The sequence below is a fragment of the Acinonyx jubatus genome, chromosome B4 (assembly GCF_027475565.1).
Source record: "Acinonyx jubatus isolate Ajub_Pintada_27869175 chromosome B4, VMU_Ajub_asm_v1.0, whole genome shotgun sequence".
Lineage (NCBI taxonomy): Eukaryota > Metazoa > Chordata > Mammalia > Carnivora > Felidae > Acinonyx > Acinonyx jubatus.
The window spans coordinates 105,387,420-105,448,448 of NC_069387.1; the positions used below are offsets into that span (position 1 = coordinate 105,387,420).

The window sequence follows — 61,029 nt, forward strand, 5'->3', positions numbered from 1 at the left end:
ACACCGACATCTTTTGCCCTACCTTAGTAGTTCTCAAACTTGGCCACACACAGGAGTTACTCATGTTATTTAATAAAAATGCAGAATTCAAAAGTTAATCTCTGGAGATTCTGATTCAGTGGAATTCTAGAAGTGAAAAAATTTTAAAACTTTTCAACAGATTTGGATGGGGTTAGTCTAGATATAAGGATATAAGATCTACGTCAAAAGATACAAATGTATAAGATCATGTTATAGAGAAAACAAACCACCACCAACAACAAAAACAACAAAATAGGTAATACATAACGGTTGCCTAAAAATCTACCAGATTGTATCTGAGTGCCGTTGATACTTGAAAATTCAGACAGATTATACTGTTTTTTCCCCCTGTAAACTATTTAACTTGCTTTAGACCATTTATTATCTCAGAGATCAACTGTATTGACCACTAAGTGCAAATGGGGGCTCGTGCCAGTGTCCTGTGGTAAAAGGAATGATTTCAGGCAAGAAGAAAACCTCAAGTAAATATCTTTGAAATTATTATTTTCCACACTCCATTATGTCATATTTATTTTTACTAGTTTTTCCTATGAAATTGCTTCATCTATGGTTATTTCAGGATTCTGCTTAGAAAACAAAGAAAGTGTTTGGAGTAGACATTTTAGGACTGTTTACAAAAAGCTTATTAAAATTTTTTCCAGGTTATTTTCTGGTTATTGGGAGTATGGATGATTTACTTTTATGATTTTTTGGTATTTTCCAAATTTCTGTAATGTACATGAATTACTTCAATGATTAGAACAAAAATTAAATATATCAAATGGGAATTGTGAATGGTATGACCACTGTTATAATCATCAAAAATATCAATACCAGTAGATTTACTCAGGTGACATGATACTTTATTGAGTCCATAGTTTGTGCATTTTTATTCTTGCTAGTTCTCTTTTATCAAGTCATAACTGTGGGCTCCTGTGCCTCAGAAGCAATGCAAAAGTTGCTTGTAGTCTGCCTACCCTACTTTCTCTCATGCAGAAAGTTTAGTTTATTGGAAGTGTAAAGATTTAATGTTTGAGGGTAGAAAGGAAGCGAGGGAGAGAATTAACCAAAGGCTGAAAGGTGGATCTGAGGAAGCAAGATTCTTTGGACCCATCAGGGGTTTCTTGCAGTATGCTAGAACTAAGAGCATTAGGTAAAGTGAAGTAATTTGCGTATCTGAGTTAGTGGAACATGATATATACTCACTACACTGTTTGCTTCACTCAATTACTGAAGTTTATTTTATGTTTACACTCTCTGACAAAATGAAAGTAAATGAAGTCAATGAAGATCATTTGCATACAGATCCCCAGAGATATTGGTTAAAAATCATGCTGATCTTGGGATGAGCACTGAGTGTTATATGTAAGTGAGGAATCACTAAATTCTATTCCTGAAATCATTATTACTCTATATGTTAACTAACTTGGATTTAATTTAGGAAAAAAATCGTGCTGATCACTGAGTTCCTCTCAGACTTCTTCAATCAGAACTTCTGAGGACCAGAAAGCTATAATTTAAAAATAAGCTTCCTAAGTAATTTTACTCACATTAAAGTGTGAAAATTATTATTATAAAGGCATAAACTAATATTTATTAAAGACTTTTGTTTTCATTAATTAACATCATATCATCACACATGTAATTTTGAATACTAGGGAGCAAATCTTTCCTACTTCTGTCAGTCTAGGAGGAAATCTTCTCTGGTCCACAGTAAGATGGGAAAATGAGGATAATGCAGTGAGTATGTGTGTAACTGAGTGATCACCTTCTCCTTTCCCTTATTCTCGACCCATTGGGGAATGATTGTTGTGGACAGAAGGATAGTAAATCCATATACTATCCCATTCACTTACATCAATTTGCTTCCCTCTAATCTAAGGTAAGTATCTCTTTTCTTTCTAAAGGAGTTTTGTAGAAGAACGTATCCACAGGTGACAGAGGCTTGCAAAGTGCATAGCAATTGTCCATAGTCATTGACTATTGACTATGTGTCATTGACCCATAGTCCTCTGTAATTGGGAGAAGGGGAATAGGCATGCGTGATAACATGTTAGCATCGGCATGATAGGTGAGGTACCCTATAAAGAATATAGTATATTCAATATGAATCTGGACCATCCTGATCGCAAATTATTTCTTGTCAGGTGTGGGTTTATGATCATATAAACATTTTACATGAATTATCCACTAACAACTACACATCAGATTGTGCTAATGGAGGGGAAGAACTGATTTTAGAATGAGGTTTGACTCTACAATTATGGATGGAGTTTTCTAAGGGGAAGGAAATGAGACTATGGTAGCTTAAAAGCAAATGTCTTTCAGGATATGGAGAAAGGAACAGTCTTTGAAATAGCAGAGCATGGCTAGGTTCTGAGAGTCAGTCCACAGTGGACTAGATTATTCTGAAAGGCCCTTGGTTAAATAGTTTATAATAGCATGGAGGTTTTCCTAACATTCATCATACAAAAAAATACATTTTTTCCTATTCTCACAGGTTCAGGCTGGGATTTGACTTTTGATTATTGACAATTGACCTTAATATCTGCATAAACTTTTGCAGATGAAGGTAAATTAACCATAATGCAAGCAACATGTATTGATTCCTTGCTATGTTAATGTCTTTGGAGAAAAAAAAAAGGGACCACCTGTTCACTAACCCTGTCTCAAACGAGGTGATAGAATTATGGTTGCCTTTTATCATGACCCATTGTTTTTACCCAAGAGAAGTAATAAAAGTGGCCAAAATGCCTCCCTACTTTGTAACCGACTGTCACCTGGTTGTAAGCAAAAACACTATGGGAAACCTAGAACTGCTTACAGTTTTAGAAAAGGAGAAGCAAGAGAAGGAGTTGTTTTTATTAAGGCTCAGGGCTGAAAGATGGTAATAGAACCTGAATGTGTTTATAAACCGTGTGTGGGGTGGTAGAAGGGTAAATAATAAAGAAACACAGTGGATTGGTTTTTGCCTCTGTGTAAATTTTCTTCTTTAGAAATTTTCTTTTAGAAATAAAATTACAATTGTATGACTCGTGAGGTTTATTTTAAAATACTCCAGAAAAAAAGTTGTAGAAGAGAATAAACAAGATAAGCCAATCCTTTAAAATTATTCAATTATGGTGAATGAAATCCATGAGCATTTATTGTATCCTACATCTTCCTTGCATATACTTCATATTATATAATAAAAAATTCAATGTGTTTTCTACCATAAAATGGTACCATCTCTGGTTTTAGTCAGCTTTAAAACAATGATCCTATTATAGTTCTTTTTTCCACATTGAACTATAGAAGAAATCATATTCACTGTGAAGTTTCATATTTTTTCTTTTATGCTTAAATTTCCTAGTTACTCCCAATTTCTCAGTAAAGTCTTATAAACCTATAGCCTTTAATAGGGAACACAAAGATAAAGCACAATAAAGTTTGACCTTTTGCATATCAATATGTCTTATAGGCAATTATAGCAGGATGCTGGGGAGGCCAACGATCCAGAAATTTTTGACCATAATCAGCAAAAAAGTTGCAATGAGAGGTAGTCACTTTAGAAGTGGGAGAATTGAGAAGGAACACTAAAGAAATCTGCTCTCAACTAATCTATAGCCAAACATATAACTACTTTTGTTCCCAAATAATGGAGGAGAATGATCTTTGAAGAATGTCTGTGGTATGTCGGCCTGTGTCGATGTTGAGTAGTAAGTTACTGCCATTTCTATAGAAGGAATGACTTCGATTTTGACAGTCTTTTATTCCACCATTTATATTAAAATGATTTTCTTTATGAAGTGATGATGCTAACATATGGTAACATGGCAAATATTTTTAAGGTTTATTTTATATTAGCCTCCATAATAGTTTCAGATTGCCCCCCCAAAATCAAAACCTAGGAATCATTGTCTTTTTTTTTCAATCTCCATTTAATCTATTTCCATCTCTTCATCTCCTTTCTTTAGTCATCTGTTTTTCCAATGTCTTCACTTCTATGATCATTTTCTTTCTCTAGTCCATAAAGCTTAATTATGTTGACCTATTTATCATATCACAGATACCTCTCGCTCTTTTTGATGACTAGTGTCTGCAGTGCTTGTCAAAGACTCCTGGGGGCACACAATAAACATGTGCAACAGAAAGATGTATACTACATAGAATAACTTGATCTTCCATTTTGCAACAGTGAAGAATGGTGGACAATAAGCAAACATGTTCAACTCTGTACTTCTAACATTTTCCCAGATGCACTGGTTGATAGTATTATTAATAAAAGTATGTTTAAGAAAACAGAAACCACACTCATTATTTTATTAGAGGGAATTTAATATAGAGAATTGGTTGAAGAGATTTGAGGGGTTCAAAAGATATTTTCTAAAAAATATCACAAAGATAGTACATGGAGACAGCAGTTATCATTATTAACTTGGGGGAAGGGGAAGAGGCTGAAAAGATTAGAACCCAGTTAGCTTCGAGAAGAATTTATGCAGATGTCTCAGTCCTCTTAAAAAGGGAGTCATCCATCTGGCCTGTAGGAGGGTCTCAGCAGACCCAGAACCCACACCTTGGAATAGAAAATGCTGCTTGGCTGATGCTGGTACCCCATGACCTAAGAGCCATTGCTTTGCAAAGGTGAAGCCCAGACTTATAAGGAAAGAACTCTACTAAGCTGTAACTGGTATTTCTGAGGGGATATAATGAGGCTATTTTGGGAAATGTATATATTAAAAAAAAGCTAGAAACTTGAATGAAGTGCTGTTCCCAAAGTGAGAAGCTGGCATCACAGAACACAGAATGCAAGGATCGGTTTGGAGATGAGAGAAAACAGATTAATTACCAGCGTGGTGAATTCCCTCTGCTACTCATCACCTCTGTATACTCTTACAATACACTAGAATATCATATAACAACTTTAACAATGTTATGCTGTCACCTAGAAGTACTCAGTTGTCCTTTATACAATGAAGATGTTCTCATCTACTCCTGAAAAAGTGTGACACAAAATCCAATTGGTCATAGAATCTTCCGCTAGATTTTGTAATTACTTTCTATTTCCAATCATGTTCCTACTTGTATATTCCGTTACCTAAAGACTATATTATAAAGTTAACCACACACAACAATCATTAATACATTCATAAAGATAGGAATAGAAATGGGACACAAAGTAATTAGCACACACAGACACAGCATACTGAAGAAGACAGGCATAGCTGCTACGATACTTGCCTTGTAATAAGTCATAAAATAATAAGTCGTACAGGCTCTACCTTGCAGCATTTGCTGATTTCTGTGGTGTAAATACTTCCAAAGGCTTATTTGAAGCTCACAAGGCTGTGTCACTAAATATGGAGTGAGGATTGACGCACATAGTCAGCTTTTGGGAGTCCATATGCACCTGCTCCACAGCACCACTGCTTTCATAGTCCTGGAAGTTGAAACCTGGCCATTTTGCACTCCTCATGTCATTCAAGCAAGAGGCAAAGAAGGTAGTATACTGGCCAGGTAGGAGACCCTAATGAACAAGGAGAAGTTGTAGTTGCTGCTATACAATGGGGGAAAGAAAACTTTCTGTGGAATCTCTGGGCTTCTCCAGGGTTACTTCTCATTGCTTCCATTCCAATCAGTAAAGGTAATTGAAAATTGGAACAAAATGTAGAAACAATCAACCAAGCAAACAAACAAACCACAAAACAAACTAATGAGGCAGGTCCACTCATGACTCAGACGCTTCAGAAACAAACATATAAATCACTATCAGGTAGAGAGTTTCAACCAGCTGAGATCCTGACATTACATAAAGGGTATGGGGAATGTGTAATAGATAAAGATCATTGCCTATTAAATTTTGTGTCCCCAAAACCTAATGGAGTTTCCGATACATTTAAGTACTTAATAAATATTTGGCAACTAAATAAAATTCACCTACCAAGTCAATTATCTAAATTGTCACTAGACCAAGTTCTCTTTTCAGAACTAAATTATCAATTACATTAATGACTTGGGGTTTGAAGTTCCATTGTTTGTTCCCCATAAATGTGTGCCAAGGTGTAACAGAAAAGTGACTAGATTAACTTTGCCATTATGATAAAAATCTGAGTAATCCTTATTATATATTCCCCAGTTCCTCACTTTGCTTTTTCATTATAATGATATAAGGGATTCTGGAGAACTACAGACAAAACATTCACTTTCAACTGACTTTAATAGCAGGTGCAGAGAAATAACAAGCCATTAATTTGAGTATTGAGCGCAAAGAAAGAATAGCATCAATTTACCTGTGATAGATATCATTTGCTGATCCTCAGCACCGTCCTCACCCTTCAAAGATCTCCCAAAGAAAGCCAAGAGCCACATTTCCCAGACCTCTTCATCAACCGGGAGGTGGAGAAGGCGAGAAAAAGGAGTATTTACCACTGCAGATGGGTGTATGGGCATCAGTAGGCAAGTAGCAGATGAAGACTACTTTCAGCAGTCATTGGATTTTTTCCTATTACCAAATTCAGTGTTCTATACCTTTAGGATCATTAATGGAAGCCCCCAGAGTCTTCCTGGAGTCCTCCTGAAAATAACCCACACTCATACTGCAGGCAACTGAGGTCACTGGTGATGATTTCCCTGTTCTACCATTATTTTTCCATTTCCTGAAAGTTCTTTTCCTGACACTCACATCCTCAGGGGTTCGGAAAGCCTCTAGTTATCCATTTAAATGTATTTTCTGTATCACATTAATCTAGAATGACCACTGAATGATACACTGTTCTATCCCACACTTTTTCCTTATAAACCATGTGATCAAGATGGATGAAGCACAAAGAGGCAAAAAAGAAGGCAGCAGAGATCAATATTTGTTGATTAGTCTTTGAAATTCATGCGTATTTCCTGGTACCGGGATCCTTAGAGAAGGATCAGATGAACATTTGTCAGAAAACACTGAAATAAAGTATTGTTTTAGCGGTCACTTCTAAAATCACTTTTAATGCTATCATATTGTAATTCAATGAATCATCAGCTAGCATCTAAGGAGTGGGTGTTCTTGACCATCCTGGAATTATTATTACATTATATAAATGTCATAGAATGATGGTGGCAATCATACTGATATCTTGCATTAGTACTTAAATTTTTTCAAGGTAAAAAGTCCACATAATCTCTTCATAAAACATTCACCATAGAGGCATTATTCCATAATTTTGTCTGCCCTTCCAATTATTTTCAAATGAGATAAAATTGTCAGTTAGCAGGGGCACCTGGGTGACTCAGTCAGTTGAGCCTCCGACTCTTGATTTCAGCTCAGGTCCTAACCTCAGGGTGGTAAAAACTGAGTCCCACATCAGGCTCTGTGCTGGGCCTGGGGCCTGCTTGAGACTCTTTCTCTTCCTCTCCCTCTGCCCCACTCCTGCTCACATGCACACAAGCTCTCTGTCTCTTAAAAAAAATTATCAGTAAATAGATATAAACACACAGGAATATTTCCTATATGCAAGGTCCTACACTATGCATGTAGCTTGGGACATACCAAAGAGCATAATTTACATGCTCCCTATTTCACAGAAAACCTCAGAGTCATTATTAATCCCTTCATTCAATAGACCAGCCTATAGCTGCAGGTTCTAACTCCAAAATACACCTAAAATCGACTCCTTTTCATCTACCTTACAGTCACACTGGGTAAGTTAGCATCATCTCTCACAGACTTGCCTCCTTACCACAGCTTCTGTACTCCTCACTCCAGCATCAACAACCCAGTTCACACTCAGCACACACAGTATGGTTTTAAAATGGAGATCCGATCATGTCAATTGCCTGTTATACAACTTTCAGGGCTTCTTCTTTCTTTTATGATGAAACCCAAATGCCTCTGTCCAGCCTAGTCTTGCACAATAAAGCTTCTGCATAATTCCCAAGCTTCATCTGGTACTCACCACACACCTTTCCTCGCCATGCTCAGCTACCCTGCCCTTCCATCTTTACCTTCCTTCTCTGCTCTAGCATCTTGCATTTGATGGTCTTTCACCCTGGTAAACTCTTCCCTAGCGCTTTTTTTTTTTTTTTTACTTTTTATTTTGAAGAAATTTCAAATTTATATAAAAGTATCCAGATAGTATTAAGAGCTCCCATATACCTTTTTTTTTTTTTTCAGATTAGGACACTTGCTTTCATAATAAGCACGGTAAAATCATTACAATCAGGAAATTACCATTGATTAAAACTGATTAGATATTCCTATCTAATTCACAAACCGCATTTGAATTTTACTGATTGTCCTAATAATATGCTATAAAGGCCTAAGATACAATCTAGAATTTTATGGTATACTTAATGGACATGTCTCATTAACCTTTTAAAATCTGGAACAGTTCCTGGGGCTCCCTCATATTTCATGTCTTTGACAGGTCTAATGAATACAGGCCAGTTACTTTGTAGAATGTTTCATATTGATTTGTGTTCTCCTTAATACATTGTATTAGAAAGTACACCAAGGCTAATTGTATTCCTGGTGATGCTGACTTTTACTGTTTAAGATAGTCCCAGATTTCTTCACTATAGAGTTCATTACTTAATATATCTATTAAAAATAACTTCAAAGTATTTTGTTGAAAAAGACTTTGAGATTCTGAAAATATTCTGTTCTTCATTAATGTTTGCATCTATTTATGATTTTATATGAATTACTTGCATGATGGTTGCCAAATGCTGATGTTTCAATTCCAGCATTCCTTTTGCACATATTGGTTGGAATTCTACTGAAAGAACTTGCTGTCTCTTCAGTTTAACATATAATTATATACTTCTGTATATATGCATTTTGAATTTCTGTTTTACCCAAAATGTTGACAATTGTTACTGTTGTTATTTAGATGCTCGAATTCTCCCCTAGTTGGTCACTGGAAGCCTCTTCAAAGTTGTTGCTCTATCCTTTTGACCCATTGATATCATTCTCAGAGCACTTCCTTTCTCCTAGCCCAATGAGTTTTCCTGAGCTCATCTTGCTTTTTCCCTGTCCAATCCCTGGAGTCAGCCACTTCTTCAAGAACCTCTGGTTCCTTTTAGTGGAGAATAGTATTTATAAACCAAGGTCTGGGTGCTAGTTGTGCTCCTTTCAATTGGGACATCATTACCCATTGGCTGGCCAGTGGATAGAATTGGGAAATACATATGCACACACACACACACACACACACACACACACACCTAAAGCTATTTCTACACCTCCTTATCTACCATTTATTGTTAAAAGTCATTTCACACTGTTACCTACAATTCTACCCTCCCCTTTCTACGTTGGTAACTCCATTTTTAACATCTTGGAATTTTATTCCCATTATCCTCAATTTATTTGCTTATTTTCTCCACCCCCCCCCCCCATTGTATCTACAAATCTTTCAGCACTCTTGGCAAAAGCTCACTACCGATGGAGGGGGAAAAGGGAGGGGGAATGGGAAAGGAAGAAAGGAGGAGGAAACTTCACTATGTCTTTTAACCATTTCAGTCTCATTCTTAGGTCTTAGCTCAAATGCAACCACCCTTTACACTGGATTCTTTTCACACAGGGACACACAGATCATAAGTAAAAATATAAAAAGATTGCCTATCTAGTTTTTATAATGTCCTATTTTTTAAAAAAGTGTCAAATGTTTAGTGCTTTATTCTTGCAAACTGGTTGAAGTCTCGGGCTCCTTGAGACCTGATTCTCCAAATTACTAGCATTGTGATTTGGGCAACAGGTTTTAATCTTTATTAAAAGACGATCATAGTATTAAGATGGCTAACTGAAAGAGAAGTTGTGAAGAATAAATGAGATCAGAACCATAAAATTCTGCCATGAGCTTTACCTGGCATGTAACAAGCACTTAGCTAAAAAATGTTATCTGTTGCTGTTGAAATATATTTTGGGTAGTATTATTGATATCAGGTTCAATTCATGTCAATATTAACATTAACACTCCTCAGATTTATGTACTTCAAGAATGTGTGTATCCCCCAAATCATACCTTAAACAACTACCTATAAACTGTGTGTACATTTTTAAAGAAACATTACAAATCTACATCAATGGAAAATATTATATACTTGTCAGCATATTATACAAAATAATGTGAATAAATTTATTTTGGTAAACTATCTATTACAAAGAGGTACTATTTATTTTCAAAGATGATTCCGGCATTCTACACACTAATACACACATACACACAATAAATATCTAAACAATGATGGAAACTTATGTAATATTATTTAACTACTTATATTTTAATTTAAAGTGTTTTAAAAATATTTTCTTAATGTCCAGAAATGTTATTGGAATATCAATATATTATGTCAATTTTCTTGATGGTTGCCTTCATTTAAGAAGACAAGATTTTTAATGATTATTTGTATTTTGTTTTTAAGAATCAATTATGTTGGTCTTGTAATTTTATAAAGGTTTATTTCAGCATAGAAATAAAAGCATTTTTCTTTAAATTTATAAGGTAATAGAGATGTAAAACATAAAACTTCAAGCCTTAGAAAACAAGATCTTTTACATAAACATACACTTTCTAAAGCCCTGTCAATTTACTTGGACATAATGGGAATGAAAATATTTGAAAACCTTCTATTGATATGGAAATGTGCTACTGCCCTCTTATGGAACATACTTGAATGACAGTCAGTGATTTTACAACTCTCTTGAAGTAAAGGAATAAAAAAATATTTTTAAAATATGATTCAATTCATTATACTCAATTCTGTTCATTTAGTATTTTCTTTTGTTAATTTCCTGACCACAACACAACACTTTTAAAAAACTTATTTGTATATACCTTTTTCCCTTGAGCTAATCAGTATAAAATTTCTACAGATTTCCTTCTCACATGGTATCCTTGAATTTGTATCAAAATTATAATAGTATATTTAATGGAAAACTGAAATATAATATTTGACCATTAAGTTTTGAGGGTGGCTGAAAATACTCATTTTAATGTTTAAATACTGGCTGGTTAACATGTCTAGTTAATCCAGATGGAAAAGCTAGATAAAATAAGAAAATTATGAAAATATTAATTATCATTATATAATGTACTGTTTGATATGCATTGATCTAGGTGCATAGCATTCTACATATATTAACTCACTGTATTCTCACATCAACCTTATGAGTTAGGTGCTGTTATCATCCATAACTTACAGGTGAAGAAAAGGAGGCAAGGAGATGTGAATTATTCAAGGTCACTTGGATACTAAGTAGCAGATCTGGCATTTAAACCCAGGCAACTTGATTCCCTGTGTTGAATTCCAAAACTCTTCTGGTTCTCTATGATCAAGGTAATTTATTTTTTATTTTATTTTATTTTATTGTATATAATTTATTGTCAAATCGGCTTACACGCAACACCCAGTGTTCATCCCAAGTGCCTTCCTCAATGCCCATCACCCACTTTCCTCTCTCCCCCATCCCCCATCAACCCTCAGTTTATTGTCTGTATTTAAGAGTCTCTTATGGTTTGCCTCTCTCCCTCTCTGTTTGTAACTATTTTTTTCCCATTCCTTTCCCCCATGTTCTTCCATTCAGTTTCTCAAATTCCACATATGAGTGAAAACATATGACATCTGTCTTTGACTGACTTATTTCACTTAGCATATTACCCTCCAGTTCCATCCACATTGCTGCAAATGGCATGATTTTATTCTTTCTCATTGCCACGTAGTATTCCATTGTGTATATAAACCACAATTTCTTTATCCATTCATCAGTTGATGGACACTTAGGCTCTTTCCATAATTTGGCTATTGTTAAAAGCGCTGCTATAAACATAAGGGTACAAATGCCCCTATGCATCAGCACTCCTGTATCCCTTGGGTAAATTCCTAGCAGTGCTATTTTTTTTTAACGTTTATTTACTTTTGAGACAGAGAGAGAGACAGAGTATGAACGGGGGAGGGTCAGAGAGAAAGGGAGACACAGAATCTGAAACAGGCTCCAGGCTCTGAGCTGTCAGCACAGAGCCCGACGCGGGGCTTGAACTCATGGACCACGAGATCATGACTGAGCCTAAGTCGGACACTCAACCGACTGAGCCACCCAGGTGCCCCGGGTAGTTCTATTTTCAATTTTTTGAGGAACCTCCACACTGTTTCCCAGAGTGGCTGCACCAGTTTGCATTCCTACCAACAGTTCAAGAGGGTTCCTATTTCTGTACATCCTCTCCAGCATCTATAGTGCCCTGATTTGTTCACTTTAGCCCCTCTGACCCATGTGAGATGGGTCTTTGACCCATCAGAGTGGCTTTGACTTGTATTTCCATGAGGATGAGTGACATTGAGCATTGCTTCATGTGTCTGTTGGCCACCTGGATGTCTTCTTTGGAAAAAGTGTCTATTCATGTCTTCTGCCCATTTTTTCACTGCATTATTTGTCTTTCAGGTGTGGAGTTTGATGAGTTCTTTATAGATTTTTGGATACTAGCCCTTTGTCTGATATGTCATTTGCAAATATCTTTTCCCATTCTGTAGGTTGCCTTTTAGTTTTGTTGATTGTTTCCATTGCAGCGCAGAAGCTTTTTATCTAGATGAGGTCCCAATAGTTCATTTTTGCTTTTAATTCCCTTGCCTTTTGATACTATCAAGGTAATTTATATAAAGATCTGATATATTTATCAATGATCCTGAAAAGAACCTAGAAATTGTCAGGTCATCTCTATATAGATAATTTTCATAAGTTTAAAAAAATTGAATAGGTAGACTAGTTGATTCTATTTAATAAGAGTGTGGGCATTCAGATATATGTTTATTCTCTTTTGATGCTTCTTCCTCCTTCATTACCTCCTCCTCTCCTATTCCTGTTTCATTAAAAAAAAAAGTTGCAGGTCTATTCTGTGCCAAGAATACATAACTTCAGGAAATATAATTCTGAATAATATATAACATCTAACCTTTGGGAATTTATAAACTAATGTGGGAAACAGAGGACTTGAATATAATGTGATGAGTGTTGTTCCAAAGGTAAGTAGAACATATAAATAGGGCAAACAAATCCACAAAGGAAAATACCTTCTAAACTGAGAACTGAAAGATGTGTTGATTCTAGCCAAAGACAAAAGGAGGAATGGGGAAGAATGGAGAACAGTCTGAATCCGTAAAACAATATGTACAAAGAAATGGGTTGGAAGGAATTTAGAACATTCAAAGAAGCATAAATATAGCAATAATATATGGCTGGGGTGTAAAATATGCTAGGAAAAATATGAGCCAGGGGTAAGGCAGAAACTTATGAAGAACCAGGTCTACCATCTTAAGTAGTTTCTAATTTGTCCAAAGGAAATGCAGAGCCTTAGAAGGATTTTTAAGAGACGGATCAGATCAGGATTACACTTTTACATGTTCTTGTTATCTGCATTTTTTTCCAGAAATATGAAGGAAATAGTGAAGTCTATTCTTTTATTGTTACTCATAGCAGTATCAGATTTATATTTCATCAGGGAAACTGGACATAAATGAACACAGCCTCAACCTTCTCTGCTGTCAGTTGAACGGGTCTCGCAAAAAGATATGTTGATGTACTAACCCCTGCTCCTGAGGAATGTGACCTTATTTGGAAATAGGGTTGTTGAAGACCAAATCAAGATGAAGTCTTACTGAATCAGGATGGGCCCTAATCTAAAAGCACTGGTGTCCTTATAAGAATAGAAGATATACAGACATATGAAGGGAGAACATCATGTGATGAAGAAAGTAGAGATTGCACTGATACATCTTCAAGTTAAGGAGCACCAAGCATTGCTCAAAACCACCACAACTAAGAAAAAGGCGTGGGGTAGACTTTCCTCTAGAACTTTCAGAGTTGAAGTTTCCACAACTTCGAGAGAATACGTTTCTGTTTTTTAAGCCACCCAATGTGGTACTTTGTTTTGGCAGCCATAGAAAATGAATACACTCTCTCTCTTAGTTCTGCCTTTATACTGACTTCATATACAGAATTTGCCAAGGGATAGTCAGTTAGTTGACTTATGTGAAAAGGCCATCATTATATTTTGCAAGGCATTTTTATATAGTATTTTCCCCTCTCTGAATTTTCAATGTGACTATCTATTTAGGTGAATGCAATTATCTAATCACTCAAAAGTTTTTATAAGTTAAGTCTAGTGTCTTCTCATTTGCCTGCCAAGACAATAGTGTATGAAGAAATATTCCTTGGCTATGTGATTCCCAAGACTTTATACAGACACAGATGAGGTATTGTGCATGGATGTGGTTGTAAGCCGGCAGCCTGTTAGCACAGTCTGGCCTTCAGATATGTGTTATTCCCTTAGCACATGTGAATCTTAGTTACTTTCCTTTTTAAAAATCATTTTGAATGATTTAGACATGTAATCCAGTCCCTAACATTCCCTCCTGCTCTGTAGATTATCAAATATGTTTAACTTGAAGTGTCTGAGTTTATCACTATCCAGCATCCACCTTGCTTTCCGTAGATGTACCTGTCATCCAGCTATATTATGCCAATAGAAGGCAAGGAGGGTTGTCACTGATCTGGTTTTTAAGCCAATACAACAAACCATTGCTATTCCCATAGGAAGGGGATCTTGGTATCTCCATTCACAAAGCTCTGATCCCTCAGACCTTATTCTCTCTTCTGACTCTTAGCCCCCATTTCTTCCTTGGGGCTCTGACTCTTGACTTTTAGGCCACATCTTTAATCTTCAGCCCTGCACTCATTGGTTGGATATTATAACTTATTCTGTATCTCTAATTTGACTATAATTTACATGTGGCATGGGCTTGGGAAATGTATTTGTAATGTAACAGAATAAAAGTATGTAATGCCTTGGCCATTTCCAAATAAAGAAGCCTAATGTGTCTTGGCATCTCAAGACTAGTATTACACATAGGAAAAATAGGAAAATTTAATATATGGTTTGATTTTTAGGGATTCTGAAAAGCCTCAAGCTTGCAAAGGATAATCTTCAGCCTTTGATGAATGCCTAAATATAATGATCATTTCATATGGGCCAGCAACTGTGCTGAATATTGTATCTCATTATCTTCTTTAATTTTCAAAATAGCTATCTGTGGTAGACACTATTATCAATCCCACTTTACAGATAAGGAAACTGAGGTGTAGATTGGCTTGGTAAGTTGTCCAGAGTTACATCATAGTAAGCGGTAGAGCTTGTAATAAGAAAAAAAAAAATCCGACTCCAGAACCATAGTGTTATTGTATATGTGTGTAGTTTGCATATAGCCTCTTGTAAACTTGGAATTCATTTCTTTAATGAAATGTTGTCCAACTTAAAAACAAACAAAAAAAAAGTGAAGCTGCTTTAGTTGAATAAAAGAGGGGAGGTAGAGTTGAGTAGAAGCCCTATCCATTGCCTCCCTAGGCACTAGGGGCTCTACGGATTAAAGGTGGAACTGATTTGGGGCACCTGGGTGGCTCAGTTGATTAAGTGTCCAACTTCAGCTCAGGTCATGATCTTGCAATTTGTGGGTTCCAGCCCTGCGTTGGGCTCTGTGCTGACAGTTCAGAGCCTGGAACCTGCTTCAGACTCTGTGCCTCCCTCTCTCTCTACCCCTCCCCCACTCGCGTTCTGTCTCTCTGTCTCTCAAAGATAAATAAAATGTTAAAAAAAATAAAATAAAAATAAAGGTGGAACTGATTTAAGACTGTACTTGCTAGCAAACAGTCGGTGCCTATCAGAGTGGAGCTAAAACCTAAAATTTTCTAGTTACTTATTCCCTGACTGATGGATAAGAGTTAAGGAAAAGAGGAGAGGAAAGAGCAGAGAACACTACCCTGGAAGTGGGCAAAGTAGGAGGAAAAAGCTGAGGGAAATTTGGTTAGCTTTGAGCTTAGGACTACCCAGCTAAACTATACAGATTGTCCCCTACCCAACGATGGTTTGACTTACGAGGGTTCAACTTTATGATGGTGCAAAACCATATGCATTCAGTAGAAACCATACTTCTCCTTTTGAGTTTTTTCCAAGCTGGCAATATGTAGTATGATACTCTCTTTTGAGATGCTGGGCAGTGGCTGTGTGCCACAGCTCCCCATCAGCCATGTGATCATGAGGGTAAACTAATCAACACATGACCACTCTGTGCCCCTACAACCATGCTCTTTTTCCTGTTCAGTACAGTATTCAATAAACCACATGAGATATTCCAGTTTATTATAAAATGGACTTTGTTAGGTGATTTTGCCCAACTGTAGGCTAATGGAAGTGTTCTGAACAGCTTAAGATGGGCTAGGCTGAGCTATGATGTTCAGTAGGTTAGATGTATTGAATGTACTTTCAACATATTTTCAACTTACAATGGGTTTATCAGGATGTAACCCCTTCATAAGTCAATGAATATCTGTAAATACCCATTTGAAGTGGTGTTCATAAAGTCTAGGGATGCGATAGGTAAGTTCTCTATACTTAGCTGCCCAGGTCTCAGTATTAGAGCTCTTACGTGGAATGTTTACACTTCACTGTTTCAAATATTTGGACGGTAATTTTCAGTAGCTGAGTCTCCAGCCTTTCAAATCCCTATTACCTAAAACATATTGTGCTTCTTAAAATGTGAGTAACTTGTGGGAGCTACTTTTCCAGAATTTCCATAGGTTATGCTAAGCAATGACCCTGATCTCAATTAGTTCCTATGTGCTTTTTAAGATGCGGCTGCTGTTAGGGCTACATTCCTAGTATTCCCTTTGTGTGAAACCAGCTGGACAAATCTGAAACCTGGACAGCAGAAGCCTCTGAGTTAGCCCTGAGAGTTAATCAATAAAAGCAGACAAAGCTGCCATGCCTGGCTGATCAGTGAAAGGTATCACGGCATGGGAAGGGAAAGCCAAGTCCCACAGTCTGTTCATCCATCTAGTGCGCACCAGGAAGCTCTTCAGCCGGAAACATCTCCCTATTTTCTCTGAACGGACCAGAGACAATGTCTTTCTTTAATGATATCACATCGGCAATCATTTTTTTTCCCCCCTATTAAAAGACAAAGACTCATTCACAGATAAATTGCTTTCCCCTCTGATGACTGGAACAATGATGTAAAGACAGAGATTCAGAATTCATTTCAGACTATTGTCAAATAATAATCAGCATTATTTTTATTCGGAAATGGGACTGTTTAATGCCAAAAATATTTTCTCCCTATTATAAGAGCTTCCTTTATGCCCTTGACATTACCTGAAATTATTTGATTATAGTAAAGAAATACTTGTGTCTTAATCATAAACAGCTATTAAATTCCTATGAGACCGGCTACTTATGAAATTCTGGGTACTTTTTCATTTAATCATCGCAAAATCAAGACAAATTCTCTGAACTAGTGCTTGTCAGCACTGTATGCATTATGAAGTTTACTTTTGTAATAAGAATACCAAAAAAAAAAAAATATGATGCTTCTATCTGTCACTCCCATTCTAGAGGTATTTTGCTTACTCTGCCTAAAATAGAGAACCAGTTTTAAAAGCCTTATTTGAAAAACTCTGAAATGCAAAAGCTTAAAACTTTGAAATATTCAAGTTTAGGATATGGACCTAAAATAAAAAGAAGGTAAAAATGTGTGTGCTGTTTTGCTATTGTAATTCATCTGTAAAATTCAAGACGAAGGCAGCTTAATCTATTGTTTGGGTTGGGATTTGTTTGAATATAAATATTTTATGAAGAGGTGGGAAAAAACTAAAAATGAAAGAGTTTTGGATGGGAAAATGCTATTTTTAATGGATATGAGTCATAACTACAAGTTAAAAAGTGAAAATAAAATAGATAAGAAATTCCATATGATGATAAAGGGTGCATTATATCAATAATTAGATTTATTCTATTGAATCTAAGTCTCAGAATGAGTTTATCAGTGACCTCACTTGGACAAGGAAATGGGGAGAAGACATATTTATTTAGAACGGCTGGTTGGATAGTTGTCTCGTTGTCTACACTGATACTGCGTTACTTCATACGGTAACGCATGAAGAAGAAAAGGATTGAGATGATTAAATCTCATATGATTGTTTATAAAAGGCTGAATTGAGTGATTCTACCCAAAATTGTATTTAAAAAGTACATAATGAAGAAACTTTTATTTGATTAGCTAAGCAGAGAGATTGGGCCATCCGGTTCCCTCTTGCTCGGAGGGCGTATCTTCCTTGTTTAATTCTGCCAGATATTGACTTAACTGACCCTGAATGTTCTCGGATTGATCCTTTTAATAATTATTCAAATTACAGCAAAGCTTTAAAATGAAGGGGGGAGGGGAAACATAATCTTGATAAGAGAGATACTACGCTAGGGAAAATGAATATAAGCCAGGCACCTGCATCTATGAATTCTGTTGACCTGGTCAACAATGTGGGTGAGTGCCAGTGATGAGCAGATCAAATGAATGCCACCTTGCTACCAAGCTTGAAAATTTTAAGCTTTACTCAATCTTTTCAGATTGGTCCTGCTTTTTTGCTTTTTATAAGCATCCCTTTAAATAACAGTAAAATTGGGGCCCCTATGTAGCTCGGTCGGTAAAGCACCTGACTTGCGCTCAGGTCATGATATCTTGGTTTGGTTCATGAGTTTGAGTCCCACTTTGGGCTCTGCACTGACAGCACACAGATACTGCTTCAGAACTCTGTCTCCCTCTCTCTCTGCCTGTCCCCTACTTGCTCTCTCACTCTCTCTCAAAATAATAAACATTAAAAAAAAAGAAAGAACAGTAAAATGATGTTTTTGCCACTCTTTTAATGGATTTTTCTTAAGAAAATTGTATTTTCAGAAACATTAATGCCACTCTTCTCTACAAATCTTTATCTTCTTTACTGTGCAACTGAATATAGCCTGAAAAGGCAAATAGGGGGAAAGAAAAGCAGCAGGGATACCACCATTAATTCATCTATGCGGCATGGTTCTTTATACGTACATGGTACCTCACGTGGCACTGCCTGGGTACCACAGGGCATGTTTTTGCCCAGTCATATAAATCAGGTGTTTTGATTGTGTTATTTATTATTGGTGGTTGCAGTGGTGGTATGTGTGTGTGTATTCTTTTTAAACGTTTATTTATTTTTGAGACAGAGAGAGGCAGAGCATGAACAGGGGAGGGGCAGAGAGAGAGGGAGACACAGAATCCAAAACAGGCTCCAGGCTCTGAGCTGTCAGCCCAGAGCCCGACGCGGGGCTCGAACTCATGGACCGTGAGATCATGACCTGAGCCGAAGTCGGACGCTTAACCAACAAAGCCACCCAGGCGCCCCTGTGTGTGTGCATTCTAATGGGAGTGCTAGGAGTGACTGGCGTGTTAAAGCAATAGCAGAGCCCAAAGGGTACTGAATTTAGGACAAGATAATGTCCCAGGCTTTTTTCTCCTTTAAAGAAAACCTCCACATGATAGGCATCCTTTAGGCAATGTTTCAGATGGGGACATATGTCCAGTAACTAGACACAATGAGCCAATTTGGGAGTCAGTCATTTGAGGCAAAACAACATATGAAACCTTTTACCTCAGTGGTAGTTATAAAGGTAAAGTATGCTATACTCAGTAATGACTAGCTTATGGAAAGTTTTATCTTTAATATTTCCAATAGTTTTCTAGAGTTTTACACTTTTTTCTTTTTATCAAAACTTTATGGCCCCAAAAATTTATAAGTAAAATTTAGGGGGAAAATCCATATAATTGATATAATCAGTATTGATTTTATTCATATTCAATCGACATAGATATGGATCATTTCTGGGGAGTGTTCAGGCAACAGTGACTGGAATAAACTCAAAAGGAGAAAGATATTTTACTTTTCAAGTTATTTTTCAAATTATGAATTCCAACTTCTATCCACCTAAATTATTTTTCTCCCCAGTTATCACAGCTATAGCATCTTCATTTTTATTCTGTTTGAGTGAAGACAATTAGAATTCACATTTACTTGTCCTTCTTCTCATCTTCTTCATATCCACGGTTCCTAACCAAGAATGCACACTGGAATAAGTTTAAAAACAAAAACCAAAAAAAACAATCTTTGTCCTGCATCCAATCCCGAAAGAATTCACATTCAATAGGTTGGAAATAGTGTCTTTAGTAACTGTAAGGCATAATTCCAGTTAAGAAGCACTACATCTTTACTCTTGGGAAAATTACATCCCAAGACTTTGTCGCATCAAACTATTAGACTCCCTCCTTATGATTCCAACACCTAACAGTGAGTACATTTTCTCCCCTTCTTTTTGCCCCACATTGAACGTTCTATTAGCCTTACTGTTCCACTCCCCAGCCTCCTTTCCATTTAAAAATAGACAACCTTGACTATGTTACATCCGAGTACAATTCAGGCCAGAGCTTACAAACATAGTGAAAGTAATACGAAAACAAGTAAACCTCAAATTTTAGAGCACAGAGAAGGATAACTCATACACACTACCGCTTATTGATTAAATACTGTGCTGTCCGGGAAAGCGTGGGAAAGGGGTCTCCCAGACAAACAGGAGAAAATAGGATCAAGATAAACAGTTCACGTTAATTAGAGTAGTGCCTTGGCTCAGTACTAAGAACAAATTAGATGCTTGACGAGATGCTCAAGAAAAAGTGGGCAAATGAGTAAATGAACAAACAGCTGAAGAACTGACGGAATAAAAGCAGCAGAAATGAGAGAAGACCTTGCTCTCTTCACTGTCTAGTTGCCTCATTTGCTAAGTGGGGGCATTAGAAACAGTTCAGATTCTCTTCCGTTCTACAGGATTCCTGCATTCTTCACATTACTGGGTGAATAGAAGAGAAGAGATCTATTCGCCAGCGGAAGGCAGGAATCCAAACTGTAGATAAATGGCCTATGGCAAGAGGGGGAGGAACAAAGGGGGATGGTGCTATTTGACAATCTATAGTCACGACAAAGTTAAGGCCAGCAGGTAAAGTAAGTATTTGGTACAAATTCTTTAATATTGGGGAAGCTTATAAAAACTATTGCTTCAACATAAAAATAAACAAAATTTATTACTTCAGCTTCTGAAATAATCAGGCAGATCTATGTGCTTTCACATGAAACACTGTCCAGAATAAATTATTCACTGAAATAAGATCCAGAAAACAGAACACAGAATGCTGTTATTTAAGCTCTACATAGAGCATCTCCAAAAGGATACATAAGAAACTGGTAATGGTGGTGCCTTGAAGAATGGAATCGGGTGACTAGAACTGTTGGAAGGGAAATTTACACTGAACTGGTATCAACTTTGAGTTCTTTATAATGTGCATATATTGCCTATCTATAAAATATTCCTAAATTTTAAAGTGATACAAAATATAATATTTACGAAAATGTAAAAACAAAACCAAAAGTTTTGGTCACCGGCGGAATTATATTTTAAATGCTACGACGTGGTCTGATAACATAGTCTATAGCAGACCAAAAATATTTGGCCATAAATAATAGATATGGTATGTGCCCTACCTCTCCTATTTTGCTGTTGTATTCATCGTTATTTTATAAATGCGACTAATCTAGTGGTAGGACAGCTATAAATAAAAGCCTTTTAGTGAGATGGTACTCAGTGGAGGTCTGCTTCATCGAAATTCATATATGCAACAGTCTCATTAAAAAAAGTCACAATTAGGGGCGCCCGGGTGGCTCAGTATGTTGAGTGTCTGACTTCGGATCAGGTCATGATCTCACAGTCCGTGAGTTCGAGCCCCGCGTCGGGCTCTGTGCTGACAGCTCAGAGCCTGGAGCCTGTTTCAGATTCTGTGTCTCCCTCTCTCTGCCCCTTCCCCACTCATGCTCTGTCTCTGTCTCTCAAAGATGAATAAACGTTAAAAAAAAATTTTTTTTTAAAGTCACAATTTCTTACACTTCAGAGACAATACTGACCCTGCAAGTGGTCAAGTGTACACATGGTTTCCTAGGAGACTACTTTTTCAAGAATTGTGAGACTGCATCAGAACACCGTTTAACCATAGCATTCTATTTCTCCCTAGTCTCTAAAGTGGTGGTAGCTGTATTAATCAATTTATTAATCCCTCTTGGAATGTGATGATTACTTATTATGAAATGCCTAAATCCTGACTGAAATGCAAGATAATCCAGTATAGGTGATACAAGAAAAATCAATGTGGAAAACAAACATCATTTTTAACTTCATTTATTTGTAGCTTAAAATGTAATGCCATACAATCTTAACAATCACTTAAAAAAGGATTTATATTTGCATAAAACAGAAGCAAAACAGAAAGATATGAAATAAAATGCCATCTTGCTTCAAGTTTTCAAATCAGTACTTAGAGTACTAATATACATATATACATTGCAAGTATATATAAATATACTATGAGTAATCTTGAAACCACAATAAATATCAAGTAGGTTTTTAGGCACACGGCATAGGAAAATGCAGAATCTGCATAATTCGTGAGAGCGCTGAGTGACTCATTCTTAGATCACTTTCACACATATATTTTACACAAAATATACAGCCATCGAGCACATGATCCCCAGTCACCTCTGAATCTAAACTGTCATCCAGCATTAGTGCCTTCTTATTCTTTGATACTATTGCTCTATACAGCTATTACATAAGAAAATATTTGCAGTCTTCTTCAGTTAATTGTCTAAGAAGGTATCAATGCTACCAAAATAAGTACAGCCTATCTACACAATATGTTCATGGAAATGTGCTTAGAGGCACCAACTTACAGAAATGTTTTTGTAATACTGGGATTTACCCTGAAGGCAAACTTATACATTTTAAATTATACCACTTTTGAATTGCCAATACTATTAAACCAGAAATCATTACAAACTGAGGTAACACCTGTTTTTTTTTTTTTTTTGAGATAGAAATGCTTGAAAAAACACCAAAAGTATTTTTAAAAATTCTGACACACATGGACCTCAGTCACTATAAGCTTTATCTGTAACTCTTTCTGCGCAAATGTAAACCAAAGAATCTGAAGGAATGCTCTAGTTGAATTTACATGTACTTAGGATTAAAGATCACAGCCAAGGAACACCTGAGATCGCCCTCTGATAAGTGAAGCCCAATGCTTCTCTTAGTAGAGCCCATGTTCATTCATACAAATGAACCAAATAGAATCCGCTGACATTTTCCCCCTGGCTACAAATCGGATTCTGGCATATCCGGCATATCTGCCATTAAGTACCCTATTCCATATCGTCCATTGGGAGCAGTATCCAGAGTTGGTGATCCACTCTGTTTTCGATAAATATTTTTACCAAAATTTGGAGATGACATCTCGCTGGGTATCTTTCCATGAATGAGGCTTGCATCATCTCCCTCTAAGTTTACAGGCTCTTTCAGGACCCTTCCTCTCTTATAGGTCACAGATGCTAAATTGCCAGAGCTATTGTCTATCAGGTTGCAGCGACGAATGATGAAGACAGCTGGGACAGGGAGTATTGCCAGGACCATCAGCAAGATACAGACAACCATTCCCCAGGTTGGATAGCTCAGAAATTCCTCAGATGCCTGTGAAAGTCAAAAAACCCATTATTGGTTATCTTGCTCTAAAAGTATGTGGAAAAAAAAAAACAACCCTGTATTTATCTTGGGTTTGTAAGCAAAGAGTCTTCGGATGTGCTTTGACCAACAAAAGTGACATCAATCAACTTTCAAGGCTAGGCATTACAAGCCTTGCAGTTTCTGCCTCTGTTTCTTACAATGCTGTCCTCAGTCAATAATGCTAGGAAGAAGGCAAGAATGAAAGATTACATGGACAGAGACCAACCCTCCAAGTTTAATCAACTGTATGAGTTAGCTCAGGAAAAACTTAAAGAAGAATTGCCCAGCTCAACTGCAGAACCCTGAGAAATAATAAATCAGCATTGCTCTTGGTCATTAAGTTTGGGGATAGTTACATGTTACATGTGCCACCTGTCTTTCTAAAAACTGAAAATCTAAATTTTGTGGGTTTTTTTTTTTCTTTTTAAAAGTTTATTTATTTATTTTGAGAGAGGGAAAGCACAAGCAGAGGAGGGGCAGAGAGAGAAGGAGAGAGAGAAGCCCAATCAGGCTCCACGCTCACCGTGGAACCCAACACGGGGCTGGATCTCACAACCGTGAGACTATGACATAAGCTGAAATCAAGAGTCAGACACTTAACCGACCAAGCCACCCAGGCACCCCTGAAAATCTAAATTTTGGCCCCAAGATTTTTGTAAGAGTTAACAGACTTGTTTATGCCCCAGTCATGAATTTAATTGTTGTTATATAATTACTGACAATAGAAGAGTTAAAGGTCAGAAATATCTCTGAAAAATAAGGATTTTGGTTTTATAACAGCTAATATGTACCTTTATTATTATGTAGCTAATTTGCACCTTGAAAACAGAAATTGAAATAGTCTTTGCTAATATAAAGCAATTATAACAAAACTTTCCTTCAGTATTTACTTAAATTATGTGTACACGGCCACTGCATATTCTCTTATTATATAGTATCTGGGATATGATTTAATAAATTTATGTAGGAAAAAATATTCCTGGTGGTTTAGGCAGTATGTTTTCTAGAGTCAAAGGCCCCATAATTATTGGTTCATCTGTGGTGTCATAAACACAGTTACTTTAATGAGGACCAAATCAGTGTTTCTCATGTATTAAAAAAACAAACAAACAAACTACAATGTACAGCAAAATCATACATGTTTGGGGTCAAACAAAATATAAATCTCAAGATCCCTGCATAAAAACAACACCATTTATTAAACAGCAAAATATACTGTGAAGAAAGCAAAAGATAAAAACCCCTAAAATAATATTTTATGTATATTTTTCATAGCTTCCTTATTTTGTATTTTACCTTATCTTCAATCCATGCATTATAGCCAGGAGGACTTAATCCCATATTCACAACACTAGCTATTAGCAGTGATAACAGCATTAGAGGAGAAATATATTTCCACATATAGTAGTAATATCTGTTGGGAGCAAAGCCCAGCATATCTTTCAGGTCTTCCATAAACCTAAATAAAAAGAAAGTATTTAATTATGCCTCAGGTAATTATTTCTATGCCTTAAAAATGTGCATTATCAATAGTTTGACAGAGGTTTAATCGATGATACCCTGTGACATTTTATACTGAATCAAAAAATCATATTGGAAGATTACTTACAAATTAAGAACATTTATAAAGTAAAATGGAACCAGTTTTAAGTACTGTGATTTTCATTTAGCAAAAGCCTTCTTAAACCAATTACTGAAAAGTCTCCTACTGGTGACTTTCTACTCTATAAATACAATATTTGCAATACATTAAAAATTCCTAGTCTCTTTTTTTACTTAGCAATAATAAATTAATATCATTCAATATTCAGTCAGTCTTTATATAATCTAAACTTTCACTTCTTTTCATAGTCTGTTTGTTTGAATTGAAAGAAGGTCCACACACTGTGACTGACTGATGTATTTCTCAAGTCCATTTTTCATCTCTAGGTTCCTCCTACTTCTCTTTTTTGTTTCTTCCAATCTATTTGTTAAATCAACTAGGCACTTTATCTCATAGTACTCCTACAGTCTGGATTTTTCTGATCACATCCCCAAGTGTTGCTTCACAACTACACTTGATCCTCCTGTTTCCTGTAAATTAGCACTTAGACCTAGTAATGATCAGGCTTATGTTGTTTTAAGTAAGGTTGTTGTGGTATCACTTACATGAAATGAAGTTCACCCTTTTAGGTAAATGATGTTACCATTGTCAAAGCATATAATCATTACATACTAGTCCATATCCCCTAGTATTTATCTAGAGATATTTACTGCCCACCCACCAGTCCTTGTAGCAATGTTTCTGCAGACTTTTTGATTTTGTAAAGATAGTTCTCTATTAGATTCTTCAAAGAGAGATCATAGTAGCTATATTCCCCAATTTCTTGTAAGTTCACAACTGTCTGTGGTCACTACACTTGAATGTGAGTTTTGCAGGATTTAAAATCTTTGGCTTATGTTTTCTTTCCTTGAGAACTGTAAATATTTCTTAACTATATAATATTGTTACAAAAAAGTTTGTTGATTTTTCTCTTATACATAATTTTGATTGTTTTGTTTATTTGTTTGTTTTAAAGGAGAAAGTGTGAACACAGTCCCCTATTACTACAAATTGTGCAGTTGAGTTTCCCACGTTTGGGGAAATCACAGCGGTCAGCGCATCCGGAGTGCACTAAGCCTCTCCCTGGAAAAACGACCTTCATGATCATGGTATCTCCCCACCCAGGTTAAGTATGATCATTTTGTTTCTTTATTGTTTTTGCCTGGATAGCCCTTTATTTTTTTCCCTTCTTTCTATCTTTGTGGGTTTTTTTTTTCTTTCTTTTGTCTTGAAGTAATAGCCTAGACTACGTCCTAGTGTTGGCTATTATGGGCATTTTTCCAAGTATATCATGTGCCTTTTCAACATTCAAGTTGTCGCTTATTTCAGGCAAGTTTCTTGAATTACAGAGTTTGATACATTCCAGCCACTGCATTTAGAGGACTTCATTGTACACATGTTGAGTCATCTTTGTATAACTCCTGTCTCTATTCCTTCGCTTTGCTCCTTTGTTATTTCTTCTTGTTTAAAAAAATAAACATTTACTCCTTTCTGGCTTCTAATTCTTGTGGAACTAGTCACTGTGCTTATTGTTTTTGTGTTCATTTTAATTTGATCATCACTTTGGAAGTGTTTTTTTATTGTTATTATTCACAATTATTTCCTGAGTTCTATCACCTTGTTTTCAAATCTCCCTTTTCTCTAATTGTCATATTCTTCATTTTTAAAATATTTTGTAGCTTCTATCACTTAAAACAATTTATTTCAACTCATTTTGAAATATGGTTAGTTTTCCATCTATTTTGCTTGTGTGTTTTTTTTGTCTGCAGGGATTTATTCTCCTCCTTTCCTCTTTAAAAAAAAAAAAAAAGTATTTTTTCCTAAGATTTTACACCACAATCAAGTGAAGTGAATTTTCCTGCGTTTTCATACACGAAGATATACACTAAAAGATGGCAGAGCATTTTTTTTTTTGGCATTTTAAAAAAAACAGAATTTCTATCGTGAAGTTATTGTTAGCCTCATAGGCAATGCGTGCAGAGCACACTGCCTCACATACAGTAGGAATTTCGTAGATACAAGTTTAATAACTACTATTAATAGGAGTATCATTTCTCCTTCTGTTGTTAACCATTATTATTTAGGGACACTACTAACACGAGATATTTTGTACTATGCCTATTGTAAATGACATACTGTGTAAATGGAAATCTACATTATGATCTTAATTGATCCACAGATCAGTCCAATAATAATATCAAATGCCAACACAATGCAAGTTAGGAGTTGAGGGTAGCTTGGTAGAGATACCTAGTTTTGAAATTAAGGTCTAAATTAAAGTCCTGGCTCTATAACCAACATACTGTGTTCTCCTGTATAAATAAGGCCAATTTTCCATTTGTAATATGGATATTAGTTACTACAGGGTATTTTTATGAGGATTCAGATTTTAATGCATGTTAGACAGCTATTACTACTATCGCTATATAGTACATGACTACTAAAAGTCCCTCCCCATGCGTGCCTGGAGCTTTTGACAATAATAAAAATATTTTCCAACCTTTGTCACAAAACTCCTTCAATACTGATAATATTCTCAACGTTGTTTGAGAGGACTCTGGTCTTCATGCAACACACTCATTCTTACTTTACATATACTTCCAATAACCTAATGATCTTAGTGCCTTAGTCCATATATGTTAACTAGAGGCAACAACTTTAAAAAATATTGTACAAAGCCTCTAGTAACCCTTTTCTTCTGCAATTACTCTAATGCCTCATTTCACGCTAAGTATATATACTTTTGGCATTAAGCAGGTATATAATTTAGAGGTAATTAGGAAGTAATTAGGAAGATAGGATTTAAAGTTAAGCAGAAATAGCTATGAATCCCAGATGTGCTTCTGTCCAGGTGTGTGATGAGTTAGTCACTTGGCGTCTCATAAGCCTGAGAAATGTGAAATGTGGACAACAATAATAACTTCAAACAACTTAAAGTTGTTGGTTCTTGGACCATAGCCATTACTCATTAATCTTGGAGGTTACTATTTGATAACTAGAATTAAATCAAAGCTCCGGAATCCTAGACTATATTACTATCTACACAATTCTATCTAATCACCTAATAGGGGAATATACTGTATTCAAGGGATTGAATGAAAAAAGAGCCTGCAAAAGATCTGATGTTGTTGCAAAGCATTTTCCCCTCTAATCATTCCCCTCCTCTTCTAAATGAAATGGGTATTGACAATTGGTCTTTCCAAAAGAGAGATGAAAAATGAATGCATAGATACTTACTTATCTATGCCATAAACAAACGATACAGCAATATTCTCCAAAATGACTACAATTAGCAGAGGCAGTGTAGCAGAATAATCATCAAACATTGTAACGAAGTAATTTCCAGAACGTTGCACAAATATCAGGCCAATACAAAATGCCAGAAGACAACAGATAACTGTACAAAAGAAATAGATGAAAAAAAAATTAAGCTTTTATTCACGGGCATCTTTTAAACTTAATTATGAATTACCATGTTCATACAGTTTTGTTTTCACTTTTATAACTTGTCAATCATATAAACAGGCAACACCTTTCTTGATACTATGGAATATAATACATTGGGAGTTAGTTAGCTGGAGCTATGCCCAGATTTAATAGGAATCCATGGTAAGACTCAATTCATTGCCCTGACTCTGCAGAAAACTTACTTACAAGCACAAATAAAAAAGACAGAAAAACTGAGAAGATTTTAAAAGCATAAATCTCTGTAATATACTTCTCTTTATTAATAACAAAGTGACCTTTTCAGGGCTCCTGGGTAGCTCAGTCGGTTAAGCACCCTGCTTCAGTTCAGGTCATGATCTCAGGGTTCATGAGTTTGAGGCCCGTGTCAGGCTCTGTGCTGACAGCTCAGAGCTTGGAGCCTGCTTCAGATACAGTGTCTCCTTCTCTCTCTGCTCCTCCCCCACTCATGCTCTGTCTCTCTCTGTCTCTCAAAAATAAATGTTAAAAAAAATTATATATAAAAAAATAACATAGTGACCTTTTCAGGCAGCAAATGTTCATAGGTCTTTTCTGCTTTTAATAATGTTTTATAGTTTTGGAAGCTCTGTGGAAGTCTTAAATTAATAATGAGACTAATATAGCTCATAATAAGATTGTGATAACATATATTTTTATATTTGACTGAAATACAGTTATTTTTAAAGCATAACTGAAGAAATCCGATCAGATCTTGCCTGAGCACCAACCCAAATCTCTATCTTGATATTGCATGAATAGATAAGTTGAGAATACAATTATGACAGGGTTGGGCAATCTCATTATCCAAGTAACAGAGAAGAACCTTCAAAAAGGAGTTTCTGGAGTAGTATCTAAGAAAGAGGCAAAAACTTCTGAGCACCTACAGTTAATATAAAAACTTAGAGAGGGGTGCCTGGGTGGCTCAGTCGGTTAAGCATCTGACTCTGGATTTCGGCTCAGGTCATGATCTCACGGTTTGCAAGTTTGAGCCCCGAACTGGACTCCATGCTGGCAGTGTGGAGCCTGCTTGGGATTCTCTCTCCCTTTCTCTGTCTCTCCCCAGTTTGCTCTCTCTCTCTCTCTCTCTCTGTCTTAAGTAAACAATAAAAAAAAAAAAAACTTTATAAAATTTAAAAAAAAACTTAGATTTCTGTAATCTATATAATATTCCCATATTTTCATTAGACTATTCTGTCACACACTCAGCAAAGGACCTGTCAAAAATAAAAGATGACTATGTTCTACTTCTCAACCACCTTTTAGCAGAAGTGAGTGCAAATAATTGAGCAGGTAATGGCAGTTTGGGAGGGGAGAAAACAGACATCCTTGGGTTCAATCAGATGAGGGTTCTCTAACAATCCCAGTAAGTATGAATTTCCAATTTAACTTCCATCGCTTTACTGATAGTCCCATCATATATTTAGATGACTTTTGTTGCTTCCTTATTCTTACAGCATGTTAAATCACTGTTACGCTATCTATCAGTATATTACCTGGTGTAAGTCTTATCTACCCAAACTTGGTTTTAGTTATCAGTACTATTATTTTTGGAGACAAGGCTCTCCTATATCTCTGTATCTCTTTTCTAATTTCTCTTATATCCTTTACATTCTTCAAATGCAAGGATGATGCAGTACATAACTGGTATTTAATGACTGCTTGCAGACCTGACTTATGAATAACTATAAATATTGATAAACTGTTTTATTATCTTTCTTACTTAGAAGTATTAACTACTAGTAGGCTATAAGGGCTATTTTATATGAGAACTGAATTTAGATTTATCAATTTCAACTATGCATTTTTTGGAACAGGAATATCAGATCTGAACCTTAAAAATATTTGTCTTGTTGGGGCACCTGGGTGGCTCAGTCAATTAAGCGTCCGACTTCGGTTCAGGTCATGATCTCACAGTTCGTGAGTTCGAGTCCCACATGGAGCTTTTTGCTAACAGCTCAGCACCTGGAGCCTGGTTCAGATTCTGTGTCTCCCCCTGTCTCTGCCCCTCCTCTGCTTGCACTCTCTCTCTCTCTCTCTCAAAAATAATAAGCATTAAAAAAAGAATATTTGTCTTCTTTACAAAGTTATGCATAAACATTCTATGACTTTATTCTAATGCCAGTAATTCATGGTAGTGACATTACTATTAATAAAGAGTGATATAATAAGTAATCATTAACAATCAATTCAACCTATGTTAAATCTATAATTTGCATAGTATATAAATACATAAATAACAAATAATAATATACATATTAATAGATAAGAATGAATAAAAAACTTTCCTAAAATGGCCTGTATCAGTTCAATGAAAAGTCAAATGCATAAAAACTCACCAGTAAGAATTTCTTTCCTCACTTTGAAAGTGTCCACAACAGGTGTGATGATCCCTTCAATGGTTCCAAACATGCTGCCAAGCCCTAGATTGACGAGCATGAGGAAGAACATCACTGACCAGAAGGGAGATGCAGGGAAATGTGTCATTGCTTCCGTAAAGGCAATAAAAGCTAAACCAGTCCCCTGAACAGCCTGTAAAATATATATAAAATAGTGACATTAGTACCAAATAATATTAAGAGATAGCCATATATATATATATATATATATATATATATATATATATATATCAGTTACAAAAAGGAGGGAAACACTGAATAATGTTTGGAAATACTGGAAATAAATAGGCTGATATCGTGTTGTTGTCTCCTAAGTAACTGTGTCTCCAACCAAACTTAAAGTCAATTGTGTTATCTCATAAAAACAATATACCAGGATTAAAAAAAAAAAATAACGTTTAAAAGTAAGTTGGTAATTAAATCTTTCTTTACAGAATTTAAGATTTTTATATAAATGATGGCTCCATCCATAATTTCCTGCACATGATTCTTTATGCTTAGTCTCATGTATGGTTAACTGTCTTATGGCAAAGGATTAGTAGCCAAGCTCTCTGTTATATTTTCCTTTTTGGCAATACAGGGAAAAGGCAACAACCAATACAATATTTATTAATGTTCACCTATTTCGTGTTTATTAAAATAAACGACAGTGGCTGAAGAAAAGGACTTAATCAGGACTTGTTAAACATAAATACTAAAATGGCCAAGTATTCATGTGTCAAAGCAATTATGCAATATATAAATGATAGTCAAAATTCAAATTTTGTATTAAAATATTATACCAGGAAAAGTATCAGACTAATTTCATTTTCTATGATGAAAGTTTATATTTTATTTTAAATTATTATGGCTTAATCAATGGGAATGCTTTTTAAAGTAAAGCAATCCTTCATGATTTAAGAAAGTATGTTCTTTTGATTTCTCTCTTGTTTTTTCCCACTTTATTTGTCTTCTTTCTTAAATTCCACATGTTAACTGGTAGTAAAATAAAAACTTAAACAAAAAAAGAAGAAAATATCATCTCTGAAATGAACAATGTCAGTTTTGAAACAGCATAATCTTCCATAGGCATTTTAAAGGTCATTTTCCTAAAAGACATTTTGTGGATAATGCATTAATTAAATGATTGATGACTATCGTATTGCTTAAATATAACCTACTAACTTTATTTAGCTCATCCTCAATTTGACAGGAATTGAGATGAAGAGCAGGAAACTCTTCTTCTTTCACTTTTTGAATGATGTCATAAACTAAATGATAATCTTCTGCAGTAACAGCTGACAGGTTGATATGATGAGGAATAATATCCTGACTAATGTTGCCCATTCTCAAAAATTTTACGATCGTTTTCGAATTTCTGGAAAACAGAAAAAACGTATTAATGAACATTTATGGGCTTGGGAGGTTATACTTTTCATATGCTTATGCCATCAAAAGCTAAAGGAAATGAATATCCATACTCTGCGATGCATTTCTCATTTATGACATTTGCTTTGAAGCCCAGAACTGCAAACACCACCAGTGTTGCCAGGACAGATGTAAAAAAATTAATGAAGGACACCAGGACAGCATCGAAGTGGCAATTGTTGTCTCTTTTGTTGTAGCTTGAAAAGGCGATGACGCCACCAAACCCCAGCCCTAAGGCAAAGAACACCTGGGTGGCAGCTTCTCTCCAGACCTTGGGCTCCAGCATCATTTCAAGCTGTTTAAAATTAAACATAACAGAAGTCAGCTGCAAAATAGTATTTAAGAATGCTCTACATGGAATCAGTTCTACTATTTAAATATATCATAATGATATTTATGATATATTTAAGGTTATTTAAACTGGGGTGATAATCTGTTCGTAAGTAGAAATAATAAATTTTTCACTTAGTAACGAAACAAGAAATATGAAGAAAGACTACACACAAACATGTAGATGGAAATTTTACTTACGTGGAGGTTTTCTACCTATAAGGGAATTTTTAAATATCTTTAAGACAAATAAATCAAAAGGACTATTTCAAATTAACTATCTTCAATCATTTCTTACTTATGCCTTTGTTTTCTTTCCAAAGCAAAATAACTTATCAATAAAATCTAATTACTTAACTAATACCCTACGTTTTGTGTTTTCTGGTGGAAGTCTAATAGTCAAAGCAGATAATAAGCAGATTATGAGCTTGGTTAGAGCTATTTGTACTTTGCATGTTCATATATGTATTGTTGATTCATTTCAACAGTTGCCTGAAAATGGAAGAAGTGTAACTATATCATCTCTAAGACACTTTCATATCCAAAGTTTTAAAGTTCTAAACCTGTGCTGAATATATACTTCAAGTAACTCAGCTTCACTTCTTAGGCAATTATAACTGTATATAACAATCAAACCTTTCAAATGGAACAATTAATATTACCCATATCTGACACAGATGTTAATAAAGTTAAGTTTGATTTCAGTAACAATAGTGTTTAAATTGGTATTGTATCTCTTTTTACCATTGCAGTGAAATTGTTCTCATTGGGAGCAATGTCAAACATGGCTAAGAACATGAGTTCCAGTTTCAGATCCTGATTCTGCCATTTCATTATCTAAAAACAGTGCAATCTACCGTAAGTGGCTGCTCTCTCTGAGTTTCAGCTTCCTCAACTGCAGACGGGGTAGCAAGGCATATACCACTCTGTCACATTCCTGACCTACCACACTCTAAGTGCTCAATCATTTTGGACAACTATGGACTGTACTGGTAGGCACACTGATAAGCACTTTATATGGATTATCTCATTTAATCTTCAGAACAATTCATGAAATTTGTTGCTACTATTATCTGAATGATAGAAAGATTAAGGAATCTGCCTGAGGTTACACAGCAGTTCTGGAGCAGAGCTGAAATACGAACTCAAGTAGATTCCAAAATGCCTATTTTCTCAAATATTAGGATTTATTGTTCAATTAATTTTAGTGATTACTATTGAAATATAATGTAAATATAATATTCTAATGAAACATAATCATGATCATATGTATAATTTATGAAGACTTAACTAAAATATTCATATTGCTTATTGATTGTTGCTACATTACTATTCTATCATGAATACTGATCTAAAACACACTTAACAATCTATCTCTACTCTTCCCACTAGATGGCAGGCAATACCTATTTACTAAAGATATTATTCAGCTTACTTGTGTCCTTTACTTTCTCCCTTGGACAATGTAAACTAAATAGTAATTGACAACTTATCATTATCAGAGTAACTATCACACCCACATCTATCCACAGTCAATGGAAAATGAACTGAAGAAAGAACTAACTATATTTTAATAGTCATTCCCCAGTCCTGGTTTAAAATGTTAATAATGCTACAGTTTTACATATGGAGGCATGTAAAAGTGTCCTATCAAAGTATTTGCACTCTAAGATATTTATTTAAATCAAATATTCAGAATTATGTCACAAGCAATAGCCAACTTATAAAAAGTGATATTACAGAAGTTTACACCAAAGTTTGTTGTTTTAAACTCAAAAAGCTTTCTTTTTTTTAACATTACACTATAAATGTTTTTAGATATTAAGTATGGCCCATTTGAAGCCGATTTAAATTTTAATACAGCTGAAATCTATAAATCTTCAGTAGTTACTCACTGAGGAGTTCCAAAAACTCTAAATGCTAACCAGAACTTTTGAATTAGTCAAGAAAATCAGATATCAATGGCAGCATTTTTGCTACTAGAGAATGAATTCCAGGTTCCAGCTTGGGAACCTGATACCCAAAGAACACAGCCTCTTTTACATAGTATCAAGGCAGCTGCTAGGACTGACAAAGAATTCCAGGGAAGCTAATTTCTGCCCAAATCCCACAGCATGATGCTGGCTGCACATTCACCCTTCAGATAACTTCCAATTTCTGAACTAATTTTGAAACGGTATTTTTGTAACTCAGTGTCTGCCAATAAAAGTGTTAGCAAACTAATAGTGAGGTATAACTTCATTACTAAAATTATGTACATCTCAAAACTTGTTTTTGTTTCCTGCCAAATCAATATATTTAATCCACAAGGATTCATTAAACAGATTCAAACGGCCCAGCATTGGGTTCAGCTCTAACATGAATAAAAGAACATAAGTTCTGAGCCATTTATGGAGCCTAATGAGAATTCTTCTGAAATGTATATTCAGAAAACTTCCCAAAACTTGCCACTGTAAGTATTATTCTAGGAAGTACAAAACCTCAAAACAAGAACACTGATTTTTCTCGAGACAGGATTTACAGCACAGAAACGTCCTCAGCCCCCATTCATGGATTTTAGGTAATCTGTCAATCTTCTAGATATTAAGCAAATCATTATGTTCCTTATGTTTTTCTGGTAAGAAGATCTTATTATCAGTTTTTTCAAAGCAGTCAATTCCAAAAGGTTAAATCCACAGACTTAGAGAAGGAAGAAGAGTAAAGATGGAAAAGTCCTAAAATGTCTCAGTGTAAAAAACTGGAAGTTAATTTACTATAAAAGAGGAATTTTTGAAGTTCACATAGCGAGTCTTACTCTAGAACTAAAATGGGACATATAAAATTGGAAATAGATGTATATAATTATAGATATATAAAACCCTGTTTTTTTCTAGGCTGGTTAACATAACAGCTATAATTTAAAAGGCTAATGTACATATGTTAGAACAATTGTCCCTTAAGTCTAACTGTGGGAACATTTTAACAATGGACATAATGCTTTTATGATCATAAGCCTTGAATAGAAATGCAGTACATACCTTAGGGGTAAACATGTGGCGGATGCCATCAATTGAACCATTTAAAAGGAGTGCTCTGATTAGGAAGCATATAAGTACCACATATGGGAAAAGAGAACTAAAATACATGATCTACAAAGAAAAAAAAAATATAGGTGAGACACACTAACATCTACATTCCTTTCTATAGTTAAGATTATATGTCCTCTTCTATAATTTGGCAGTCTGTTTTTATAGCCAGATTAATAACACTATTAATACCTTGTATAGCCATCATATTAGAATGGCTTATTAGTCTTAATGCAATGCGACTTAAGATCCTATTTGAGATATAATGAGAAATAAGGACTCTCTCTTACTTACACTCCTTTAAAATAGTCCATAGTTATCGTTAACTTGATTTCTTATAGTTCACAAAACAAGCAAGATTTAAGAGAAATTAATGGCCACTGACACCCTAATAAATCCTTACTTATATTGTTTTAGGTAAAAGAAACAGCAAAAAAGTCTTTATTTTTTCATTAATCAAAATCCCATTATAAGTGTGTAAAGCTTTTGGAGTAAGGAGCGGCCCCTGTTAAGTCTCCCAAGACTGAATAATTAGCAATGCCAAGGTTGTACTTTCCGCTTCACAAGTTTTCACGTTTAAAGTTAAGCAAATGTTTAACCATAGAAAAGCAATTGTCCTAACCAGACATTTACAGCTTCCTTGACATCTCCATGTAGAAGCCTAACAGGTCTCTAAAACTTTTCAGGTCCAGAAAAGAACTTCTGAATTTTCCCCACAGATGTCCCCACCCATCTCCGCCTCTACAAATAGCCCAACCATCCATCCAGGTGCAAAAGTCAAACACCCAGAAGTAGTCCTGCACCACTGGTAATATTCTCCTAGTTTTCAGGCTACCACTCAGGGTATCTTATTCCTGCTTAACACATTCCCAGGATTTCTAATACAGCTGCAATACAATGTGAGTTCCTCCCTCTGACCTGCAAAGCCTCACATTACAGCACCTCCCTTCCCTGCCCCATCATTCTTCCTCCAGCTGAGCCCCACACCGAGGCCCTTGCTAGCTGCCTCAGACCCCTCTCTGCAGCTTCAGGACAAAGCAGGGCTGCAACCGCAGTCTGCGGCACTTATCTCCTGAGCCTCATGACTCACTCTCCTGTTATCTATGTCTCACCTCCATCTTCGGTGAACTAAAACATGAGGGTCATGTGAATGAATAGCAAAAGTAAAGATTGTTTAGTATTGACACAAATTTCAGGAAAGATCTTTGATGAAATAAGGAGAGATTACATAACTTCAGATTTCACTATCAAACACATTTTTATGGTCTTTCTTTAAACACATTTTTAAAAGCACCACTTTTTGCCAATCTGTATTTCCTAGAATGATATGGTACTTGTAGTTTGCCCAGACATTTACAGCAGAGCTTGAGGGGTGCGTGGAGGGCATGCAGGAGTGGTGATTAGCATAATCAGGAGGGGCTCTAATATACTAACTTTTCCAGAAGATTGAATGCCTTTGATCATAGCCAAGCAAACTACAACCCAGGCGGCCAGCAAGCAGACGGTCATCTTCCAGTTTAAGCCCCCACTTTCAGAAATGGAACTGGAAATATTCAGGGCTTCTCTATACCAGTAATAGGTGGTGGCAGAACTTTTTTCACATTCCGGCTCTACGACTGTAGAAAGAAAGGTAATACAGTCATTTCAGACTAGAAAGAGGAATGAGGCATTTCTTCCTCCAGTAAGCCTATAAATCAGTTCTTAACATTTCATAGAAAAGTACTACTATTCTCGAGAAGTATTTACATTCACAATGAAAACACAGTGGTGCAAAATTCATAGACATGTATCCTTGTTGAGGTTTCTTTAATTTTTTTTAACGTTTATTTATTATTGAGAGACAGAGAGACACAGAGCATGAGCAGGGGAGGGGGAGAGAGAGGGGTAGACACAGAATCCGAAGCAGGCTCTAGGCTCTGAGCAAGCTGTCAGCACGGAGCCTGATGTGGGGCTCAAACTCACAAACTGCGAGACCATGACCTGAGCCAAAGCTGGACGCTCAACCAACTGAGCCTCCCAGGTGCCCCTTCCACATTATTTTAAAAGGAAAAAAATCTCAAAGTCTCACACTTCTAGCAACTTTATGATCTTTATATACAAAACAGTACATGGTACATGTCTTACAAGTGTGTGAAGCATTTTTCACCAAAGGACATTGATCCCAAGGTAGAGGTTGCTGAAAAGACTGAGAAAAATAAAACAAACTCCAGCCAATGATGACATTGTAGTAGAGAGCCACAAAAAAGCACACCTGCAAAACAAAACAGTGTAATTACATCTCTCATGCCCCTTTCTTTGAACAAGATGAAATGCATAAAACCCCATTCAACATTTTAAAAATCCTCACTTCATTTTTACTTGAAACACATCATCTTTTCTAAAAAGATGACTCCTATAGGTCTTAACAGGCATTATCAAGGTTGAACTGTATTAATATTTACAGCTTGGTTTGCATATTAGTGCAAACTCCAAAGATGTTTTTTAAAAACACGATTAAAGAGTTGAATAGAAATACACAAAGATTTCATATAAATGAAAACTGTACCATTACAAACCCTGTAAAAATTATATGGCATACACCATACCAGGAAACTTACTACACAACTTGCAAATCCAATGCCACCCAGTTTAGGGCTTATGTAATTCCATACACCAATGCTTCCTCGCCGAATTCTCTGACCCACAGAAAGTTCCAGGAAAAAAAGGGGAATACCTATTACCAGAAGCAGTATTAAATACGGCAAAAGATATGCACCTACAGAAACAAGGACAAATAAAATAGATTACATTTTTAATAGTCACAGTAGACAATGCACTAATTTTGAAAATCTCATAAAAGACAATATTTGAACTTCTATATAGTATAATTCTAAAGGACTTTGAAGAAAATGAAATTTCATCATTTTAAACTTTCTAGTGTTTGAAACCCAAACTTGACTGCTACAAAGTGCGTCTGATAAAAAATAATTGTGATTAAAGTAAGAATACAGTTTTTAGTTTCATCTTGAAACTAATCATGAAAGGGCATGACTTCATTTTCCATAAAAATAATTGATTTCTTAAAATTATTTTCTCAAGTAGGTTTCACAAACTCCAAGAAATCTTATTCACACATTGCTCATCAAGTGATTTATTAAATCTTATTCAAACTCATCTAAATCATGCATTCCAAATCATATAAATTAGAGTGAACGAGATATTCTAGTATTACAGCTGACTTTTCTCCCTAAATAACAACAGGGGAGAAGCGGCTGCCAAGATTGAAAAAGAAAAAAAAAAATAGAAAAATAATAAGAACTTCTACCTCAGACAAATGTTATTTTTTCCCATATATACTTCATTTACAAGGTACATTTCAGGAATTTTTTTGTTTTCCAAAATTCTGTGAAGGGATGGTGACATTGACTGAAAAACTAAGATATTTAATATATATTGTAAAATACATGTGCAAATTTATATATTATCCTTGTAGTAAGGTTTTCATACTTAAAAATTATTTTATAGCAACATCTCAAATTAAGACATATGACTAGTTATTTTAAAATGTGAATAAGTTTGACAATGTTAATATTAGATCCTATTAATTGATAAAGTTAAATGTGAAACATATTCATTCCTACATAAGAATACACATGCAAATCATTCATTAAATAAACCCTAGGATGGACTTCCTACATTCAAATTTCTTATCTGAAGTTTTGTACAACCAGATACTGTCAAGTAAATCATGCAATTGGGGGTGTCAATGCATCAAATGCATTAATAATAAAATAAGAATCCATTTGTTGTATTTTCCCATTAAAAAAAAGACTATTTAGTGGAATTGAATAGATTTTGGAAGTTGTTCAAATTGTTCTGGTGGTTATTCTGCTGAAGAAGTAAACATTACTTTTTTTCAAATTATTTATCTTAGTATATATCTCTGAAATAATGACCACATACAAGAATTTCCCTAATATAGTGGTCCACAGAAAATCTCTACTTTCTTATGATGGATTTTCAGTCTTTCTGACTTAAGTTGATTCTACAAATGGGTATGTAATGTAAAGCATGGATTCATGAGTTTATAAAACAGAATTATCAAAAATCTAATTCTTTAAAAATTTATTTAAGTTCAAGTTAATTAACATACAGTGGAGTACTGGTTTCAGGAGTAGAAGCCAGTGATTCATCACTTACATATAACACCCAGTGCTCATCCCGACAAGTGCCCTTAAAAAATGAACCATAAAAAAAAAATCTAATTTTTAAAATGACTAGTTACATTGAGGTGCTAATGACCTGAAAATGTTTCCCAAAGGACTGAAAGAGCATTTTAATACATGCGCCTAGTCCTAGAATGTGAACACATTCACGTATGTGTGCATGACTAGAGAGGGAGAGAATGAATTAAAACTGGATTTGGCGATAGTGCCTCAATTATGTGTGCACGACATGCTATTAGATACTTAGCTTTATCTTCTAACTGAAATTACTCTAACACTAACCTCCATGTTAAAAATAGTCATAGCTAAGATATAAATGAGCATTTACTATTTGCCAGGCACATTTCTAAGCATGCTACATGTAGTTACTCATTTTTTCTTACAAGAATCCAATGTGGTAAGTACCCTTATTACCCTCATTTTACAAGTGTGGGAACTAAACCAGAAGTAAGTTAACTTGGAAAAAGTCATATGGCTACTGTGGGAAACAGCCAGGCTTCAAGGCCAAATTGACTTCAAAATGTGAGCTGGTAGCTTCTATATTACACTATTTACTAAGCTTACCCATTGTACTTTAAATTTAATATCTTCAAACAAATCAACTTATGCTGGGTTTACCACTTTTTAGTTCTATTATTCATAAAGTGCCTCAAGTGACAGATGAATGAGATTCAACTAGTCTCAGGTTATCTGACTAAACAGCCAGAAAATACAACTCAAATACCTGTAAGGCTCAATACTATACTGCATGTTGGGTACAGCCTTTTGTATTGACAGCCCTTTTGAAATGAAAAAGTCCACTGGCATTTTATATCGCTGTCCAGTATTTTTTTTTTATTTGAAGAGAGGAAACAATGGTAGGAAGAACGTTTTGACTCCTATTACATATGACAATAAGGAGGAAGAGCCATTCTGTCTAATAACTAATCTCTAAATATGAAATCCTTTGAGTTCTCCACCAAAACACAATTTGCGTTAAATAGATGGCAACCTGACTTCAGGCGATACAGCCTTCTTCCTCAACAGTATGGCCAGTAAAGCTCATAAAGTGAAAGGCTTAAGATCAGAACTCATCTTCTTCTAGTCTTGGCAAATGGGATGACTCAGGAGAAACAAAAAGCAGGGTAGTATACAGCTGCTTATAGCTGATTTGATAAATAATTCCTATGTGATGTTCATGACTGGCTAAGGAGCATATGGTTTCAGTGGAGTGATGTGTAGTGCATCACATCATTGACATCAAGAGGTATCAATTCTTACCTCTCAGGCAGATTTGTCTAACAGGCTACTATTTCCAAACCTGTTGTTTTGTGCCTGGTTGAATTAACTAAGTAAGATCTTACATATATTTTGTCATCAGAACACCTTACCTTTTTATCTTTTAATCCAAAAAGAAATTTCACAAATGAATGGTTATATTATCTCATTTGATTTGTACAGAAAGTATAAAACCATATTTTTGTCCAGTCAACTAAACTATCACAAATTGGGATCAAATACCAAAATAATCTTTCTACATTTTGTACAATGAAATTTAGTTAATATTTAGTTTTTAACCACATTTATTTTCACAGCTTCCATGTACGTATATAGATAATAAAGTTTCAACTCAAATGTTAGTTAACTTAATATTACTTGACTTTGGTACCCTATAGAGCTTGTGTCCTACATGAACAAGCCATTCCCTTGAAAATGTTTTTTACTGATTTTTAAGACAATTTTTGCTAAGTAACCCTTATTATTATATGCACAAATACAAAAAGCTAGACCATTACGTTGATGGATTTATTTTTGTTTAAAGTTATGGATGCTGATTTCTTTTTTAATTTAAATTCAAGTTAGTTAACATACAGTGTAGTCTTGGCTTCAGGAGTAGAACCCAGCAAGGATGCTAATTTCTTTAAAGTTTTTTTTGAAACTAAACATTGTCCCCAAATACTATAGAATTAGGAATCAAATATATATGGTATCTAAGGATGAAGAATGCCTAGCAATACATTAATTATCTGGTTAAATCCCTTCCACTGGGATCTACAAAGTTTTGGTCAGCATTTGAACACTATAATTACTCTAAATTAAATACAATTTTTGTGTGGTAAAATGAAATTATTTCAAATTCAGAGTTCATAAATTGTGTAGAAAAAATTCTTTGTGACTTGTTTTACCAGTATTGTCTTATATCAGAAACTTTAGGTTTTTCTCCAAAGAGAATAACTGACAGGCATAAGGAATGCCTGTAACATTTGTTAGAAAGTTCAGTAATTTAGAGATGTTTAATAACATCCACAGAAAGAATTTGAGAATGTATTACCCTTAAGAAATCTTTCTTTGAGTATTCATAACAAGCCATCTGCCTCTATGGAAACCTAATCTGAAAACAGAGGTGAGCTCACTTCCAACAAAGGAGTCTCCCTGGCTTTACAATGGAATTCATACTTTCTGAAATAATGAGACTGCAGCAACAACAGGAGCTATTTCAAACAGTCAATTACAATTTACTTAGCAACGTATCACTGAACAACAAAACAAAACCCCCCAAAACTTACCACCTCCATTCTTCTGACATAGGTATGGGAATCGCCACACATTTCCTAAACCCACAGAAAATCCAACTTGGGCCAGGATGTATTGTAGTTTACTGTTCCAAGCTGGTCTTTCATCTTCAACTTCTGATTCCTCTTCAACATCTATATCTTTTTCCTCCTGAACATCAACAATTAGTTCACTCTTCTTAAAAGCATCATCAGCTGAGTCTTCATTGGAAAGAAGGTCTTTGACAGACTCAATAACTTCATCATCTAATTCTCTTTTTACCACCTTGCTATTCTTCGGCATTTGAAAACGTGGGTAGTATTATTTTTTAAAAATTCCCTTATGGTGAATTTGTCAATTTTTTTTGAAAAATGTTAATTGATATGAATAAAAGATGGAGGAGGGTATCAGTTAAATCCTTGATTCAAGGTGATAGAGTCTTAATGGATCCTGGATCTGAATGTCCAATATTCTACAGGTACCTGTAAAATTTTAAGTTGAAAAACAATAATATTTAATGAGAAAAAATATTTAAAGTACTGAAAACTCTTATTAGTTTCTATGATGAAAACTCTCTCTACCAAGTATAAGACATACGATTGTCCTTGGCCCTTCATAGTTTAATGTTGCCAGAAGTATAAAAATTGTAAAGTACACATGTGCTTCAGGCACATTTTCTTTTAATGTTTATTTTATTTATTTTTTGAGACATAAAGAGAGAGAAAGAGAGAGAGAGAGAAAGAGCGAGCACAAGCAGGGGAGGCACAGAGAGAAAGGGAGACACAGAACCTGAAGCAGGTTTCAGGCTCTGAGCTGTCAGTACAGAGCCTGATGTGGAGCTCAAACTTGCAAACCATGAGATCATGCCCTGAGCTGAAGTCGGATGCCTAAGCAACTGAGCCACCCAGGTATCTCTGGACACATTTTCTTTTAACTCACTTCTTCCTTCTTACATAAATCAATCTACTTTGATTTCAGGTATACTCCAATGCATAATGTATATAGGATTCATTAGTACTTAAAATTTTTTGACTTTTTTTTTAATTCTTCCTTTTCTCCTGACTAAAGTACATCCTTTACTTTATTCCTCATAGAATTACATACACAATTACATGTCATCCCTATAAATTTGTCTTATATAGAATCTCTTCTGTTCATGTATTCATCTGTTCACCCACTTGATATTATAATAGGGCTACAATTAAGGGATACAAACATTCACAAATTACACAATATCTGCTTTAAAGGAGCTTATATTTGATAGAGCGAAAGGTACATTCCAAATAATTACACTACATTGCATAATTTATATGACCCAACATCATTACTATAGGAGAGATCAGAAACGTTGCATAAAAGCAGCATTATAGTTGGGCAGAAATGGAGTTGAGGACACACCAAACATAAGGAATAGGATAAAAAGATGCAGGAAGCGGTAAAAATTATTATTTGTGTAAACATTCTCTCCAATGACCCCAAAAACATACTACCACCACTTTGGCATTTTCCCTTTATTTCATTTTAGGTTATATCTCATTTCCTTTTCTCTGTTCAAATATAGACCAAGTAAGTCTATAGGGTATGTCTGCAGACCAATCAGATTGTCTATTTCAAAAAGTGCTTAAACATATGAATGCTTCTTTTCAAAATTAGGTCAGAAGACTTAGAAATAATATCCCAAGAAGTCTGCCATTTGTTGCTACAAAAAACCAATTCTTTGATGGAACTGTATTAGATTTACATTCAAAGTCAGAGAAATAGCCCATCATACTTTAATTTATAATCTTCATGAACAAGATAGGGGGCTAGGTAACTCAATGAAAAAGAAAAAAAAAAAAAAGGAATTCATTAACTTGACCATGCAACTTTTCCTGGTTGCCTTTAGGTAAACAACTTTTATTGGAGGTGTTCAGTTGTTTCCCAATTAAAATATATACCCTAAGAGCAAACACTCATTTAGGATTTGGTGAAGATTAAGAGTTAGACTGTGAAGAAAGCTCTGAAAAACAGCATTCCCAAAATACTTTAAATAATAGATACATCTCTAGAATAAGTGAAAAACTTCTCATGGTAACTATCGTAAAGAGACCAAAAAATTTTTGATGTGGAAATAGTTTTAAGAGGTTAGAGATTATGTTTGTTTAATTTGCTTTATTTTTCCTGAGAGTTCAGTAAATATTAGTTGAGTAAATGAATAAATACAGCCAGTGAAAAATTGAAATAAGCTAATTACCCAAATAATTTTTGCTGAAGAAACAATCTGAGGTATAGGAAATTGTGAGACAAGAATTATGTAAAGATCTACATTTGTTGAATTACCTAAAGATAAATTGTTGGCCCAGTGATTTAACTGACACATAGATAAGAGTATTGGCTTTAATCTGACAAACTGGGAGTTGTGTCCTAGTTCTTTTATTTCTTAGTTGTATAACTTCTCGTAGTTATCCCACTCAGCCCTAGTTTCCTCAATAAACTAAGGTTATCAGCTATTCTTTTCACTTTTTCCACACAAATAAAAAGGTAAGGAATGTATCAAAGTTTAGAAATACTACTACAGTAAAAACAGCCACCATATCAGAAAGAAAAATTTAAGACAGTGTTACTCATGAACCTCTCCCAAATTAATTATCTTGGAAATTGTAGTATTTATTCTATGTATTTCCAAGTCTTTGTGGAAAAAAATACACAAACAAAATGAAATGAAAGATAACAATGTTGGACACTGCTGAATTTTTAAAAAATACTAAATGAATAATCATATCAACGTACAAACAATATCCTTTGGCAAAGTTTACATTTAAAAGTTTCTATCAGAGGAGCGCCTGGGTGGCTCAATTGGTTGAGCATCCAGCTTAGGCTCACATCATGATCTCACAGCTTGTGAGTTCGAGCCCAGAATCAGGCTCTGTGCTGACAACTCAGAGCCTGGAGCCTGCTTCGGATTCTGTGTCTCCCTCTCTTCCTGCCCCTTCCTCACTCGTGCTCTGTCTCTCTCTCAAAAATAAATAAACATTAAAAAAAAATGTTTTCAACGTTTCTATCAGAGTACCCAGAGTTCATATTTTCCACGAAAAAAAATCGTCAAATATAAACAAAATTTAAATACAATGGTATATTATAAATGCCTAAAATATATCTAATATATGAAACCTATCTAACTATATATACAGATTATATAGTACATTAGTCCTAGGCAACCTTTATAATATTAAACATACTAAAAAGGATGTTAAATAGGTTGTTTCACTTATTTAGAGCTCTCTTCACTAGGCCATAAGCTCTGCCTGGAGAATGGCTTTATCTTACTCATCTCACATTCTTAACATTTAAACTTGTCTGTGAAGTGAATGAACTCTAAGAAGTAGGACAGAATAATATTGTTATGATAACTACAAGTATTCTGCCCTATTACACATTTGGTTGTTTTGCGGGGGGGGGGGGGGGGGTTGATTTTTTACTCCAAGGACCTATACTCATTGAGTCAGAGACATTCCTTTCAGAGGCTGCATAAAACCAAATGTAAAGATATAAATTGAATTTCTGAATGGACTTGTAAAAACTCAGTATGTAAGACAACAATTTGGAAAGTAAATTAACTTCATATTTTCAAGACCTAACTTTTCTAAATTATATCATTTTTTATGATGCTCAAAGCTTACCTGAAGATCCTAGTTAATAAAAGTAGGCCATATATGTAGATTAAAAAGAGAATAAAAAGCCAGGTTGACTACTGCCAAAAGTATATTAGTCATTGCTACATCTGGGAAAAGAAGAAATGAAGCCAGAATGTCCAGGAAGGAAGTGAGGTAGAAAGTAATAAAGTATCACTACTCTACAGGTCACACAGGAAGTAGGATAATCAGTTTCAAGGAACTGCACAGCTTCTGCCAAGCTAGCACCAACCATTCCTGTGACAGAATCAAGCTATCATTTACTGCACTTCACTGCACCTATGAGTTGCATTATCAGTCTACATCACTACTGGCAAAAGGCCTCCTCTCTACCCCTGAGCAACAGATATTCAAGATCCAACATCAATAAAATATTGCCCATGGGTCAAATACAACACACTGTCTGATTTTATAAATAAAATTCTAATGGAACATAGATAGCCATGCCCACACATTTACATCTTTTCCATAGGTAACTTTGTGCTGCAACAGCAGAGTCACTTTGTATGTACTGCAAAGCCTAAAATATTTCTCACTATCTTGAAAAAAATTGACAACCACTGTTCCAGAGAATAAATCTGAATTGAAGATGTGGAGTTTCCTAGACCACTCAATCCAGGCTCCATTTGAATGACATGAATTTCTTTATAAAATAGTGTTACAAGATAGAACTCTACACATTAAAAGATAAGCAATTACTAAGAATGAAAGGGTTTTATATGGAACCAGGGAGATGGAGTGGTAGTATTCGAGAGGGGAAGAAATATAAGCAAAGACAAAGGTGGAAAATACATGTCAGGAAACAGAATGCTCAAGAGTTTCAAGTAGATTACTTATTAAAAAAAAAAACAAACTCAGAGATTCAATAAATTACAGATTAAAAAGTTCCCCTTTAAAAAATCAAAGAAAAGATATTAAAGATGAATAGAAATAAAAAGTTAGGTGGATGAATACTAAATATAGAAATTGGAATATTCATTATAGGAATAAAAGGCATATTCGGAACAAATAAAGGCTGCTACAAGTACATCCACAGACATCAGAATAGACTTAAGGAAACTCCTCAAAAAGAATCAAAAGAGTCAAATATTTTAAAGTAATTCAGAGAAAAAGCTAATGGAAATGGAAGTCAGATAAAGGTGATATAACAAACATAAAATTGGTGTACCCAGGAAAGAAAATAGAATTAATATAACATAAAATACTAACAGAAGTTTTGCTTATACTCATATTTTCAAATAATAATAATACAGAAGGGTCAACACTGAAAAATACTGGCATAAAGATTCCTAGGGACTTCAAGCAGAGTAGAAAGGGGAAATAGAAAGACTTCCCAGTATACTTAATAACCTCTAAAACAAAACAAAACTAAACAAAACTAAGAGGAAAAAATACTTACTTTCTAATTTTTGTAATCAATTATTTTGTATTCTAATTATAAAGGCCACAGGCAAATATTCTTATCTAAAAGAGATCCGATGATCCCTATTGGGGAGGGAGAGAAACAGGTTACATGATCGTGAACTTTGGCCAACCAAGAGAGAAAACAAAGTAAGTATCTCAGTAATAGAGAAGGCATGTTAAAGGATAGCAGTGAACGTTAATTTAAACAAGAAATAAACTTTAAAATCTATATGAATTATGTTTAGGGGAAAATATAAATTAAAATTTAAAAAATAACTGACAAAAATTGGGAATTAAATGGGAGAAGACAGAAAGAAATAAAAGTATGAGGATGTTCTCATCTTTCATATCAGGAAGCAACTCAGGGTACCTTCTAAATATGAAACCCATAGTTGAAAAAAATGATAATGCCCAACCTCTTCACACTTTCATATAATCCTCCTGATTTACTTTTAATGGGATCTTGCAGAAATTAATATTTCTTGCTGTGAAGAGACATGTATTGATGCCAAACACTTATATCTAGTTTCTAGAATCAGATTGAGTTCAAATCCTATTTCTATCACTTATGGTTCTATGAGCTTGGCTAAGTTACCCTGTTACCTAATAATAAAGTGCTTGGGTACATGCCAGCACGTTGAGAGAACTCAATATATGTCTTCTTTCATTACTATGATTATCATTCCTCTTACAGTTGTATTATGTTACAACTGGCTTGTTGCAAATTATTCTATTAAGAATAATGGTAAGTCCAGATCCAATGCTATATGTTTAAATTGTTGTAACATCACTTTGTTGTCTAGTAACAGTTTTCTATTGCTGCATAACAAATTACCTCAAAACTTAATAAACAAATATTTTAGTTGCTTATGATTCTGTGTGTTTGCAATTTGAACTAGGCTTAGATGAACAGTTCTTTCATTCGTCTTGACTCAGGTCATTTCTCCACTACAGTCATCTATCAACTGAAGTGGGGAAGGATGGTCTAAGATGGCCTCACTCACATTCTGACAGGAGGCAGTCTATAAGCCAGAGCACTTTGGTTCTCCTATATGTAGTCTCTACAAAATGCTAGCTCCAACTTGTTCACATTATAAGCTCAGACTTCCAACTCTAGCCAAAAGAAGTAAGCCCAACCTGTGGGTGCTAGTAAAGCCTCTGTTTGTTTAGCATTTGCTAATGTTTCACTGGCCAAAGCAAGTCACACATCTAAGTCCAGATTGATTACAGAATGGATAAACACCACTTTTTGATGGCATGAGCAACAAAGTCAGATTGCAAAAGTACAAGTAGAGAGAAGAGAAAAATATTGCCACCATCTTTGAAAATAATCTACACTTGTCCAGTTAGAATTCCTCTCTTTGGATTTTGATTCTTGAGGAGAGGAACAAAGAGATCAAAAGGTTGGCATCTCACTCAATTCCAAAGGCATTATGCTCAGGCTGTAACTACTACTGTAGTCATGGATTCTGGTTCCTATTTTTAAGAACTGTTTTCATTCTTGCCCTTTTCCATCTCATTGCCAAGCACCCCATTGTTCCTTTGAGCCCCTGAGCTCCTGAGCCTTGCCAGTATTTCTTCCTTTATTTTACTTTATTTTTGCCTCTTAGCCAGCATCAGTTTCTGCAACTTTCAAACAAAGAACTCTGAATAATACAACACTATAAATGTAAAACAACTGGTGTCTTTCTATTCATCACAATAAATGTTGGGGATGTTACATTACTTAAATTTGGACTTATATTTACATTTTTCTCATTCTCCTATCTTTGTATTGCTTTAATTATCTTTGTATGTAATTTTTCAGAAAAAAAAGACTAAAGCACTTAAAACAAGATTGAAAACATTTTTATATCAACATAATAAATTTCTAACTCAGTGCTTCTCAACCCTAAGCATTTTTAATGTCTTTTTTCTTTTTTGAGATTATTTCCTTGCCTTTCCACATAAATTTTGAAGTCAGCTGGTTAATTCTACACCCCTCCACCAAAACAACAACAACAACAACAACAACAACAACAAAACCCAAAAAAAACAACCAAAAAAACCAGCTTGCTATAATTCTGACCGGGATTTCATTGATTCTATAAACCCATTTGGGGAGCACTGACATCTTAAAACATAGAATTTTCCAATCTACAAACTTGGTATATCTCTTCATTTATTTATATCTTCTTTAATTTCTCTCTGGAAAAAGTTCATTTTAAATACAAGTTTCCTATCCTGCAACAATGCTGAAATTGAGCTGATGTTGTTTTAAGATCCCTTAGAATTTTTATATACACACTATGTTAAAGGTAAATAAAGACAGTTTGGGTCTCTCATTGTTTACCTTTAATTTCTTTTTCTTGACTTACCATACTGGCTGTGACATCCACTAAAATTTTGAACAGAAGTATTAAGAACAGACATCTTCATCTATGCCCTGATGCTAATTGGAAAGTACTCAATATTTTACTAAGTACAATGTTAGTTATGGATTTTTTTTTTTCATAGATGCCTTTTGTCAGTTTAGGACAGTTTCTTTTTATTCCTAGTTCAGTGAGGGTCATTATTATTTTTTTTAATCCTGAGTCACTATTTAATTTTGGTGCATAATTTTTTACCTGTATTAGGATAATCATATAACTTCTTAATCTATCAATGTAATAACATCAATTTTTTTTTGTATTTTAGACCAATTTTTCATTATGAAACAAACCCACTGGTCAAGATGTATTACCTTTTTAATATGTTACTGGAATCAGTTTGCAAATATTTTGGTAAGAATTTTTTCAACTTTATGGGAACATGGATCAATAATTTTTTCTCTTGGATTTTGCTTTTATGATTTTGGTAGACTTATAAATGGAGTTTTAAAATGGCCTCTCATTTATTTTCTGAGAGAATATACGTAGAATTAGTTTTATTTCTTCCTTACATGCTTGGCAGCACTCACCCATAAAGCCATCTGGGCCTGGAGTTTTCTTTCAGAGAATATTTTTAATTAAAAATTCGATTTATTTCACTGATATACAGCTACCGAGACTTTCTTTTTCATGTGTTATTTTTGGTGACTTGTATTTTTCAAAGAATTTGTCCATCTCATTTAAATTGTCAAATTTGTTTGCAGAAAGTGATTCATAATATTCTGCAGTTTTTTAATAGCTGTAGGCTTTGTAGTCATACCACATTTTTAATTCCTGATATTGTTAATAGAATAGACAATATTCTCAGCATTTGTCTTAATTAGTCTTACTAATATTTTCACTTCACTATATAATTAACTCAAAGTATTGTGCAATTCTTACCCTATCTTTCAAGACTTTTTAGCTCCTAAACTATTGTTACAACCTCTTTTGTAACTTAATTAAACTCTAATTAACATTTCCAGTGAAAATATGCAGACTTAAAATAACAGGCAGGCACTTGCATCTTAGAGACAAGAGAGGACTCAAGCAGACATGTGTGCACTGGCTAATTACTGGTACTTGCCACAAGCTTAATATTCTATTAATAAAGAACTAGAACAACAGCAAATTATCTCCCCGACTTGGGCAATTACAAATTTTACTGAATAAAATTTTCTTTAAATACGAACCAATTATGAACACCGAGTCTGACATTTACTGTGGATCCAAATGAAATTTACTTTTCTAATTCTTAATATATAGGATAAAAAGTAAAGACTATTCAAATAAAAACAAAATGTGAAACCAATTGCAACACCCAAGAAAAAAATGACACATCTTGAGACGTTTATAGTTATGGAATAATTGTGAGAGAAAAAAAATAAGAGATTCTACAACACACAGAATTAATGATCTTCATAAGTAATACAGAAAATTTCAACAATACAGAAATCAACCTAAGCATTTCTTTTCCAAATTATATCCCCTTTACATAAAATGTTTGCACTAAGCAAAAAGATGACAAAAATCACAGAGCCAATCAAAAGAAGAGAAACAATTTTTTGCAAATGACAATACAAAATCGAACTTAAACTTTATATATTTTGCCCCCAAAAAGGTGGACTATAACACACCAATCAGGATGGCTAAAATTGAAAACAAATTTTAAAAAGTAAAGAAACCAAAAGTTGGTAGGCATGAAAAGAGGCTAGATCAATCATATGCAGCTGATAGAAACATAAAATAGGACAGCCACTCTAAAAAATAGCTGGCAGTTTCTTTTAGCACTAATAATAGAGTTATCACACTGACCAGCAATTTGCACTCTTAGACATATATCCCAGAGAAATAAAAACTTATTTTCAAGCAATAACTTGCACATAAATGTTCTTATCAACTTTATTTATAATAGCTCCAAACTGAAAACTACCTAAATGTCCATCAATGAGTGAGCGGTTAAACAAGTTGTAGTACATCCGTGTCATCCAATATCAGCAATAAAAAGGAAAGAATTATTGATACATGCGATAACTTGGATGAACCTCAAGGAAATGACGCTGCATGGGGGAAAAGCCAATATTAAAAGGATACATATTGCATAATTATTCACTTATATAACATTTGTAAGATAACATAATTATGTAGATGAACGACAGAACAGTGGTTGCTAGCAGTCAGGGGAGAGAAGGGCCGGTGGGTGTGCTATAAAGGACAAAGGAATCTTGTGAGATGGTACAGTTTAGTGTCTTCATTGTGGTTAAGGATCACAGGAAGCTACACATTTGATAAAACTGCAAAAAACCATACACATATATACACACACAGGCAGGGACCCTGACAAACTCTCCGGCTATCCTAATATCAATACACTGGTTTTGATATTGTACTGTACATTTATACAAGATTGTAAAATGAGAGAGCCCAGGTGAAGGGTACACAAGGACCTCCTTTTGTAACTTCCTGTGACCTGGCAATTATTGCAAAATTATAAGGTAATTTCGATAAATTGAAATATATTTTTTGATGATTTCTATGAATCAAGGACAGAGTTTAAATCTCACTTAAGTATTTTAATAAATCTCTTAAACATTTTAAAAATAGACAAAAGTTCTTCTAAACACTTAAATTACATATTGAAAACACCTCAGATTTAGACACTATATTCATTTCCTAAGAATGCTGTAACAAATTACTTCAAATTTAGTGGCTTCAAATAGCATAAATGAATTCTTCAAAGATCTGGAAATCAGAGATACAAAGTAATTTCAATAAACCAAAATCAAGGCATGGGAAGGTCCCTCCCTCAAGAGATCTAGGGAATAGTCTGTTCCTTGCCTTTTCTAGCTTCTGGAGACTGCCAGCATGCCTTAACTTATAGCCACATCCCTCCTATTACTACCTCCATCCTCACACTGTCTCCTCCTCTTCTGTGTGTATCTAATCCCCTTTGACTCTTTCATGTAAGAGGACATTGTGGTGACATGTAGCACCCATCTGTACATATCAGGATAATCTCTTCATTAGAGGATTATGTCTGCCAAGACTCTTTTTCCATATATGGTGACATTCACAAGTACCAAGAATTAGTAGGTAGACATATTTTTTAGCTGACTACAGGCATAGAATATTATATCACACTTATTTGTATAGTTGTATTGTCCTATCATGAAAAATGAATTTGGAGGCAAATGTTTTATTCATCACCATGTTTTATTCATGACCATCATAAAATATCAAGTATGATCTTTCTTAGTTATTTCCCATAGTAGATTGTTTGCAAAAAGAATGTTTTTAGTTCCTCTCAATGCTGTGCATGTCTGCCTGCTACTCCTCCCATTAGGAAACGGAGCCTATTTACTCTTCTCTTAATTCTGGGCTGTACCTGAACTTGAGTTTGAATTCTGGAAGTAACTGAACCTGCTTGGACCAGTAGAAGGCAGAAGTGACACTGAAAGTTCCAAGGCTAGGCCTGAAGAAGCTTGAAAGTTTCTGCTTTCACTCTTCTGGAATTCAGACACTATATATAAAAGTCCATATGCCCTGCTAGAAATCTCACATGGAAAGAGAGAGAGAAAGTCTCAGTCAGCCACCAATTGTTCAGCCATTTAAGCTGAAGCCCTAGGCACAAGAACAAAGGCACTGACATTCTAGCCCCAGTCCAGCTGCCAGCACATACCAAATGGAACAGATGAAGTACTCAGCTGAGCCCAGACAACACACAAAATAATAAGAAATAATAATTCATTATTGTTTTAAGTTATTATAATACCAGAAAGGTAACAGACGCTAAAGAGGCTAAATAAATCATTGTTTCAAATCTATTGGAAAAAAAAAAAAAATGGTGTGTGTGGGGGGGTGCAGTTTGCGATGTAGCAACAGATAATTTAAACATTTGCCTATGGGGGAGATAAACTGAATATTCACTGAATTTAACTGGAAGTATATTCAACTCTACTGAAATTTAAAATATTGTCCAAGGAACTGTTCACAAAGGGGCTAGACCCATGCAAAAGGGATGTAACTTAGAGTTTAAACCCATGCAGTGATTTTCTGTCAACCGTAAGATAAATATTAATCTTAAAAGACACATTTAGTTATTCTCGTGTAAAGTTCCATGTGGTCAGCCTTATGTTTAAGGCAGTTATATATCAGAAATGAAACAGGAATTATAATAACAAAACCTGCAGACATCAAACTGATCATAAGGGAAGAGTAGCAAAACACTCTATACACATAAGTTAACAACTTAGATAAAGTGGACAAATTCCTTGAAAAACACGAACCACCACAACTTACCCAATATCAAACAGATCATGTAATAGCTCTATATCTATTAACGAACTTAAATGCATTATTTTTAAACTCTCACAAAAGCAATCTCTAGACCTACCTGGATTCAATGGGGAACCCTATCAGACATTTAAAGAAGAATTAACACCAACTCTGCACAATCTCTTCTAGACGATAGAAGTAATGGAACACTTCAGAATTCATTTTATGAAGCTAGTGAAGCTAGTATTACTCTGATACTAAAACTATAAGCAGATAATGCCAGAAAAAAATGTTTAAATGTAAAATATAAAACTATAAAGATGTCTTAAATAAATCATTGGAGAAAATCTTTGCAATCTAGAGCTAAGCAAAGAGCTCTTAGATATGTCATCAATAGCAAAATCCATCAGAGCAAAATTTGGTAAACTGGACTTCAAAACGTAAAACTTTTACTCTGTGAAAGAACCCATTAAGAGGACAAAAAAATAAGCTAAAGACTGGAAGAAAAATATTTGCAGACCACATATCTGGGAAAGGGTCTGTATTTAGGACCTATAAGAAATTCATAAAACTCAACAATTAAAAATATGGGTAAAAGACATACAGGGGCATTTCACTGAATACAATGCGTGGATGGCAAATGAGCACATGAAATGAGGTTCAACATTATTAGCCATTAGGGAAATGCTAATTAAAACTACAATGAGATGTCATTGCATACCTCTCAAAACAACTAAAATATAGGGATGACAAAATTCTGGCAAGCATACAGAGAAATTGGATCATTCATACTTTGCTGGTGAGAATAAACTAAACAAGCAACGATCATATAACCCAGAAATTGCACTCCTGGGCATTTATGCTGGAGAAATGAGAATTTATCTTCCATAAAACTTGTAAATGAGTATCCATAGCAGCTTTATTCATAATAACCCTAACCTGGAAACAACCCAGATGTCATTTAATGGGTGAATGGTTAAACAAACTTTGGTAAATCCATACCATGGAGTACTACTCAAAAATAAAAATAAACAAACTAGTGACATACACAACTTGGATGAATCTATAGACAATTATGCTGAGTGGAAAAAGCCAACTTCAAAATGTTGCATATTATATGATTCCATTTTGATAACATTCTTGAAATGCAAAATAATAAATATGAAGAACAGAATGATGTGGTTGTAGTTATAAAGGGTAACACAGGGATCCTTACAGTGATGGAACTGTTCCATAACTTGACTTTATCAATGTCAATATTCTGATTATGATGTTGTAAAACAGTTTTTCAAGATGTTACATTTTCAGGAAATTGGGTGAAGAGCACATAGAGCTCTCTGTATTATCTTTGAGCAACTACATGTGAATCTATAACCATCTAAAATAAAAATTGTTTTAAAACTCTACTCAACTCACTAAAAACAATTTTCTTTGTATTTTTATGCTAATAAAACTGGCTAAATTTAATGATTCCACTAAATCTCATCTGCTGCTCTAATATAATTTTACTATTAATAATGTTGAAAGTAGAGACTTTCTTGTAAATTCAGATACTAAAAAAATCATGGAGCCAAAATACTCATTGGCTTTTATACCTTACTCATTTGGCAGCATCTGATGCCTGGATAGGCTCCACACCCAGCGCCATGGGGCTTGAACTCACGACATGTTCTACCAACTGAGACAGCCAGGCACCCCAACTATTGTTTTCACCTTAGAATATATTTTAATCTATACTTGGAATAAGTAATACAGTTATATAGTATCAAATGGCATAAAGTGAAAAGTATTCCCATTCTTTCCCTCAGCATATCAATTTCACCCCCATCTCCCTGTAAGTCACCAAAGTCCTCCACAGGTATTGGTATATATTCAAGCTAATAGGTGTGTTCTTCCACCCACCCAACCTGGTTTTTTTTACACAACTGTCACTATATGTATAACTCTGCCTTTTCATTTTTCACTTAAAAATTCTTCAAAAACTTTTGCTCTCATTACAATTGCTCGTTTTTGCCTTTTGTTTGTTTTGTTTTGTCTTAATAATTATATGATAGACCATGGCATGAGTATACATTTAGGTTATTTCTGATAATCTGAATCAATGTTCAAGCAACTGACTTTGTATATCTGGCATTTGCATATCTACAGAATACGTTGTTAGAAGAGGAACTACTTGATAAGAGGTTATGTGCTTCTATAATTTAGGTAAATACTGACAAGTGGCTCTTTATAAAAGTTGTCTCAACTTGTACTACAACTAGCATGTATGAGACTGCCTGTTTCCCTCTGCCCTCTTGAACAGTGAGTCATTTTTTTTTTTATCTTTGTCAATCTGACCAGTGAAACAACTCCCAGTGTAAGCATTTCATTCAAAGATAACAATCAATGAATCTTATGTGAAAGGATACCTTAGTGCATTAATCACAAGGAAATAATGTGACCTTCAAGATTGAAAACAGTTCTCCAACAAGTGATACTGTTCATTCAAAACCACCCTGTAGCCCAGTCTCTGGGGCTTGTTATTCACAGAGAAACATAAGTAAATCACTATTGGTCAAAGTTAATATTTAAGTCAATAAATTCATTAAAAGTTTACCATATGCATCCAGAAGAGTAGTTAGGGTTTATTTTAAGTTATAAGGGAAACTGGAAATAAATATAAAGAGTCCTGCCATGTAACTTTAAATGTTTTCATGTATCAGACTACGCCTATGGAATTCTGTTAATGGCATCTGCTCAGAAACCATTTTAATATTACTCTGCATAGAATATACTAATATATCCAATCATGCATATGTATGTAGTAATAAAGAGTTAACACATTACCCAAAAGAAGTGGAGAAGTAAATTGAGAAGCAAAAGTTTTCAGAGCTTTTGATAATCAGCAAGGTCTCTTTCAGGTCTATCATTCTAAGTCAATGTCTTTTTAATTACCTGGGAAATAAATCCAGAGTTCAACACAATACAAATTTCTTACCTATTTATACACAAGTTTTATTTTATGACAGGACAACGGTATTTTCTAACATGCACACAGCAAAATTTGAACACTGATCACTGGGTAAATTAATGATTATAAACATAGAGTTTAGGTTTTAGTAATTATTCTAACTTAAGTTGACAATTGACCAGTAAGGCATTTCATTTGATTATTAGTATCTCAAATAGCTATTAGACAATTTAAAAATTCTTCTACTATTTGCTATGATTTGAATGTTTGTGTCCTCCATTCCAAATTCATATGTTGAAATTCTAACACCAGGATGATTGTATTAGGAGATGAGGCTTTTTGGGGTAATAAAAGTAACTTCAGAGAGCTAACTAGCTCCTTCCAACATGTGAGGACACAGTGAAAGTTGCCATCTATGAACCAGAGAGCAGGCTCTCACCAGACACCAAATCTGCTGGTACCTTGAATTCTAAGGCTCCAAAACCATGAGAAATAAATTTCTATTGTTTATAAAGCTCCCAGGGTATGGTATTTTGCTATTGGCAGCCTCAACAGACCAAGACGGTATTTCTTACTTATGTTATTATTTGGATGACATAGCACTTATTTTCTAGAAACACACATAAATAGCTTTCTTAATGCCATTAAAATACTATCTCTTGAGTTAACATATATTGGAGGTATACAGTAATTCTGGAATCAAGAAACAACATACAGAGAAAAGAAAACTTGTCAACATAAGAGACTGTCTTCCTTTCAGAATAGTGTTAATTGTTGCCTTCCTGGAAAAAAAGAACACATTACATGTTTCATTTGGATGAAAATGTCCAATGAATTCAATAATATATTTTACTCCAATAAATCAACACGGATCATTGATCATGTGAATACAAAGGGTACGCACACAAAAATAAAGTATGATTCTGATGATCGAATACCGAATATAATGAGACACTCTTCAAGGAAAATTCATTGCATCAAGTACTTATTAAGTACTTACTACATAAGTCAAAACTAGTAGGAGGCGTCAAAGACAAAAGTAGGTCTGCATGTCAACACTGTTGTTGCGGAAAAGAAATGCGGCGGGGGAGGGGGGGGTAAGAACCTCTACAAGGTTGCTTCGTCAGAGAACGATACTTCCTAAAGCAAACAGTTTGTTTCCTGTATCCCCGGAAAGCAACCAGGCATAAACAGTTTTTAAAACTGGGTGATAAGGCTCTTAAACGCAGTACACAAAGCGAACCCTCCAGTCCTCTTGGTGCTTTCGGGCAGTGAACCATACAAACGATGCAGGCTAAGAAAGGCTGGGTCTACCTTTAAGACCTGGAAGGGAACGACCCGACTGGGAGCAACGAACGCAGCCTCATTTGCATAAGCACCCAAACACTGCTGACGTCACCGCGCCGGAGTGCGGACCCCGCCCCGTCTTACTCCAACCTTTCCCTGGGAAGGAAGAGGATGGAAGGAGGGAAGGGAGCGAGACGCCACGGAGCGCGAGCCTTGGGGCTTCCCTCTCCCACGCGCGGCAAACGCCGCTCCTCGGCTTAACGGAAAAGAATTCCCGTTCTTGCGGCCTCTGCGACAGGGTGGGTCCACACCTGTCCCTGGGATGTCTCGGCTCGGCGTTGCGATTCGTTCGCTTTTACGAGGCTGGTATGCCTGCATGTTTTGATCCGGAAGCCCCTCCCTGTACTCCAAACCGTCCTCTGCCCAGGCCACGCACACACGAGCCGAGCGAATGGTGTAGAAATGGTCTGGGTTTCCCGTTCCGCCCATCCTCTCCTTCACATCCCCGCACCACCATCTCACCGCCACACGCTCAAATTCCTGGATGCGCAGAAAAACACACAGGCTGTGCTTTCTTCTGGAGCCACGTGCCCTGTGCGGCGAAAGGCCCGCTTTAGGACCCTTAATCCAGGATGCCTCAGGCTAGGGGGAACGGGGGTCACGTGAAAACACACAGCCTCGGGGGATCGCGTTCGGCAGTGGCCAAAAGCAACGAGAAGCGAATGAGAAATGAGCGTGGCTCCTCTCCCCGCCCCGCCGCCCACCCGCACGGGGATCGGCTGCTAACTCCCCTAGAACCTCGGAAGCGCCTCGCTCCGTCCAGACCCTACCAACTTTCCTCTCGGGCTTGCCCCAGTCGGATCCCCCGCCCCCACGTCCAGCCCTCACTGGACTTGGAAGCCACTAGTTTCTCGGGGATGCTGTAGGCGATTTCCACCACGAGAAGGAAGGATGGCGGAACGTTTCAACCCATGTGCTTCCCTTACTCGCGGCTCTCGCCTCCTCCCCCCATTGTGCACAGGTGCAAGACACAGCCTGGAGGGTCGCGCGCCGAGCCCAACTTCACCCTCAAAAGCTTTAGAGCCGCCCGCCCCCCCCCCCCCACCCCAGGACCCAGCTCGAGTCCTTCCCGGGATCCATCCATCAAGTCCGCTCGCGCCCCTGTCCCCGGGCTCCGGGGTGGCTAACGGGGAGCCCCGCCCTGCCTAAAACCGTGCTCTTAGCTGTAGGAGCGTGTCATTACCGTTCCCGTGTCTCCACCGGGCGCCTCTCGCTTCTCCCACGTCCCGACAGCAGCGGCAGTGGCCAAAGGGTCGGGTCCAAGTGGCTGCGACAGAGGCCGCGAAGGAGCTGTCCAGAGAGAAGCAGCCGCTGGCTTCGGGCGGGCCCTGGGGCTGGGCTGGAGCGGGGGGGGGGGGGGGGGTGTCGCTGCCTTGCGGGCTGGCTGCGAGGGACTCGCGAGCGCCGGTGTGTCGGCCAGGGAAGGAGCACGAGATGCAGGCGCGCGGGTGCGTGCGCGCGGGTGTGTGTGAGGGTGTGAGTGAGGGTGTGACGGAGGCGCCCACGTGCCCGGCCCGCCCGCGCTGCGGCCGCCGACCCGCTGCGGGGGAGAGGGGGAGGCTGCGGGCGCCGCGGGGGAAGGGAGCCGGGTCGTCCGGCTGGGCGCCGCACCTCCCCGCCCCGCCGCTCCTTGACGCAGAGGCCGCTGCGGCTGCCCAGCCGCGTCCACCCTGCGCCCCGGGATGGGCCGGCCGGGGCGGCACCGACCGAGCAAGTCCGCTCCGAAGCAAAACCGAACGGATCCCCCCCCACTCCTCCGCCCCCCTGCCATCCCAGCCTCCCTTAACCCATCCAACGCAAAGGACAGGCACCAGTTGCCCGCCCCGCGCCTTTGTCTCAAAGAGGATAACAATAGAAATGGTCCTGCCTCACACCCTCCAATGTTCTCTTAGAGTCACTGACGGGACTAGAAGAAGTGGGTGACCCAAAGAACCCTTTTCCCTAGCTGTGTCCCCCAAGCCGGTCATTTACATCTCTTGCAAAAGAAAAGCAACCTGGGCATTTGCTTCTCCACCCAACGTTGGCCTGATAGCGCTCAGGGATTCTGGCCAGGTTAGGAAAGCTGTTTTAGGGAGCTGGTCCTCACCCTGTGTTGGTCCCTTAGCATCCGACTCTTCCTCTAGGGGGTCTCATTACAACACGAAGGCTGACTCACTTCTTGTAGCAAACAAGACGTACTCATAATTAAGCCACGTGGAGAATCTCTAAAATATACCTCAATGAGCACAAAGCTTAGCTTTCTTTTGAAAATGGCTGAACCTTCCCCTAAACAGGGCATATGCTCTAGAGATTAAATTTTATGTCCTTGAAACTTTCAAAATTGAAAGAAATGCAAAATAAGCCTACAACCAATTATAGTGGAAAGGTTCAGTGACTTGATGAAGGACATTTTTTCACTTCCAAACGATTAATGTTACCATTAAAAAAATACCTTGGTGCACTTTGGGGGCTTTCAACAATCCCTCAGATTTTGACGGTTTGTATCCAATTAAGATTGAATTAAATAACAAGGCCATTTCAGACAGGTTTT

The 61,029-nt window shown here is 35.9% G+C and overlaps 1 protein-coding gene and 1 non-coding gene across 4 annotated transcripts; both read right to left on the bottom strand.

The window, feature by feature from the left end:
• Nucleotides 1-22,088: 22,088 nt before the first annotated feature.
• On the bottom strand, nucleotides 22,089-60,163 carry SLC6A15 (solute carrier family 6 member 15). Of its 3 annotated transcripts, none has more exons than XM_027071146.2 (12): nucleotides 59,683-60,163; nucleotides 42,480-42,947; nucleotides 38,326-38,483; nucleotides 37,853-37,979; nucleotides 37,163-37,344; nucleotides 35,681-35,791; nucleotides 32,387-32,628; nucleotides 32,091-32,283; nucleotides 30,867-31,059; nucleotides 28,303-28,462; nucleotides 24,780-24,942; nucleotides 22,090-23,450 (listed from the first exon to the last, which is right to left on the bottom strand). In XM_027071146.2, the coding sequence occupies exons 2-12, from the start codon at nucleotides 42,766-42,768 to the stop codon at nucleotides 23,079-23,081; spliced, it is 2,190 nt and encodes a 729-aa protein (XP_026926947.1). In that variant the 5' UTR covers nucleotides 42,769-42,947; nucleotides 59,683-60,163; the 3' UTR covers nucleotides 22,090-23,078. The 3 variants fall into 3 exon arrangements, with proteins under 3 accessions (XP_053082525.1, XP_026926947.1, XP_026926948.1); XM_027071147.2 differs by lacking the exon at nucleotides 59,683-60,163 and adding an exon at nucleotides 58,962-59,166; XM_053226550.1 differs by lacking the exon at nucleotides 59,683-60,163 and having other exon boundaries at nucleotides 22,089-23,450; nucleotides 42,480-42,799.
• On the bottom strand, nucleotides 26,039-26,199 carry LOC113602926 (U1 spliceosomal RNA). The gene has a single exon (XR_003424454.1). It is a non-coding gene; the product is annotated as a U1 spliceosomal RNA (small nuclear RNA).
• Nucleotides 60,164-61,029: the final 866 nt, after the last annotated feature.

Coding starts and splice junctions, on each gene's coding strand:
- SLC6A15 (XM_053226550.1), bottom strand. CDS start 42,768: ATGCCGAAGAATAGCAAGGTGGTAAAAAGAGAATTAGATGATGAAGTT. Junction 37,345..37,852: donor GAAAAATGCTTCACACACTT/GTAAGACATGTA, acceptor TTCTTTCTACAG/TCGTAGAGCCGGAATGTGAA. Junction 31,060..32,090: donor TTGAGGATGAGCTAAATAAA/GTTAGTAGGTTA, acceptor TATATTTTACAG/GCTGTTCAGGGGACTGGTTT.